General features: G+C 38.1%; 2 protein-coding genes across 2 annotated transcripts; one reads left to right on the top strand and one right to left on the bottom strand.

Annotated features, from left to right (window-relative positions):
* Positions 1-22,923: 22,923 nt before the first annotated feature.
* On the bottom strand, positions 22,924-25,723 carry LOC149817577 (transcription factor UNE10-like). Its single transcript, XM_089985656.1, has 6 exons — positions 25,455-25,723; positions 24,625-25,234; positions 24,342-24,443; positions 23,890-23,955; positions 23,210-23,536; positions 22,924-23,096 (listed from the first exon to the last, which is right to left on the bottom strand). The coding sequence occupies exons 1-6, from the start codon at positions 25,559-25,561 to the stop codon at positions 23,004-23,006; spliced, it is 1,305 nt and encodes a 434-aa protein (XP_089841782.1). The 5' UTR covers positions 25,562-25,723; the 3' UTR covers positions 22,924-23,003.
* A 14,988-nt stretch (positions 25,724-40,711) lies between these two features.
* Positions 40,712-44,106, top strand: LOC149817576 (F-box protein At5g51380-like). Its single transcript, XM_089983962.1, has 2 exons — positions 40,712-42,119; positions 43,235-44,106. The coding sequence occupies exons 1-2, from the start codon at positions 40,918-40,920 to the stop codon at positions 43,500-43,502; spliced, it is 1,470 nt and encodes a 489-aa protein (XP_089840088.1). The 5' UTR covers positions 40,712-40,917; the 3' UTR covers positions 43,503-44,106.
* The last annotated feature ends 27,983 nt before the right edge of the window (positions 44,107-72,089 follow it).

Raw genomic sequence — 72,089 nt, 5'->3', positions numbered from 1 at the left:
TAATCGATGTATAAACGTAGGGATCTATCCTTCTTCTTTATAAATAGTACTGGTGCTCCCCACAGTGATACACTTGGTCGGATGAACCCTTGTTTTACTAGTTCTTTCAATTGACATTTCAGCTCATTGAGCTCTTCTGGTGCCATACGATAAGGGGCTTTTGATATTAGCGCAATTTCAGGTAAGGATTGAATTCCAAATTCAACCTCACGAAGTAGTGGGAGTCTTGACAATTCATCAGGAAACACTTCAGAAAATACTTCAGAAAACACTCGCACCACTTTCAAACTCTCAAGGGGATGGACAATTGATCTTTCTGCTGAGAGACTCAGTAGGAAGGCCACACAACCCTTTCAAAAGTATTTTTATGCCTTAAGAGTTGATATGAGCCATTTACATGGGACAGGTTTGGATAATCGATATTCCACCTTAGGCAATCTAGGTCGGGATAAAATAACTCTGCCCTCGCAGCACAAAATCCTTGCATGATTCTGGGCTAACCAGTTCATTCCCAGAATGATATCGTGCTGCACCATATCGATTAAGATGGCATCAGTAGGCAAATGTTGCCCTGCTATCTCTATATCTAGGTTCTTCACACACCTGATACATTTGGTGTGTGAACCTAATGGTTTGTATACTTCAATCATTTTATCAATTGGTTGCACCGAAACATGGAGTTGTTCGATGAAATCATCAGAGATAAAGGTATGAGTAACATCATAATCAAACAAGACGTAAGTAGCATGTCCATTCACAGGTATGGTGCCTTCAATTAGGTCACCATTTTCGACTTATTCAGTTGTTACAACATATACATGACCTACTGCAGGTCTTTGTTCTACTCTAGGTGGCGGTCATTAGAACTGAGGGTGTTGTGGTGCTTGTCGAGAGGGTTTGACTGATCTGGGATTCTTCCTTTGTTCATCTGCAGCCTTCTTGGCATACTTCCTCATAAAGTGGCCCATTTTGCCACGATAAAGGCAACCAACTATGTCGCAAGGACATGGTCTTCCTGGGTGGTTCAGACGGTACTTCTGGCAGTTGGAGTTGAACTGCTGGCTATTTTGAGTTGTATCTTTCCTTGGTGGTGGCTTTACGACCTGCTGAGCAAAGTTCTTCCTCTAGAACTCTCTCTTGCAAAAAGGTGGGCATGATCCCTGCCCACCTAGGAACATTCTTTTGTGGTTCCCATTATCCACTACCAGTCTCTTTACTACAATCACCTTAGATCGTTCCTAGTCAACTTGAATTTTTGAAGTTGCCACCACAACAACTTGAAAAGTCTAGGGCATGTTGGTTATTACTCAAGACTGTAGCCCATTGATATACTTGTCGGCCCTTTCTTGATCTGTCTCGAACAATCGAGAGCAGTACCTCTAAAGATTTTGAAATTTGGTGGTATAGTCGATCAGACTCATACCACGCTGCTCTAATTCTAGAAACTCCATTTTTTTCTTGTTTATAGAGTGCAACGAGAAGTAGTTATCCATAAAAGTTCTCTAAAAGTCATCCCAAGGGATGACCTCAAGTTGTGAGAACTGGATGATCTTAGTGGCATCCCACCATTTTTGTGCATTGTCCTTCAGCCTATATATGCCGAAGTTAGTCTTTTTATCCTTTTATACTCCCAATACCAGAAATGCACGCTCTGTTTCCTCGATTCAACTTTCTGCAAGCTCTAGATTGGCTCTGCCGACAAAAACTGGTGGGTCGAGTTTGAGGAACTTTTCGTAAGTTATTCCTTCAAGGTTCTCATTGCGAGGCGGGGTTGGTTCTTGTCTTGTTTCACGAATGACAATTACCAGGTTATTGAGTGTCTCTAGCAGGAACCTTTGCGTATGGGACTCCTCGATCGACATAGTTCTCCTTGTCGTATAAGTCATTTATCTATTCACATACAAGCACGTGTTTTAGTTTCTTAATATATATAGGAAAGCAAAATTTTATTTACTTTTTATATATTCTATTACACATATATCACCATTATATACAAGCGTCATGCCATACTGACAGTGAGAAAACATACATACGAGTCCACTGACTCTAAATATAACCAGTTTCTTAAGAACTGAGTTTCTTTTTTGACATAAACGACCCAAAGTAGGTCTGTCGACTGCCACATCGCCTTGGCTTAGGCATAGTTGGAGTTGGCTTGGGCGGCACTTCCACACTCTCGATTGAATCCTGTGGATAGATTAGTGATGTCGGTCTACTCTCCCATACAGTAGCATCATGACTCAGGGAATTCGAAATCATAATGGGATAATACGAGTTGTATTCTTCATCTTGGCCATTCAGGCTCGACGTATGTGATGCCGGTCCATTCTCTCATACAATAGCATCATGACTCGAGGAGTTCGAAATCATAATGAGAGAATACCATGAGTTGTGTCCTTCATTCAGATTGTGCAAGCTAGGCGTACGTGATGCCTGTTGATAGTTTGGCAAGCAATTGAATTCCCCAAGGAAGTTCAAGTCAAAGTCTACCAGATGTGGTAATTCATCTAAAGTTGATAGGGTACGACTACTCCTAACACTTGAGTGATGTGGTCCACTGACGCATGAAGTCTCATCCTTAAGATCAAGCGATGCCCGCCGACCCATATCGGTGGTATATCTCCTTTGGCATTCTTTGGCAGAATGTCCATCTTCACCACAATATTAACAGTCTTAGACTTCCAACGGGCATATCCACTCATCGTGCATGAAGTTGCATTGATAACAATAGTTACGTGAGTCGTGAGTTTTCATATATACACAGATGCACCCAAATCAGAAAAAGTGTAAAATCTATACTTACAGTGCGATACCGCGAGCATGACGGATCTTGAACCAAGTTTCTCAGACACTTGCTCTGATATCAATTTTGTAATGCCCTAGATTTCCAAAACAAAGCTAAGTTAAAATTTTCATGAATTTTTTTTCTTTGCAACAGAACTTAGAAAAGCTTTTAGTAGCGGAATCAGACGATAATGAGTTGTCAGTTTTAGAAAACTTTGGGCAAGTCACATATATATAGCCAAGCACTTCTTGACTACTAAGGTGTTTCATTTATCAAAGCAACTTGTTTATTACAAATATCATTGCCTGAAAAAGTAGTATTTACTTTTAATAAAGGAAGCAGTATAACCCTGTCTAGAGAAACCCTAAAACTCGATGTCGCCTTGCTCCGCATATCGCAATGCAGGTTCAACACCTGAAATCCCCATTAAACAGGGTCAGAACCACTGATGGTCTGGTAAGGAAACATTCATTCACACATTCATTCAACTCAAGTAAATGCGTTGACCACTCAGGGTCACAGTTTGCAATAACGACACTCAAGTCTCCATGATTTAGTGTATATTGCAAGAGCCGCTTCAAGGCTATGAGTTGAACACTTCGCTTAAGTCTTCATGACTTAGCGTGAACTTCTTCAGGGCTGTGATTTAAATACCATGCTCAAGTCTTCATGACTTAGCAAAAACCTCTTAAAGGTCTCAATTAGGACGTCAAAGCTCAAGTTTTCATACTTGGCATATATGTATCCCATGAACCTAAATGCAAGCTCCTCGAGCTTCGCTTAGTCGTGTATATACCACACGGGTCTTTGTCCCATCGATCAAGTAGTATATCAATTATGACACCTTTCTCAAGGTTATGCAGGACTTGACACAACAATGTCCATTTACTCATACATTCATACATTGCTGAACCTAGAGTTAATGCATTGTTTCGATATTAGCAGTTCACCTCCTGGTATATGGGAGAAGTTTTGTTCAGGCATCAACGTGTTGTTCTCGGGGTTGATTATTCCATGTATTTTAGATACCCCAGAGACATGTTGACCCTATTCATGTTAGGGAGGTAGTTTTCATACCGAGATAACCCTAACAGGCCGGTTTGGATGCATCCTCTACTATAGTAGTTAGGTTTAATCCTTAGATATTTAAGGATAACCACGATCTTGAAACCGCTGAGTGACTGGAGGCCCCATTGAACTCTATCAGGTTCATAATCAAATATATGTCACTTGCGGTTGTACCATCATCGTATGACACAATAAGCAATAGTCCTGAAGGGGTCTGCCGGTCTTATGATTACTTGTCAAATATGTGCATACCATTTGGGCAAATCAGTGCCTCCTGCACTGAGGTCATATGTACCTGACCTCATTCAGTAGTCCCCCCTAACATGGTCTTCAACCACGGGGTTCATTTAGACTTTAAGTCTTATTCATATGCATACTTGACTCTGCTCTCAGCATCTACGGCCATCACGAGCATCTCACCTCTTTCGGGTGAACAACATACTCAGACACGATGGCCCTTACGAGTCTAGTTATGTAACAGTATCTCAATAAGCATTATATGTAATATAAGCAGAAGCCTGTGCTTTATATGGCGACAGCGTAAATGAGTGTATATACTTATTGCCAGATACTACTTCAGAAGGTATACGCTATATATCACAACACAAATACTTGAGAGAGATGGGTCAATGAAGCGAACTTACTTCTAATCGGTGAAGAATGACTCTAGAACGCTTCGTTTGCTTCAAACTGAGTTCAAACTTTTTTTTGAGAGGTCAGACTTGGTTAGATGGGTTTGACCTAGTTGAGAAAGAGGAAGAGCAGGTCAAACTGCTAAACCTAAGTGGTTTGAACTAAATAGGGTTCAGTCCAAGTCAACTGGGTGGGGCAGGTTCTGACTTAGCCTAAGTAGGCTGGGTCTGGGTCAAGTGAATCAAACCTGGATTTGAGACCAAAAGGGACTTTAACTTTCACTAAACCCAACCAGGTTCAAGCCAAGTCAAGTCGGTTTGGACCAGGTTAGGTGGGTTCAGACCAAGTCATGCAGGCTCAGACCAGGTCAGGCAGGCTCAGACCAAGTGGGCTAGGTAGGGGAGCTTTAGGAGAGAGAAGGAAAACAAGAGAGAGGGGGGGGGGGGCGATTTTTATGAAAGGAAAGAGAGGGGAGGAGGGCTATTTATAGCCTAAGTTAACTTTTTTACTTTTTGCCCCTAACTTTCTCAATAAAGATAGGAGGTTTCTTTTGTGTGGAGATCACATGAAATATTCTATGGAATACTCTGTGGGTCCCACTAGATATTTTTTGAGGAATATTTTTGTGGGTCCCACCAACATTCTCGTGGGTCCCACAAAAAAAAATGGTTTTCAGGAATTTTTTTTTCTAAAAAATTTTGAGTACGCCATTCTCTTTGTACTGACGTAACTAAGAAAGTTGGCTCGTACAAATTTCTTAATTTTACTTAGGAAGGAAGTTATGGCTCCCTGACTGTTTGAGTATATATTCAGGAAGATACAAATATCCTAAGTATAACTGGTTCGTAGAAATCGATTCGATTTTCATTCCGAGTTTGAATGTTATTTTCACTTGAAATGCCTCATGAATTTATTCAGAACTTTTGCTGAAAAATTATGGGTCTTACACTTTGTGTTGCTAGATGTCAACTATATATCTTACTATCTCTATCTTCGACCAATTAACAACAAATTCTCACCGAATTGAGATATAATTTTGCTTTGAATCTTTTCTCACGGTCACAACTGCCATATTCTCAGTTGTCTCTTCAATATAGAGACTATACTGCATCACTTTGCTTTGTGGCTTGAATGGGTCCAAATGGACATGTGCCACATGAGAGTCCTTTTTTTACTCTCTTTTTTTTGTCTTTTTAGTTATCCACGTGAGGTGGGACTTTGATCTCAAAAGGAAATGTGGGTTTCCTTAAGCTTTAAAAAGGAGAAAGAATAGAAAGACATGGTATGTTCCCTTTTGAAAAAAAACTCTTGGTTTCTTGGTTTAAGAGAGAGTGGTGTGCTCTCTAGGATTTTGGGGCTTTTTTTGGGTTTTAAGAGGAGTGTGAGAGAGGTGTTTGTTTTTCTTGGTGATGAATATGAAGATCTTGTGTTGCACGCATCGATCCACTTGGTAGGTCACAACATGTGCAATTGTTTTCATTTGTAGTTTTATTTATTCTCTTGTATTGATGATTGATTATATTAATAAAGGTTATCAGTAATCTCTCCATAGATGTATGCGATTTTATCGAATTACATAAAATCTTCTTGTCTTATAGTTATTGTCTTCTTTATCATTTTTATTGTGATTATCTATGTTCTCTAATCACATTAATATTATATCCGACCTAGTGTAATCCTAGGCATGAATCCCAAAATCACAATAAGTGATATCAGAGCTATTTATTGTAGGAAAAATCTTATCATGGCACTCAAGGAGGATAAATATTAAACTCGAGGTAAAAAAATTTGATGGCAAATGAAACTTTATATTATGGCAAAAAAGAGTTAAGAATATGTTGATTCAACAAGGTGCATATAAGGCATTATTCAGTAGCCAAATAAACAGGCGGCATTATCTAGTGATAAGGCAACATCCAGTGAGACATCGGTTATAAATGACGAAGATTGAGAGGATTTAGATTTTAGAGCATCGAGCACGATTCAGTAATGCCTTGCAAATGAGATAACATATAATGTACTTGAGAAAGAATCTGCGAAAGAGTTGTGAGAAAAGCTACTGCGAAAGAGTTGTGAGAAAAGCTAGAGAGTTGTATATGATGAAGTCCTTGACAAATAAACTTTATAGGAAGCAAAAACTCTATGATATGGAGATGAAGGAAAGTAGTAGTATGTTGGAGTATCTGAATGTTTTCAACAAGATCATAAGTCAGCTCTTGAAATTTGATGTGGTACTTAAAAAAGATGATTAATTTTTAATTTTCTTAAAATCATTGTCTTTGAGATATGAAAATTTGAAGACTACTCTTTTGTACGGGAAAGTGAGTGTCAAGTTTGATGATGTAACTGCATCATTGTTCTCTAATGAGATGTTTGAGAATACTAGCTCTAGTATTTGGCAAGATGATAGCTTAATGGTGAAAACATCATATCATGATCAAAGACGACTTAAGGAGAAGACGATCTACAGAGCATGACCAAGACATGAATGATAATGAGAATAAAAAGTTTGTTATGAGGTGCTACTCCTATAAGAAATTGGGTCATAAGAAAATAGATTTAAAAAAGCATGACGAAGATATAAAAAAAAAGGCCAATAGTATTGATCAAGCAAGTGTTGTAGTGAGCAGTTCTGAGGATGATGGAGAAAGTCTGATTGTCTCCTGAGGTATGAATTCCTTTCATGATTCATAGATTTTAGATTTTGGTTATTCTTATCATATGTGTCATAGCATGGATATATTTGATTCCTACACTACATATGATGGTGAGATGATTTTTATAAGGACTAATTCTCATTGTAAGGTAGTAGGAGTTGATATAGTTAAGACAAGATTGTTTGATAGAATGGTTCGAACTTTCGATGATGTTAAACATGTTCCAAAATTATAAATGAATTTAATTTCTTTGAGTGCATTGAATTCCAAGGGTTGCTTCATTAATGCAAAGAAGGAAACCCTGGTGGTTAAGAGACATGCACAGGTGTTGATGAAAAGAAAGAGGTTTTGAAACCTATACCAACTAATTTGGAATGTGATAGTCAGGGCAGCTATAGTATCTTCTTCTTTGAATAGTAGTGTTGGACAAAAAGACTTGCTTGGGTTGAAGAAAAGAAGCATGACTGGTTGTGATGTTGATATCATCAAGAGCTCTGTGGCAAAGGAAAATAAATAAAGGTTCAGGGTGAGAAAACTTTGCTGCGAGTGGAGCAGAAAGTTGAGAAGAAAAGAAAAGAAAAGAAAAGAAAAGATGATGGTTCTTCATTAAGATCTTCCCACATTCAGTCACGGGTTAGCCCACTACATAAGGTGATTCAATTTCAGAGAAAGATTACTTAGGCTCATAGGTGTGCACGAGATGATGATGTGATAGTGTACGCTTTATCAACTTAAGACTCATGTTCGTGAATGAAAAATATGGCTTTTGTAGGTGAAAAAGATATACCAGTGAAGATTGTAAAGTTCAAGGTTGACCAGAACTTGGTCCCTATTATGAACTAGATTGTTTGGTCCCTAGGGAGAGAGGGTATTTAAAAAGAGTTGGTTGGAGAGCATTCAAGTCAATATAGAAAATGTTGATTTGTGGCTTGAATGTGTCTAAATGAGACCCACATGTATCACATGAGAGTCTTTTTTTGGACTCTTCTTTTTTTGTCTTTTTGGTTACCTACATAAGGTGAGATTGAAACTCAAAAGGAAACATGGGTTTCATTAAAACTTTAAAAAGGATAGAGAATAGAAAGAGAGGGTGTGTTTTCTTTTAAAAAAGATTCATGGTTTCTTGGCTTGAGAGAGAGTGGTGTGCTCTATAGAGTTTTTACAGGATTTAGAGAGTGTGTGTCAATTTTCCTTGGTGATGAACAAGAAGATCTTGGGTTGTATGCATTGATCATCTTGGTGAGTCGAACGACATGTGTGGTTCTCGTTTGTAGTTTTATTTATTTTCTCTTGTATCAGTGATTGATTATATTAATAAAGGCTCTCAGTACTCTTTCAGTTGATGTACGTAATTTTGTTGAACCACGTAAAATTCTTTTATTTTATAATTATTTGCTTGTTTCCTATTTTTTATTGTGATTGTCAACATTCTCTAATCACATCAATATCAAGTATGACCTAATGTGATCCTGCGCATGAACCCCAAAATCAAAATACATTAAGTCAACATCATTTTGAACGACAATTATCCTCTATAATTATATAAACTGGGGCATTGTGTTTGGTGTTCTTCAAGTTTTTTTTTTTAAAGGTAAGTTGAGGTTAGGCGAACCCCTACCTAGAACAACAACCACCCCATGTGGTAGGGGCCTTTAGCTTGACACAAGACATGGGATATCACCTCGTTGTATGTTGTTCTTCAAGTTAGTTGTTTGAGGGTTGTAAAAGAGATTAGACATTGGAAACTAAAGGGCTGATCTAAAGTATGTGTCTGAAAATAATCTTCATTTTCATATGGCATCTTTGCATGTGCTTAAACCATTCTAGTCCTTGGGACACAACATGTTCAGTAAACATGGCTTTCATAACTAGAAAGATTGTCCCCAATTTCATTATTTAGCTGCCACTTTTGATGGCCAATCTACATATAAATGATCCAAAAACTTGGAATACTTAAGTGTTGAGCTGCCACTTCAAGTTCTATCAAGCCAATGCCCCATATTTGAACCGATTAGATGGGTTTGGACCCAACTTATTTGGGTTTGGTCACCTCTAAATCAAGTTGGACCCACACTTATCTGGCTTGGTCCACGTCAAGTGGGATTGGACTGAGTCAACAAAATCTTGCGCATGTTGGCCAAGAGATCCTCCAACTAAAAGCAGCTCCAAAGACAATGATTGATGTTTGAGTAAGAGCAGGGCCCAATCAGGTAGCATTATGAGTCCCCAATCGTGATAAAAGTTTAAAATGACAATTTTTCAACTGTAAATTTCTCATGAGATCTTCAAAATTTTGTATATTTTTTAAGTTTTTATCGACAAAATCTATGACAATTTAAAGAAATCTAATGATTTCTTAAAATTTTCAAAAATAATTAAAAATAAAATGAAAATAAATCGATTAGACAATTAAATTTTATATATAAGAAAAAAATCAATCTATTTTCTTAAAAGATACCTTTGTACATGTTGGGGCTTCTCCTTACATATAACCAAATTGATGTTGATGACATCAATAATCAGTTTAAAGTTGGCGTCATAAGTGCTTATTGTGTTGGACATTATAATACCAGCCAACTAGGTGGGCTTAATCCCGCTTGGTTTGGCTGGGTCAGGTGAGGAGGGACCCCTCTCCACATTAAGACCTTAGTAGGCAGCGGAAGGGGTCCCCATCTCCTAACATTTAAGAGGGAAACCCCCTCTCTCCCACGTATGAGTAGTGGAGGGAGAGGAAGGAACCCTTCTTAATTAGAGGGGGTTATGAGGGAGGAAATGTCCCTCTCCTCTGGCTTATAAAAGCTATGGGTCTCCTCTCTCTCAGCCACATTTTTTAGTGAGAGAGAGAGAGAGGGGTTGAGTGAAAGAGAGAGGGGAAGGAAGAGGAAGAGAGGGAGCATGGGAGGCAACGGTGAGAGGTAAAAATCTCCCTCCTTTTTCCTTTTCTTGTTGTTTTTTAGAGGCAGTCACCGGCAACCATGGAAGTTGCCGGCACTGGATGTCCCAAGAGAAAAATTGGCAACCACAGGGGTTGTCGATGCAGGTGGTAAAAAAAAATAAGAAAAGGGAGGGGGTGGAGGGAGACAGAGGGTGTTCCTCTATCTCTGCTAGGACCGAACCACCGTCAACCTAGTGGTTGCCGGTGGAGGATGTCCAAGAGAGAGGGGCTGGGGATAGGGGGGTCGCCCCTGTCCCTACCGCCTTCCTGGAAGGAGAGTAGAGGGAGTCACCTCTCTCTGCCCTTGCTGTCGGCAACCATCGTTGCCGGTGGTGCTATGAGGTGAGAGAAGAGGGAGGTGCCCTTGCCTCAGCCACAAGCAGTGACTGTCGGTGGCAACCAGTTCGAGACAGAGAGAGGCTTCGAGCCACCTCAGTCTCATTTTTTTAAGGAGCTAACCGAGACCGACTTGATCCGGGGATCGAACCAGATCGGGTCAGCCGGCCTGCTCGGTCTAGGTACGACCCGGACCGAGTCAAAGCAAATGTGGCTAACCAACTCGGTCTGAGAGTCAAACAAAACTGAGTCAGGATGGTCTGTACCAGATCGACTCAGTTTGGATGCACTATAGACCAAGTCAGGTCTGTTATTGACAGACCGACTCAGTCCAAACTGAGTCGAGTCTGTCGGTAATAGACCAAGTTAGTCAAGGATTAATAATAATAATAATAATAGTAAGTATACAACATATATATATATATATATATATATATATATTGGACATGCTAAAAACTGATAAGGTGACTATCTCGGTTTCCCAATATGATTTGGATTTGGGTTTGGATTCAGTTGGATCCAAACTTAGAATGGATCTCATTCATATCCAGTAGACCAAATAGGTTTGATCGGATCTTATGGACCCAACTACAACATATTGGATTTGGATCCAATAGGACCAAATTAGAATGAAGCAAGTTTGGATTCGGTAGAACCAAACCTAATTGGATCTAGTTTGGGTCCAGTTCAAACCCAAACCCATTTGACTATTGTTAACATTTTTCTACCAAACCCAATATAAACAAGATTGAGATCTGTGGTACTAGATCTGGATTCAGTATGAGAACCAAGAATTGGATCTCTGCTTAAAGTTTAAGATCTATATCAGAATAGAATTGGATTTGGATCCAGACTTGAATCAAGAAGATCTAGTTGGACTAAACCTAGACCAGAGTGGGTATGGGTTAGGTTTGGTGGAAAGATAGGACTGGACTCAACCCAGGATGGGTCTGGGTTAGGTTCAGTATTGCGTGAGTTCAATTTAGAACAGAGCTCAGGTTTGGATGGGTCTAGGTTAAGTTCAATGAATATAGAATGTGTCCAAAAAAATGATAAGAGTTATGAAAAAGACAGGTTATGATTTAAACCTCAACCTCTCATGTACAAAAAATCACACCTTACTAGTAGACCATCTTATTTTGGTTGAATAAAGAGTGCAAAAAAATATACGTATACTTGTTTGGGGTTGAATACTTATGAATTCAGATCTGGGTCAGATTGATTCAAAATTTAGAAATCTGATCTAGATAATAGTCCGAATCTTTGGAGAATCTCATTACTCAGATTTTTTATCTGTATGAAAGGTAAAAAGATTGTTTTTCTCTTATTATACCCATTTAGTAAATCAGGCATTACTTTTCGCTCTAATATCAGATTCAGGTGAATTTTGAATCCTTGAACTTCTTTTCTCGAGAATGATCCATTGGCAGTGGGTAGGACGAAAAACTCTAGAAATGTAAAATCAGAGTTTGGCAAGGAGGCTTAGGGATATTTTTATAATTTTATATAAGACGAGACTTTAAATGATATTTTATAAAATTTTGGGATTTCTACTTATTTCATATTAGGATTTACAGGAAGACTAAGGTTATTCCTTAATTTGAAATTTAAAAGATTCAGGTAAGTGAACATTTGCAAATTTCTTCCTAGATAAATAAGATACATGCTTGTTTGTATATACATTTTGTTGTGTGATTTCATGTGTTATAAGTATGCTAGTGATTTCATGTTTTGAGTAGATCAATTGAATGGCATGCTTAAGAATCAATATTTCTGATGTTTTTAGTAAGATGCATAAAAATTATGATGCATATTCTATGTTTATTTTAAGTTCTTAATCATATTATGTAAATGTTATAAGATGATATGACCCGTATCGTGAATGTATCCTATGGTGAAAATAATCATGATATTTGATACATGTAATATGTTACTAAAAGGAATGCACAACTTTGAGAAAAATGAGTAGAGTTCTAGAGTTCTCAGAATATGATTTATTCTAAGGATTTCAGACATATACCTTGGGAGGGGTATTGTAAGTATCGTGACATGATGAATTGATAAATTGATTTTGTGATGGGTGGTTATCCCTAGAAATAAGATATGTATTTATAATTACATGCTAAATGTAGTTAGTGAACATATATTTGTTATTGTATAATGCACTAATGCCAAAAAATGAAATATAAGAGAATAATACACTTAGGGTAACAATAAAGAGAATGACAAAGAACTCTACTAGGAAAGACATGGTCTAGGGCTTTGTTTCATGTATATGTACCTCACTTGTGCTCCTCAGAATTTGTTCAAGAATTTTTGGGTAACCCTCTGGGGTTGAAAATATTACTTAATAGACACATTTAAGATGTAGCATGAACCATAAACCTTAGGAGAAAATACAAACTCCTTGGACACCTTGGAGGCATGTATAACCTCTTGAGCTCTTCGGCTACCTATCGACGAGCATTTTTGGGCTTTCGGCTTGCAATGAACGAGCAAAATTGTAACATTTATGAGCTCATAGTCTGAGCCGGTTTGAATTATGTTGTGAGTGGTTCATATGTCTGGCCAACACCATAGACTCTGGAGTTGTCTACATGGGTTGCTACGCCCCAGAAGGCTATTTTGAGAATAACTGAATAATGTAGAGTATGACATTGAAAATATCTACTTTGAGAATAAGAACAAAAAATCAATAAAGAGAGATAAAATACATAAACAACGTGTATGCTTAGTTAGTGAACTAAACTAAGAATAGAAGCTTATAGCTCACTACAATTGTAATGGTCGTGTCTTATTTATAAATAAAAATTTACTGTTCCATTTGGTTAGATAGGAAGACTTGACTTGTGGACTTGGACTCAGCTATCGGTGACTTGAATTACTCTGGAGTACTTCATTTGATTTACTTGGACATTTCTGTTTATATACATGGATGGTATGGCATGTGAGATGTTTCTGATAGTGATGTGGAGACCTTGTTTTATAAAAAAAAAAATCTGACTTGGTTTTTGAGGTTGTTTTTGAAATTTTTTCTATAAGAATTAACGTCCACGAACTTGGGCTCGAGAGGCTCCGATTCGGGTTGTTACAAACATGCAGCTGAGACCAGAATGGTGAGCTATATAAGGCATGAGTTTCAAATACAACTCATTTAGAATGATAAAACAAACAAATGGGTGAAGCGAATTCACATAGAGCTGCAGACAAATTTATGAATCTGTTGGGGAGGGGAAATCACAATTTTTTCTATCTTCCCAACATAATACTGCATTACGCACAACTATATATGAAGCAAGAAAATCACCACCATCCAACCCCACCACAAACCAACATATGACCACATCTGAGAGAAAGGGGGCTAGGGGTCTGTCATTGAGAGAGAGAGAGAGAGAGAGAGTTGGACTCACTGGTCAGTCACACTATGCCGACAAACTTCAATAGTTCACCGGCAGTCTGAGCTCCCATGGGCCTGGCGCTCTATCGTTGAGAGAGGAGAGAGGCAGAGAGGGGCAAGAAGAGGGCAACATCTTTTGTTAAAAAAAAAAGAAACAAAAAACATCTGTTTTTTCACGATATTTTTAAAATAATGCGATATTTAGTCACCAGCAATCATCTTGCGAAATTAACAAAGCGTTTATCGTTTGATGAATTTCTCTCAATTTTTTGCGAGAAAATTTGTATTTCTCGTGATATTTGTCACACTGGTTCCATATATAATAAGGGTAATTGAGTGTTTTGAAATTGTTCTTAGTTAATTCAACCACTTAGTTAATTCATTTCCATAAATCTCAGATTACCCACAAGGGCGCCCTACTCATCTGGTAGGGGTATCTTGCAAAGCAATCAAGCTGAAGGAACATAACGAGTTCAAAGCCCATGCATGTGCATCCTTCGCTGTGAGGCTGAAGCTGAGTGTACTCCCTGGTGGGCAAGGGGGACATGGGGGTTTTTACACCAATACGCTTGTGACCGAGTGAGGTGGTTTTTCTTGGTTACCTAAAAAGAAAAAACTCGGTAACTGATCACAAAGGCAAGTAACTATTATGGAAAGCAAACCTCATTTCCTGTGTTCTTAATTCCTTTTTTTTTTTTACAATAGTAATCTATGTGATTATCCCTTGTGCTAAGATCATGGACTTCCATTCATGTGTCTATAGCACAGTGACCAAGGTTTAAAACTGAAATTCATTGGATATGAAATTTTGTGGTATGTTTCAAACTGTTAATTTTTCTCTGGGTTTTTTGAGAACTTTTATTTATATTTCAAAAAATATATATAAGATTAAACTTAGGACATGAAAAATCAAATAAAAGTTTTGCTTGAGAAATTGCCAATGAAATATATATATCATTACAAAGTCTTGTTCTTTTAGAGAATGAAATCATGTTGTTTTGAAATTTTTGCTATTTTGCCTCCATTTTTGGCATATAAGAAAGTATCATCATATTCAACACTATGGTCTACAGTCATTACCTGCTCTGTCCCAACTTTAGTTATGCTAAATGAGCATCACTAGGATAAATCTTGATTTAATTCTTGTTTGGAAAGTGGTAGAAGACAAGCGCCAAACTCATCAATTATCAAGCATGCTAGTGTGCCCGCAACTGTGTTAACTTTGTTTCGAATTTCAGATGGTTGGTTTTGATGTATCATGCTAACTAGAAGGTTAGCATATTATATTTACAGCATTGAAAGTATCTAGGGCTGCAAATGGTCAATATCCATTTGCATATAGATAAAACCAACTGGAGAACACCCCTTACTAGATGCATATCCAATTAGCCCTCCCTCATATGATCTAAATTTGAATGCAAGTAGCATAATCTTATTTATGTTTTTGGGGGTTTTAACAAATTCAGACATGGAACCCAATCTTAAATCCAAGCGTTTGATCATGGTTGAGTCTCTCAGAATTGCGAAGGGATTCAGTTCAATTGATATCAGCCCAACTTCATTCATGGTGGAATCTGGTTTAAAATTGGGGAAAGGTGACAAGGCGCCAGTCTACTATGATCTGAGTTGAGGACAAAATTAAAATAGGGTTTTAACAACCATTATGCCTGTAAGGGTGTGGAAGGGCAGATTAAAAACCATCCAAACACATTTTGCCTTTTGCATGAAGTGACTGCTGTTAGGTCTCGAACCAATGATTCCAAATTGACAGCCCAAGCACTTTATCATTCCACCATAAGATGAATTCATGTTCCTTAAGGGGTTGTTTGATGGCTTGTCTAGAATTGGACAAAATGAACAAGCAGAACGAAATACAACGTTGGTTCATTTCATTCGGTTCTTTTTGTTTCAAATCCAAATGTTTGTTGTTTGATGGGGAAGAATGAAGAAGAAGAATAAACCTTAATCAATGAAAAAAAAACCTTAATTAAGAAGAAACCCTAATCAAGAAGAGAGCCTTAATCAATAATATCAAACAAAAACCTAATATATGAGAATCAAACAAAAACCCCTAATCTAAGAAGACCCTAATATATAAAAACCTAAAAATTCCATAAAAAGGAATTTGTTGCAAACCGTAATAAAACAAGAAGAAAGAAGAAAAGAGAAACCTCATCGGTGATCTCATCATCGGCAGCCTCGCATCGCATCGACGGCAGCCTCATCCCCGACATCGGTTACCCCCTTGCTGCAAAGGAGAGAGAGAGAGAGAGAGAGAGAGAGAGAGAGAGAGAGAGAGAGAGAGAGAGAGAGTTGGGGGGACCCCTACCTCCAACTTTTTTTTTTAACATGCGTTCCTTGCGTTCTATTCTTTTTGTAATAGGGGGAAGGGTGTTACGAAAATAACACCTTTGTAAGGATGTGGCGGACGCGTTCTAAGTGTCCATTGCATCCAATGTTTATTGAAATCACCGTCCCCCACGTTCATTTCGTCCCATTTCGGGTGGGGTGGTGGTGATTCAAACATACCCTAAGCTCACTGATAGTCACAGTTGTTTGTTAGCCAAAGGACATATGTGCTGCAACAAAGTACTATATATGAATATCTCCTCATTTAAGAAGCAATTTTGTTTTTTAAACATCTTGGTCTTTGCTGTCGTTGATCAGAATTCATTTCCAAAAAAATGTTTATGGATAATAATTCACATCCTTTGTCTTGTATAATGTGTAAATTATCCAACTAAAAATAATTTACATAAAATAAATAGGGAAACACTTTAGTGGTCCTTTGGTTTCTCTCATGTGTAAACTTTCCAAACTAAATTTGCCTATGAAATAACACCCGCCTGGGTCGCCCTAGTGGCAACATGTTTGTGGGGAGAGATATATCCCCAACGAAGTCCAAACTTAGGGCCCCTGCACAATCTCACATGTATGGAGAGAGAGAGAGAGAGAGAGAGAGAGAGAGAGAGAGAGAGAGAGAGACTTTTAGTTCAAGTTCATGGAACGCATTGATTAGGGTTGTACCTAGCAGGCATGCCAAAACAGTTGGCGTGTCCATGTCTACTTATTGGCTTATTATTGAATCATGATTGAACAAGATACCGGCACGGCCCGGCCCCCCAAGTTGGTCCCAATCCAAGATTTTCACCTATCCCTCCTAGTGTTCAGAATCGTTTCACTGGTGATGACCTTGAAATGACATGCAACTTTTGCATAACACTATTCAACGTTACTCATGAGTGACCCTAAAAACTCCAGCAGTCAAGATTCTCCAAATTTTCATGGTTCTTTTGTCCTAAAAATTATCTTCAGTACCTACCACTAAATTTTATTATTATCAGATGTAATGTGTTTATTTAACTTTTTAAATTAAAATCAAAGGCTTTGCCCACAAAGTCTATTGAAACAGTGTGGCACAGAATGCACCTAGCTCCTGAAAGGTTTTTTTTTGTTATTTACCCTAGTTTCACTGCATTGAAATCTTAAGATTGAGATCGACAACTATAAAGGATGACCAAGTTCATGAACTTGAACATTTGTATTGGATGCTAAGTTAAACAAATATCAGAAAAGGGTCAAAGAACAAGAGGAAAAAGGAAAGCGTGGCTCCCTAGTAGCCAAGAGATTCTGTGACTTTAACCCTTGGAAACTGTTGCTCGAGCACAAGTTAGATACCATATTTTTCTTTCGATAGAAAGATAGATACCGTGTTAAATTTGAAGAAAAATGAGCAGCTATCTAGTGACCAAAAGGTAGTTGACAACAAATTTTCTGGGTCCAGATACTGCCCAAATGATTTAGACAATTTAATGTGTCTCAAGTCTAAGGATAACTATAGCTGTTCCTGCTTTGATTGCTGGCCATGGTTTTTATAACAAACTTACCACACCTAAAACAGAGACAAGACTAGGCCTTGTGGGGTATTGAGATATGGCACGGTTTCACTTTATTGAGAAACTATGAGTTGCTCACATCGTGCTGGACCTTACACGTCCCCATGACATGAAGGCAAAGATGTCCATATATGCTTGGGATTCCATGGAAACCCCATGTGATGTCTCAAAAAAAGGCAATATTCACAGATACGGCACTGTGTTGTAACTATGACAGAACAACTGATCTGCCAAGCTGCCCCTTCAGGCTCTAGGTTTTCTGCTCACTTTTCTAACCATAAATTCTTGCACTAAGTTGAAGAATAATTGGCAAGGAAAGCTCTTTCATGAGTGGAAGACATATAGAGACATAAAAGGTGCACATATTTGGGAAGTCTATGAAGTGCGCAGTTTGGCATCAAGTGACACATGACCAAGTTCATGAACTCAAACCTTTCTATGTTTGCAGATATGTGGGGGAGTTCATGAACTTGGTCATGTTTCATTTTATTCCAATTGGCAAATCCAAAGTTATCCCTAAACTTCCTCTATATGGTTCACCAAAGTAGATATCTGGAAAATATACTTGACTTTAAACGATTGGCAAGACTCTAGTGGAACTTTACTCGTTAAATAGACGTACGAGATAGTTAAAAGAGGAGCTTAAGTACTATCTGACTTGTCCTGCATAATGATTCTCTCCAACAATGCATTGATCTCATGGCCCACTCTGTGCTGCAGTGTTGGTCAATCCTAATTATGAACTGAGGGCTCAGGCCAGAAAGACAGCTCATTGCCGACTCTGTTGTATCCAAAAGTGCCACGCGTGTGCTAATCATAAGAGAGAGAGTAGCTATCACCTTCTCCACCCCTTTGTTGAGAACCAGGAAAACAAGAAGAAAAGAGAAAAAGTATTTTTTATTGTTTTGTTTTAGGGAAATTGCAATTGTAATAAAGAAGCAAGCATATAAATATACAGCTAGAAATTTCTTCAAATAGTGGTGTATATATATATATATATAACTGAAAATATGAGAACTGCGTGTGAACCACAATTCATAATTTTTTTATTAGTTTCTCTTGAGTCTAACCACGCTGATGTGATCTAAATGCTTGGTTTTATAAGAACACACTCTTGAATCATCCCATTTCGATGCATGAGTTTTTTTAAGGCTTTAAAATCAATGGTTCATATTCTTCGTAAATATTTAAGCATTAAAAAATCATATTTTTTCACCAAAAATACACAATCCAATGGTTCATTCCTAGCAAATTCATCATGCCAATCATGTCCACATGGTTGGATTTGCAAAAAAAGTGTTGAAACTGCCCATATTTCCAGTTCTCATATTTTGGTTCTCATATTCTAGTGATTCTAGATTTTATATATATATATTCAACAGTTCAAAAATTTTCTTGAAAGATTATATAAATTCTGAATAAACATATAATTAGATTGGAGAATGGGTATGGTCCACCCCCTGTCCTCCCCTTCAAAATATGTATATTAGGTATGTTTTTTTGGCAAATCTGACCATATGGATATTGATCTTCATAGTTGAAAATATATGAATAAACTCTTGAATCACACTTTTATTAATTATATGTAGATAGGATTTATTAGGATGATTCCTTTTTCTTCCACTTATCCCCCAAAGTAACATGAATAAGCATCCCATCATATAAAGTTCAGATTATATATGGCTCGTAATTCTTTGCTTCTTTTCCTACTTTTAGACTTTTGGTTTCTTTTTCATAACGTAGATTGCTACTAACTCGGCCATAAAGATAAAGTGGAAAAGAAGGAAACTATAAGAGTGACAATCTAGCTCGATGTTGTGGTTGATGTTTAGTTTCATGTCTATGTTCCCTCTTTGGGAGGTTAGCTCCTCCCAAGCTAGTCCACTTACACTTTTGGACTTGTGCATGTTTATAACCGTTACTATATTCTCCTTTATTTTATTTTTAACTAGTGACAATTAATAAGAAGGGAGATGGTCCACTCCTTGTCCTCCCCTTCAAAATCTGCACGTTAGATATGTTTTTTTGGAAAATCTGATCATATAGATGTGATCTCCATGGTTGAAAACATAAGATTAATTACTCTTGATCAAACTTTTTTGATGTGTAGGTGATTTTATAACATAGAAAATTTCAAAATTTTTAGAACCGTTGATTTTTGGATAAGGCTAAATGATATAGCAATTATTTCATGTAAAGTTCATTACCCCCATCAATTTGAATAATTTGCCTCAACTTGGAGGGAAGAACTGATAATAAGCATAAAACCATCCATTCTTGTTCTACATCTATTCAAGAAAATGCTTAGCCATTCCATGTGTCTAACCAAAAAAATCTTTTTTCTCCTTAAGATTTTTCTATCTTCCCAATCATTCCCATTGATCCTTTTTTCTCCCAATTTCTTCCATTCACCAAGGAAATCAATAAAATGCTTTTAAAAAACAAGCATACTACTTTGACAAGTAAAAAAAAGTAAGAAAAGGTTCAAACATATTATTTAATGGACGCTTCTATGATGGTATACACTTCATTTACTAAGTTCTAAGCTCCAAAAGCAAAATATGACCATTGGGTTATGTTTAGCATGTTCTATTTATTATTTTCATAAGATAAAGTTGACTCAAATATGATGTTTTATACCATTTTTAAACCACTCTTCTTTTCATGTATTGTGAGCAGTTGATTTTCATTGTCTTAGAAACAGAAACTTATGGTGTATTAGACATGATAAAACCTTACTAAACACATCTGTATAGTTAGATTTATCATTTGGTGGCTAGATAGATACAAACAAGAGTGTGTACCACCGTGTGGAATCATGGTACATAACCACCATATCATTTCCTTTATTTAATTTAAATACAATCATATTTGAAATGAGGTGACCTAATTGAAGGCTCTGGTTAAGGAAAAGGCCGTAGACTTGGTTTTCTTTCATACTTTGGCAAAAAGAAGCAATAATCTCAATATGAGTAGTCAAATATATAGAGGTTAACCATGCTAACATAGAATGGTCCTCTAAGTTCATCACAATCACATACTTGCTTTCAGGCCTATCCTTACTGGTGAGAAGTCATATTCAATGGGCTCTTTCCAGTTGCATGTTAGAATGAAGTCAAGATTATAGTACAATATTGGTCCAGTGATAATGTTGCATAGATAATGTGACATCTGCACCATCCAATCAAAGGAGCCTTTGTGTGGATGTTGGGCCCACCATTCAATCATATGAGAATTCTAAATCCAAGTAAATCCCAAATTCATGTTTTTTGTTTAGGAATTAATAATTCCATGATTTTCCTTGGAATTTTAAAGGGGCTGTGTCCCTACACTTCCATATATGTGGTGACGGGATCACCCTCAGTATATATCAGGCTTTTTCCTTGTCAAGCGGGGAAATAGTCTTCTTTATAAACATTTATTCTGTGATGCCCTTGGAAGTTAGTGGTGCCTAATCAGATCCCCCTCAATTATCATCACTTATCATGATTGTCATCACTTATCGTGATTGTCATCACTTATAATGATTGTCATCATTGTTAATAGCTTTTTCTTTTCTTTTTTAAAGTTAGGTTTTATAGTATTGTTTAAATTCATAAACTGTAATTAACTAAAATGTCATCAATTCATTACATTTTTTATGCTAAGCATCTCAATATGTAACATGTATCCCTTTTCCTTAATGTAATGGCATGCTAAAAGTTGCTTGTATGTAAACTAGTGATTGTTGCGGATTGAAATCAAATCAACATTCAATTTTATTATAGAAAAATCTCATCACCCAACAGTTGAGGTATCTTAATTTATATGGTTGTATGGCTTGTTTCCCAGTGTGGCACCCATGCTAAGTAAACAATTTAAGCATAAGTTGAACAAATAGAGCATTATGTTACTAACTTATTATTATTGTAATTGGCAACCTTTGCATTGAAAAATCATGAACACCGATAAGGATAAGAGTCGGTGAGGCCAACTTGTCATTGCATGGTTGAACAAAATGTTCGGTGGTGCGGTGGTGGCGAACTTAACAATGTCGTTTTTCGAGCAACTCTCCAAAGATGACCTGGACCTACGTACACATATGGCCTTCTGTATAAATTTAGCCTTGCAATTCATTGCCATGGACATCATGATCGTCATTCTACTGTTATTATTTGCTAGATTGGTTTGTTTTTACTCAAAAAACTGCAAAGGGAAAAAAATTGTTAATGAGAAAATGTACACATTTAGCTAGAATTAGATAAATATCATATTTGTGTTTTATAGTAAACTACTATGTCATCCTAGGCTCGAATTATGTTAGCCACATAGTATCGAATGGTATCAAACCTAATAGAATGTGATAATCATGATTTACTTGGTACAATTTAGATTGTTATAAATACCTTACTAGATCAAAGTATTTACTGTGAGTATGCCTTCATATGTGTGAAGTGGGTGTGGGTGCATGCATGTATTTGCAGCAGATATGTGAATATGTGTCTTTTGTTGCCTTAGTAATCATTGGTGGATTCTAATATGGTCTAGAAAAAGAGGTATTGAATCTACATCCCATATGATAATGACAATGTCATTTTCCATGAGCACTTCAAAACTTCTTTGTCATATTTAATCTGTGCAATTTATTGTTTTTAAGACTTGAATGTGAGAGCTCTAAAATTATAAGCGAATTTGGTGAACTTTATTTTCTTAGGGTCTCTCTCTATATATATATATATAGAAAGAGAGAGGGAGTCGCTAAAATATGAGAACTAATGTGTGAACTGTGATTTTTATGGGTTTTTTGTTCTTTTCTCTTGAATCTAACCATACTAATGTGATCCGATTTATAAGAACATGTTCTTTAGTCATCCGATTTTGATGTATAAAAGAGATTTTTTTAAGGTTTTAAAATCAATGGCTCATAATCTTTATAAATATTCAAGCATTCAAAAATCACATTTTTCATCGAAAATACAAGAACCAATGGTTGATTCCTAGCAAATTCATCATGCCAAGAACATCCACATAGTTTGATTTGCAAAAAAAAAAATGTTGAAAATACCCATATTTCTAGATCTCATATTCTAGTGACTATATATATATATATATAGATATATATATATATATATATATATATATATATAGAGAGAGAGAGAGAGAGAGAGAGGGGGGGGGGGGGGGGCAAGCACACAAGCATGCACACGCGCGCGTGCTCATACAAGCGCACTGGAATGAGAGTTTTAACTGAGACTTCTCTTTGACATTTGTGTAGGTATACATATTTCAGTACATCTTTGTGGGAGGAATTATCTCCTTAGTGATCCCTTGTACCATTGACGTTGGATGATGGCGATTGATATAGCTGCTGATACATCGCTGCCATTTTAAAGGGATCCACATTCATTGTCTGCGATTAACATAAAAGTATTGTTAGAGATCCCCAACAGCTCAAAAGTTATAGTATTAAGCAGCAGAGTAACACCAAAGATGCCTAGAATTAGACTTGGCCTTGGCACACACCTGTGCTTGGCATGCAAGGAAGGTAGAGAGTGGATCAGGAAATGAGGCACTTGCCATCCTCTCTTTCAGTTTGTTGCGCGAACCGGCCGCTGCCGCAGCAAGGTTTGGCAGCATGAAGTTTGATGGATTTACGGCCTGAGGGATTGCGGTGCCGCCGGGCCAGATCGCAGCATTCATGCCCATACTCATTTGTGCTAGCATGTACATTTGGAGTTGCTGCATTGGCATCATCATTTGTTGCATGTTTGTTTGGCTCATTACTTGGACTGCGGCCTGAAGCTGCTTTAGGTACTCTATCACCTCGTCTAGTACAGAAGCTTTGTCGGTCTTGAATTTGAAATAAGATGGCACAAATTGTTAGGAAAATCTGAGATCATCTCCTATTGAAATCCTTATATGATGGGGAAGAAAAAAGTAAAAAGAACACAAAAAAAATCTTCTGAATTATTGACAAAGTGATGAATATTTTAGTGTTGTAATCTATTTTCACCGGCTATGAGCTGAAAGGGAGCATCTTCTGCTTATAATGTAAAGAGCCATTTATCTATATGCAAAATAACATGTTTCCTTCTTTCCTTTTTTTCTATTTTTTTTCTTTTAATCAGTCGACATTTCTAAATATGGAAATGGAAAGACATCTTTAAGACAATTTATCACAATAATGGTTAGTGATATTTTACCTTACTTGAGTTTGGTATCAACTTCTGTAAATCTTTCATCTTCTGGTTGATCTTGTCCCTCCTTTTCTGCAAACATATTCACCATGGCATCAATTATTATTATTATTATTATTATTATTATTATTATTATAAGATACATAGTCGCCCATAACATACATGAGAGTGCCCAACATAAGTCCCACTACTCATTTCTTTATTTTTATCTTTAAATGACCTAAAAAGTACTGGGGATACAATTGTCAAATATGCAATCAACTTATCCTCAAAACAACATTCATATCCCAAAATCTGATCATATTAACATTCGAGGACTTCTTATTTTTAACTAAACATTCAAGGAATTATATTTTATGGTTTTGACAGTAACCACAAATTTAATCATCCAAAAGAAAGAAAGAAAAAAGTACAACCACAAACTGACCAGAGGAAAAAAACAAAATAATTAAACTTACACGTTCTGATTGGTTGTGAACAGCGGCAGCTCTAATTCTTCTTGTAGAGATTGAACGTCCCCCTTGACCCTTACCCTTGTGGTTCCCACTCTCTTCCTCCCTCTTCAACACATACATGAAACGTTGGGAATTGATCAGAACCAACTTGACAAAATGGTGTAAAGATCAAGATCCACACCCAGATACGCTTCCAGGAAACTCGCCGGAAAGATTTTCCGGCTAGCAATCCAGGCAAGCCTAATGAAAAATTGTAGAATTATAGAGAAACAGCACAAGTGCTTACCTTGGACCTACTATGGCACACTGAGTCTTGCTCATCCTTTGTTGTGCTTGTATTTTCCATCGATCCGATCGGCGCTGTCAGCCGGCAGGCAGAGCCGCTCATTTCGCAAGTGTTGATGGTTACATACGTGTCGTCCTGGCCATGAGTTTCACTGCCGGAAATTCCAAAATTTGATTTCGGTACCGTTGCAAGCCTTTGGCGCTTGGAATGAGATTCAGATTGCTCTTCCATTTTGTCATGGACATCTTGGCTAGCAAAGGGTCCTTGGCACGAGCCCACGCAGGTACGGATGTTCGAGCCCGGGGTGCGGTCAAGGGCACAGTCGTATGGTCTGTCTGAGCCCATGCAGCTCGGGCCCGGTGCGTCAGGGACCGAGCAAGGGACCAAGGCGTCCATGAGCCATGGGGAGAAGTCCTTGGCTTGTGGCACCTTGACAGCCTTGCCTAGCACGCTTGTGCCTTGGTTCACTATGCACTCGAGTGTGCCACAGCCTTGAGGCCTCTCCCACGCTTGTTTGGGGGAGAGCCTGCAGGTTAGCTTGGGAGGACTTAGACCGTGCATCGACAGTTGGCCGTTTTGCCATGTGAGCTCTGCAACTTCATAATCCCACCTACAAAAAAGGTGATGCCAAAAACATAATATTGTATATCATTAGAAACTATTATGATAAAGTGTATATATAGAGTTAATGATCTCTCTCTCTCTCTCTCTCTCTCTCTCTCTCTCTCTCTCTCTCCAAGAGGGTCATGTGTACTCAGTAGTCTATATGGGTGCACACACACAAAGAATATGAAAATAAGAAAACTAGGACAAAAGAAAAGGGATTGTACATGGATAAGTTGTCACTCAAGGGGTCTCTATGGTTGTGGGCAAAAGCTCCTTGTTTGTTAGAGTTCGTCTGGCTTTCCATCTCCAACTGAGGGACGCTGTGAATCATTGGATGAGGTTTGAGAGAGAGAGAGAGAGAGAGAGCAGCCAACCTCCTAGAGAGAGATGGTTTAACGGAAGTAGAGGGCTTGTAGAGGCAAAAACAGGATGTGGATGTGGCTCCCCTAAAAAAAGAGAGAAAGAAAATGGTTTGTGTGGAAGGAAAAGAGAGAGAGAGAGAGAGAGAGAAACAGAGGTAAGTGCAGTTAAGGATGACGCTGTAGGGATGATGAGGGAAAGGCCCCTGGATTGGGGGGCATGAGGTGTCCACATGAGATCTTTTCAAGAAATGTGAGTGGCTCATGTGGACACGTGTAAAGTTTTGCAGGTAGGTTGCCACGCCCAGCATTCACTGCCCTCATATGCCAACCCCTCTTTTTTTAATGACCCTTCTGGTGTTTACTCTTGCGGTTATAAGACTTCCCTAAGTGACCTCACATCCATTTATCTATGGGCGTTCATAATACCACCACCCCCAGTGACTTCCCTTCTTTTTATTCCTTCTAGGTGGGTGGTAGCATGTGGGGGTCCAGTCTAGGGTATCCCTCCAGGGGAGGGCTCAGTGAGGGGAAAACCTGCAACATGGAGGTTACCCACAGATACTAAAGCAACGATGGTGGTTTTGTTTTTTTTATCTTGAAGCCCCCATCTCAGTCCACAAGGTTTCAGGGTTCGGGAATTGGTGAAATTTATCTTGACTTCTCCCGCTAAGGTGCTCTACTTTTTTTCTGTAAAGTCCAGCTGGGGTTAGATATGGTTCAATCGTACTACTGGGGTTTTGAACATGTACCATTTCACCATAGAGCGAACGTGCACTGACAGCTTCTACCAACCAAGCGGACACCTCCGTTTGTCGTGCCCTACTTTTTAATAAATAACAAAGTTACTAGTTAGTAACAACTAACAAGCCAAGGTAAGTCACCAACTTGGGGAAGGGGGGCTCCGCAGGAGCAGTTTGTGCACGTCACCTGTGTTGGGATGTTGCAAGTTCGAACCTTAAATGGTATGGTTGTATAACTAGTAGGGGTCTGCCTAACCCCAGCTTTCTTTGTAAAAAAAAAAAGGTAATTCGGAGTCAAATAAGATAGCTGGATGTGGGGATGTCAATGAGTGGAACTTTAGCCGATATCTGACCAAATTCGATTTCATTTAGATACATTTGATTAGCCAAAACAATATATGATTATAATCGGACACATATATGGTTTTGATTTTTTGCTTTTGAATCCGAGAAATACTAGAGTTTGACGAATATCTAAATCTATTTACATGTAAAAAAATGGATCTGGTGTCAACATGTTACCATCTAAAGCCAAATCCGAATTTGAATCCGTTTAATCAACATCCAAATCGTTTATATCCCTAACTGAATGGTTGGAGTTGTACTATATCGTAACAGAGGATTAGTTAGAATCAATCACAAATCTCATCCATTTTTCAGTTATTTTCTTAAAATAGAAAATCTCATATATTCCTCATTCTTCTTTTCCATACATAGTTGTTTTAGAAAAGGATTATAAGGAAAATATATGAAAACCTAGAAATTTAAATAAAATAAAATAAAGGTTAGTATAACAATAATATTGATTAAAATAACCAAGATTTTTGCAATTTTTGGCTATTGTCGATTAGGATTCAACTTTTTATGTATTTAATTGATCTGGGTCCAATCCATTTGCATCCCTAATTATATGCCATCCCAAGATGCATCTCACTTACGAACCGTGATAGTGGGGTCATGCACATATGTATGGCAAGGATTAAATATACAAAAAATGATTGTATTGTCCTTGTAAAATAGCTTGTTTATGGAAAAATCTCACAATTTGCCAAAATCCTCCTCATGTCTAAAATTTTGATTCTCAACTTTATTTAGAATATCTTTGTCCTTTCACAAATATAGCACGATATTCACAAATTATTGTTGTGAATATCTTCAAAATGTATGAACCTCCTTTTAACAAAAAATATCGCATAAGTGGCACAACCAGGAGGACATTCGCAAATCATGTTTGTGAATGTCCTCAAAATATGTGAACCTCCTTTTACTAAAACACATAAGGGGCACAAGTAAGAGGACATTCGCAAATGTGTGAGGACATTCACATGCGAAGATCAGGACATTCACAAATGTGAGAGTATTTAGTTAAAGGAGGTTTGCAAATATAGTACAACCTTCACAAATCATGTTTGCGAATGTCCCCAAAATAAGCAACCTCATTTTACTAAATTAAATTGCATAAGGGGCACTTGCAAAGAACATTCGCAAATATGTGACAACATTCACAAATGTGAGCATATTTAGTTAAAGAAGGTTCATAAATATAGTACGACATTAACAAATCATGTTTGAGAATGCCCTCAAAATATGCGAACCGCTTTTTACTAAAATCACATAAGGGGCACAGGCAGAAGAACATTTGCAAATGTACGAGGACATTAGCAAATGTAGGAGTATTTAGTTAAAGGAGGTTTGCAAATATAGTATGATCTTCACAAATCATGTTTGTGAATGTCCCCAAAATATGTGAACATCTTTTACTAAAATCACATAAGAGGCACTGGCAGGAGGACATCCTCAAATGTGTGAGGACATTTGCATGTGAAGATGAGGACATTCATAAATATGAAAGTATTTGTTAAAGGAGGCTCACAAATATAATACGACCTTCACAAATCATGTTTACGAATGTCCCTAAAATGTGCAAAACTCCTTTTACTAAAATCATATAAGGGGCAGAGACAAGAGGACATTCACAAATGTGTGAGAACATTCACAAATGCAAGAGTGTAAATGTTCTATTTGTGCCCCTTATGCGGGTTTTGTTTAATAAAAGGAGGTTTGTACATTTTGGAGGCATTCATAACAATGACTTGTGAATGTAGTGCTATATTTGTGAAAGGGAAAAAATGTTTTAAAACGGCCCAAAATTGAGCTTGAGAACATAGAATTACTTGCATAAGAATAAAACTGAGTATTTAAGTATTTTCCTTGAGTCCCTTCTTTCAGATATACTTATTGTGAGATTTGAGTTATTAAGCATAGTAGACTTACTTTGTAAATCCCGAAAGAGGGGATGAATGGAAAGGGTTACCTAATAGCCATCAAAGTGAGAGCCGCTATAAGTGTGGACCACTGGCAATTTATTGATATAGAGACACTACATCGATGTAGAGACATTACATTTTTTGCATGCTTAGATGTTTGTGAATATCATAACCTTAAGAATATTCTGAGAAATTTGATTGTGATAGAGAGAAAATAAAGTTGATGTAGTTCACGTAGAAAAATGAGAGTTGAATAAAATATCCTAGGGGTTATTTTCACATAGTGAGTGAGATTCTAGGTAGATGATCAAGATGTAGGATGAACCACGAACCCTAGGAGCAGATATAACTCCTCAGTCTGACTCTTTGACTAGCTATCAGTGGATCTTCTTTCACTACAATGCCTAAGGATCCCGGTCGAGATCGATCATAGTAGTTCATAGTCTAACCAATATCATAAAATTGGAGTATTCTACAGAGGTTGCTATGCCTATAGTAGGCTATTACTAGTATAACCAATCTAGTATAATAGTTAGCATTGAGTGAATGTTAACTTATGAGTTTGAGAAAGATAATAGAAGAATTTAAAAGAGACAAACATGTATGTTATATGATCAAAACTAAACCAAGACTATGGGCTTAGATCCCACTATAGTTGTAAGTCAAAGTCTTAAATTGTTTATAATTATTTTTTACCGAGTTTTAGACTCACCCCCTTAATAATTATAAGTATAGGTTCTAAGAGATCTATCTGAGGCAAGTCGACGTAATTGCTTTTGTCTATAGGTATTCGCAAATGGTCAGAGGGTCATATAGAGACTTACTTTGTTGTCTTTATTTATTGAACCTTATGTAAATATATGCTTTTGAGTTAGATGATGTAACTGATATGACTATGGTTATGTTATGTGAATATTTTAATTTAGAAAAAAAATTATGCCATATTTTTTTTGGGCTCACTTTACATTTTTTCCTCTAAAAAGTAATACCCACAAACCCAAACTTGAGAGGTCTTAGATCATGGTGTTACACAACCATCGTGGTTTAACCAGGGACCCAACCAGATCTAGCTCATATCATCAGATCCATGCAGCATATTCTAATTCAACTGATCGAATTTAGAGCAAATGTTGCTGGATTCCAAGTAAAAGTCAAATTTATTCCAACCTATTTTACTTTCTATATCATAATCAGATCCAAGATTCCATTGTGAATTTTTTTTTTTGCTTGGCCAAAAGTCGATTACGCATTGGCAAGCCTTCGATTGGTAAAACCCTTGAGGTCCCCCAACCCACCGAAAAGTACTCCTAGCTTCAATCTTGCGGCAAAGGATGCCTCCTCATGAGTTTCTAACTGTAGTAATCTTATGTCAAGTGTAAAACCATGGCCACCTCTTGCCAAGAAGGTGGAACCCTTGCAGGCTATTCTATTATGAGATTTGGATCAAATTAAGATAAAAAACTGGACACACTCTTTCAAAGTGAGATGATCAGGTCAATTATAACTAGACCTATATCCAACGTGTTTGCATCTCAACTGATGGGTAACATAGGTAAGATGAATTTGGCTTTACTTAAACTTGCCCTCCTAATTATTTGGAAAGTTCATTCAAGCCCAAAAATAGAGAGCAGTTGGGAAATGCCATAAAATGGACAAAAGTTTAAATGGCTTTTAACTTTGTCATTTTCTCTTAATAAATTTTAATTTTTTATTTATCATATTTTCACTTGTAAATAAATAAAATAGAAAAGGATTGTATTTTCCTTGTAAAATGACACACTTTCGAAGAAACCTTATAATTTGTCAAAATTTACCCCATGTCCAAAATTTTGATTCTCAATTTTTTTAAGATATTTTTGCCCTTTCGCAAATATAACATGATGTCCACAAATCATTGTTGCGAATGTTCCCAAAATGTGTATTTTTTTTAATAAAAAATGCATAAAAGACACATACAGGAGGACATTCACAAATATATATAGTATGCCCTTGCTAACTCCTATCAACGAATGTCTCCAAAATGCGAGAACATTCTTTAACTAAATACTCTCACATTTGCAAATGTTCTGACCTTCACATGAGAATATTCTCACACATTTGCGAATATTTTGCGAAGGTCCTTAAAATATGGAAACCTCCTTTAACTAAATACTCTCACATTTGTTAATGTCCTAACCTTCACATGAGAATGTCCTTACACATTTGTGAACGTTCTCCTATGCCCCTTATGCAATTTTAGTAAAAGGAGGTTCCCATATTTTGGGAACATTCAGAACCATGAGTTAAGAAGGTTCCCAAAATGTGTGAACCTTCTTTAACTAAATACTCCCACATTTACGAATGTCCTTGCACATTTGTGAATGTTCTAACCTTTGCATGTGAATGTCCTCACATATTTGCAAATATCCTCCTACCAATGTTTCTTATGTGATTTTAGTAAAAGGATGTTCACACATTTTGCGAACATTTACAACCACGAGTTGCAAAGGATGTACTATATTTGTGAATGTCCTCCTGTATGTGTCCCTTATGCGATTTTTTTAGTAGGAGGTTCACATATTATAGAGATATTCACACCAATGAATTTCAAATATAGTATTATATTTGAGAAAAGGCAAAAATGTCCTAAAATACTTGAGAATCAAAATTTTGGACATGGGGTGGATTTCAGCAATTAGTAACGCTTTTCCATAAATGTGCCATTTTGCAAGGACATTATAAGCATTTTTTGTAAATAAAATTTAATAATTTATAAAAATACAATAAAAAGAATAAAAAACTCAATTATATCAAAACATTTTTCTTGAGTTTATATCCGACAAAAAATGAATATTTCAAAAAATTTATAATATTTATATTCAAGTTAAATATGGTAACATCTTAACCATTTAAAATGTTCATGAACTGGACACACTGACAGCCTTCAAAGGGTATCTTTGATATTTTTTGTGGCATTCAGGGGTACCCTGAAAGCAAATGTAACGACATGGCAACAAAACTATAACTTTCCTGGCTTTTTCCCTCCTTACTGATATGTCTCGTGTTTGGAGAGTTGTTTTTCAACTCCAACCCTTTAAAGGGTTAGACATGCTCATTATCTGCAGGGGGAAGAAATGTCCTTATTTTGGCAAACATGCTTAATTTTCTTAAGAAAATGCATGATAGAATTCACTTCAAAGTATCCATCATAAATACCTTTAATAGTTCCATGATCCTAGGGACATATGGGAAAAGCTAAGATTGATAATGAAGAAGATTTTGATGGCTATTACCTTAAAACTTCTCTTTTGAGATTTTGCATGACATGTCACATGGATATGGCTAAAAAATAATAAGGCATGCCTTTTTTTTTCATTACGATTATAAATTATGATGTTTTTACACCCATATAGGACATGAGGTTTTTACACCATGAGCTTGGTGTTTTTTCTTAATTATTTAGAAAATACTTTACAATAGGATAATATGTGAGATTAAATTAGATTAGCCTTGTAACCTCTAAAAATTGTAGCAATAAGGGGGGTAATTAATAAAAGGTGGTTTTTTAGGATAAGTATACACAATTCATAGCCTAGCGATAATGTCCCAGAAAGCTTTTTTTTTAACATAACTTTTTTTTTAATTTAACTTTTTTTTTTAATATTTACACAAAGAAACTGACCCCAGGATCAAAGACCTGGCCACACTGGCTCTGATACTGTACTTATGATCACTGTCTTGACAGCATAAAACTCCATGGGCTTACCTCGTTCCTCAGGAAGCGGCCACGGGCTTGCCCAAGGGGTGATGCTCATGAGATTTTAATGTGAATTGATAGTCAATCAATCACTTTTTTTTTAAAGGTAAGCTGGGAATAACTGAGATTTAAACTTGAAACTCCTTGATTATATGATAGGGCTACCTAACCATTCATCTATCTCATTCTGTCCCAACCGTTTCTACTTTTAAATCGTGGAAAGAAACATGGTTCAGCTCTTTTTAGGAAAAAAAAAATCTTGATGGGATGCCCTTTTTACTTGATCTTGCATGTCATGTATCAGCTTTTCAAGAATCCTAAATCTAGATGGTTTGACAAAGTGTAAGATAAGGACTTTGGGATAATTTCTGTCATAAAATATAGTGGAAAACATGTACTTTTTTTTATGAAGTTTCTATCTTTTTCCTAATAAAACACATGATTGTTCTCTTCTTTTTTCTCTTTTTTTCTATGGTGAGAAGAGTATTTTTGTTATTTAAAATTATTTAGCTCTCGTTAAGTGGCTAAGGCTAATGATAGGTCATGGAAGATCTATAATTGACAATTATTAGATAAACTTATCAAGAATTTTGGAAAAAGAGAGGTCTGTCTTGAAAATTATGAACAAAGCAGGTCACTAAATGAAAATTCTCTTTAAAAAAAAAATGATCTTTCTATATGGTATGGATCTCTGTCCTAGTTTTGAGGAGGTAATCAAATTTCTGTCCATTGATGGGACACTTCTATGATTAGCTTTACTTTACAAGTTATAATCAACTGTGTTGGTTACTTTTTTATAGTTTTGAGTTCGACTGGGCTATAATGCAGAAAGATGCCTCGGAAACACTGTTGAACTTGCTGGGTGCATTTTCTGAAAAGGATACAAGTCTAGTCCTGCTAGCTGGATTGACACATTCCCAAAGATATATATATATATATATATATATATTGAAAGGCAAGCTGGGGTTAGGCCGACCCCTACCAGTTACAGAAAAGACCATTGGGTTTTGAACTTGCAAAGTCCCAACACATGGTGACGTGCACTAAAAGCTCCTACCAAACAAGAGGAGTCCGATTGGTATATATACCACAGACATCACTGTTATTTTGATGTGTTCACATTATGTACAGCAACTCTGCATGATGCAGCGCCACTGACAGCCACCCATCTTGGTATTTCTCATATGGTGTGTGGTCTAGCTCCATCTCCAGAATTGCTGAGATGGGATAATGAAGCCGCTGCATAAAAAATGCCCTCTTTTGAAAATGTGGTGAGTTTATAGCAATATTCTCTGAGGTCAATAAAATATCCAAAAGTTTGTGATAGTTTTAGAATATTTCTTATTTTAAATAAAATAAATTATCAGCTACCTTCGTGGGTAAAGAGCCACTTAGTTGAAGTTTATAAGGGATATGGTTGTTTTTTGACAAAATCTGACTGCATGGGTATGTTTAGAATAATCAACATAGTAGGAATTAACCCTTGCATGGTATTCTTTCCTTATTAAAAACATGACTTTTTGAAGGTTGAAAATTCTATATAATTCAAACCATTAATTTCTTAAATCCCAGAAAATTTGATATATACACCCGAAAAAACATGTTCTAAGGACTGGTTTCGTCTAAACTAAACATGTAGATGAATGGTTAGATGTACAAAAATTTAAAAAAAAGAATATATATATATATATATATATATATATATATATATATATATATATATATATATATATATATATATATATTCACTAGAGGATTTGGAAATAACGAGGGTAGCAAACATTATCCCTTTTAAACATATTTTTTTATGATATTAAAACAATTAAAAAAAAGTCTTTACTTTTATATGTATGCTGAAATTTTCTTGAAACAAACGAAAAAAAATCAAGCCGTAAGGTTGTTTTTTGACATGAATTGTGACATTGAAAGACATCTCCTTGTTGGATTGGTCATGCTGTCAATGACCATTGCAAAATGTCTTTTCATGAAAAGACTTTCCTTTTCGCAAAATTGTATATAGCCAAAGTTTTTTTTTTTTATAGGCAAGCGGGGGTTAGGCAGACCCTACCAGATATCTCTTAAGCCCCATGTAGCAGAGAGATTCGAACCTGGGCCTTCAGCTTGGCACAGAACCCAGCTTACCACATGGGATACCACCTCGGTGGTGTATATAGCCAAAGTTCTTTGTTGGAAAGTGCTACTGTTCAACGTAAGGATTTGGATAGCATTTACAAAGATGTATCCTTATTCTCAATAGTTTACTTAGTAGAAAACATATACTAGGTTAGCCATGTTCTTTGATTACATGCATATTTACAGTGATCAAAAATTGATGGCTCATATTGCATCAAAACTTGGCAAAATACAAATTATGTTTTATCATTGAAATGATTTGCTGAAAAAAATGATTTTCAGTGAATAAACAATAATTAAGCACATTTACATATTAAGATTAAGTAAAAAATATATGCACTATGTATTTTATAAGCGTCTCAGTGGTTTAGGACATAAACTGTTTAGAAACTACTTATCACCCTGATACTATCGTGTTTATTTTTAAGGAATGGAAATTTACACTGGATACTATCATGGACGAAGGAAGTTTTCAAAAATTGGTGCCTATGTTTTGACCATCTTTCAAAATTGCACTTAAGTTTCAAAAATATTTTGAAAAAAGCACTTGTGTTATGTTAAATTAGCAATATCTGAGGGAGGATTTGACATTAAGCTTATAGCAAAATATTAAATATAACCTTTAAAATTTGGTTAAGTGCTTTTTTTTCCTTTTCTCCTTCAATGTTCAATCTCTGCTTTTTATTGGATGAATAATTAATTCGTATTGGCAGGGACATGATGTTGATGATCTAACGACCAATACATTTTATGGTTAGATCCATTGCAATGGAAATCAAAATCAAGGGAAAAGTTATTATTTCAAAACCCACCTAATTAACTTTTTTCATTCTACCGAAAAAAAAAAACACTTAACTTTTATTCTTTTACCCCTTGTTTGGATCACTTTATAAACAACTCCTTACCATTTATATTTATTTTAGGTAACAAATTTTGGTGTTTGGATCATTTACTTTTATTTTTTATAATAACATTTTATAAATTTCACCTCTTTTTTTTTTAAAAGTGAGACCTACTTTTTTTTTTGTTGAGTGCCTGTTTTTTTTCATTCATTCCACCCACATCACCATTACCACCATCATCACCACCACCATTACTATCATCATTACCACCACCACTTCTCCATCACTACCGCCACCACCACCATCATCATCACCACTACAACCACCACCACCATCACCATCATTATCGTCATCACCAATTGCCATTCTTGCCATCATCATTTCTCTATCATTACTATCACCATTACCACCACCACTTCTCCATCACCTCCGCCACCATCATCACCATTGCTACCATCACTACTACCATCGTCACTAATGGCACCATCATTATTGTCTGTTTTTTTTTTTTTTGAGAGAAAAAATAATCTATTCAGAATACTATAAAAAGGAGAGTAGGACCGGTGAAGGAAAGTCACCAAAATCTTGCTACAAAGGACAAATACTATATATTCATAAAAAAGAAAACAGGTGAACTTACTCAACTGTTTGAGGGTAAAAGCATAACCTTTTTGTACTTACCCGGTATATGTTAGCAGTAACTATAGCTAATTTTAAGAAAGAACCAAAACTGTGGTGCCTTGTGGAAAACTTTTAAATTTTAGTTGCACTCTTGAGTTTTGCACAAAAATTTAGTTACTATTATGTAGGCATCCTTCTATTATGAGTGCACCAGGTTTAAAAAAAGTTTTTTTCCCGTCTGAAAGCCTAAAATTTTCACTTAGGCATCAATGGTAAATTTATCCAAACAAGCATAAAAAAGAATTTGATTGCGTCATCGATCCATCACAGCAACAAGACATGCTAACAAAAATGACAATCTAACTGGGGTCGAATGAAGTAGCTGGACATATGGTAATGTCACACTAACATAACTAGCTCTCGTAATTAGCAACACGAGCAAATCCAACATGTTTTTTTTTATTTATAACCCGAAGAAACTGCACTTGGCATGAAGACCTGGTTGCGCTAGCTCAGACTGCCATACCTACAGTCGTCGTATTGGCAACCTCTGCCTCTAGAGCCTATGCTGTGCGTCGGCTTGCGCAGAGGAAAGATACTCATGAAAATCTAACCTTGATTGCCCGTCTAGCGGTCAAGGCCTCTACGCCCTTGGGGCAAATCCAACATGGGTTATTCAGGCTAGACTCATTTATAGCCACCAGACACTGCTGGGGCTTGTTTTGTCTGGCTCATTCAATCATAAATCAAGATCTTACAAGCCAAGCCAAGCTAGCTCTTCAAAATTTTTATAGTGTTTATAGTTAGAATAGAACACCTACCCTGTTGGTTCTTATAAGCATACCCATCCAACTAGTTGACCAAACATATTCTTTTTAACATGTATTGTACATAGATATTATATAAGCACATCTGTATGAACCTAGCCAAGCCAAGCCGAGCCAAACGTCCATTGCAAATGCTAGGCTAGCTTACACTACCCGAGTTGCTTGTAGTTCCGGTCACTGAGATCAGTTTAACAACTTTAAATGAGATTCAGGTGAGCAGAACCAAACCGAGGCATGAGCAGCTCGGTTCGTTTACCATCCCTAATCATAACTGAGGGGTCTTGGTTTCGAACCCCACCAAGGTTAAACCCAGCTTGCCTTTCCAAAAATAGAGAAAAGGCTATCTAATCCTTTATAAGTACACTTTTTGAGATCTTTAATGAAGCCCTTAATTAGGCATCTGTTTTATGAAACATGCTCCTTTGCCCTGTAACTTTGTACTTTTTAACTTGAGAATATCTTTCTTGGCAATGATGGCAGCTAGAGCTTTTTATTGAGTGCTTTTCTCAAGTAGAAAAGTTTGTAAAGGACGTTCCTTGGAAAGGGAGGATGATGTATCACTTTGATATGGCCTTCAAGTGCAAGTTTGTGTACCCACAAGACCAGAGGTTTAAGGGATTGAGTTCCGCTAATTATCTAACATACAAGAGTAACATCCCCTTGAAAACTTTGTAAGGTTAATGTTATGAACATTATTTTATATATATAAAAGATGGTCATGGACATATATGATGGCCTAAGACTTGATCAGCATGAGTTTTCTGTGCTGCAAGCTCACTCATAAGCTGTTAACTTCAGTTCACATCTTGCTTATTTCCAATCAATATCAATTTTACTGTGTTAAATTATCTATTATTTATTTTAAAATTTTATAGTGTTTAACATAAATATACTTAAAAGTTCCCAATACCTTTCTAAAAAATGAAATTTGAATTTATCCCAAGTTTTTCTGTTGGCAAGCTGTGGATCTTGGGTTTCTTCATTAAGGGTGGATCTTGGGTTTCTTCATTAAGGGTTTGCTATACATTGCCTTAGATCTCGGACTTGAGGCAATCATCAAGCCTAAGGATCTAAGATCCTACGATCTCAGATCCCTGAATGTCTGGTCCTCTCCTCCCTAAATCAGACCAAAAAACATTGGATTCAGTGTGGTTATAAGGATCTCAAATCCTCAGATTTGGTGTGGGTCTCATGCCAAATCCAAACTCGAGTCAGGAGATCCTCGAATTTGTGGGCCAATTAAACACCCTACATTTGGTTTGCTGCACCACACAAATCAAATTTGATTTTGAGTCATATGAATCGGAATCACAAGAGGCCCCTTGTGATTCCGATTCTCACGTAAATGAGAAAACAACTCATGTTTCTCACAGCTCATTTTTTTGGATTAGCCTGTGATTAGGACCAATTCAATCTTGTAAATTGGATCAGTTTGATTCTTATGAGCCTTTTTTTTGCATGAATGGTGCGACCGTGTGAGGCATCATAACACAACTTGATTGGCACCATTGAAAGTTTGATGGTGCATCAATGAATGAGCACCATTTTTGCGTAATCAACTATACTTGTAGTACAACTTTTTTCTAGGATCCCATCTTTGTAAAATCATTAGAAATGCTATATCTGATACCCAAAATGCTGAGATGAATGTGGCAAATGCAAGCAATTTTCATGAATTATTCTTTTTTAATAAAATCAGGGAGAAACCATCCATTTTTAGATCCCCAAGATGTAATTTTGTGAATTATATGTTCTTCGTCAGTGTAAAACTCCACAGGTACTCTCCCTCATGCCTGCCGTTAAAAGTTATCTGACCCATTATCCATGTGATCCATGTGTGTCCAAGCTGTCTGCACAGCATAAAAATCAAACACTGAACACAAGGAACATTTCTTTTCCAATCGAAACAAATGCTGTACCTAGTACAGTTGTTACAGAACAAACAGAACATGTATTCTGTCTGTTATGTTCTCCTGTTCCGTCCAATCTTGGTCGCACCATCAAACACACCCTTATGTTTCAGCTTGCATGCAGGATGCACTCGAACTCGAGATGTCCCTTCATTTCATAACAAATTGGCCCACAAATGTGGCCTCGTGTAAGAGGCCTGCCTTTTGTATAATTTGGCAATGCTTTACAATTAGCACTGGTTCACCTTTCCTGTCTATACACGCTAAGATGGCTTATGGTTCAATGAGTAGCCATGCGCACCTATCAGTAAAGGGATCTACTAGTGAGAACAAATGATGCCAGACTTTTCCCAAGCTTGGAAAAGGTAATGTAATGAATGGATCGTACCATTTATCCATAGATGCCTATGACTTATCCTTAGATGTCTCTCTTGAAGATCGGTGTGAGATGATATACTGGTTTTCTTTTGGTATTTGAACAAAGTAGTGTTACAAGTTTGTTCTTGGCAAAATCCCTGCTAGAGAAAATCTTGCGATATTTAACAAAAATGGATTCTTTAAGAACAATTAAAAAAGCAATTGCATATATAAAACATAACAATATAAATAAAAAACAGAAAAAAATTACATAATTGTTTATCGTGATAAAACTTGGTTTTCTCAAAATAGGTGATATTTTGAACATCTAGTGTTTTGTTGTTTCATAATGGCTTTTGAAAGCATAGGCGGAGTTAGGTGGGGGCAGAACTGGGTGGTAGCCCAGTCCCACCTCCCAACCCAGTTAAAAAAAAAAAAAATTAAAAGCCCAGCCCTGACTGCAGCAAATAGTTTGATTTGTCCATATGAAATAGATTCTTATTAATAATTGTAGCCATTTTTTATTTTATCTCAAAAAAAAAATTCCGGGGGCGCTGCCCCGGAACCCCAGACTATCACACCAATTTTTTTTTCTACACCCCTGTTTGCCCCCCCCCCCCCCCTCACATGAATCCTATCTACGCCCCTGTTTGAAAGTATCACATGTTTGGACAAAGGGATGGCAGTGGACCGGGGAAAGCGGGGTCCCGCCCTGCCTCATCACCGTTTGAACCGGGGATGGAGGTTCTAATCTTGAGGCGGGGCGGGGGTGGAGACCTTGTCCCCCGCCCCGCCCCACTGCCATCCCTATTTGGACACGCTGTTCACTCTAGGTTGGCAGCTTCCTAATGGATTTCTTTCACACATGTTTGGCATGAAATGAGGTATCACCAACTTCATGAATTCATTACCAACGGGGGCTCTGGTTGTCTGGTAGGAGCAGCTAGTGCAAGTCACCTTGTCTTGGGACGTTGCAGGTTCAAAACCCAATGGTACAGTTGTATAACTGTTAGGGGTCTGCCTAACCCCAGCTTGCCTTTCATAAAAAAAAAACTTCATGAATTCATTGCAGTTTCTGATCTTGGTGTGGTGCTCCACTTGAGGTATCGGTTTTCCACACTATCGAACGAAAAAGAGAGGAAGTCTCGGCAACCTCGCTATCATTTCCCTATTATTAAAAAGTTCTAACGGGTAGAAAATTTTCATTCCATATTAGTAAAAAGCTCCAACGGATAGAAAATTTTGAATAAGATGGTACTCTCAAGTCAGCAGGGCTAACTTCTAAAATTATTTCAAAGGGCAACCTCGCAAGTTTATCCTGGGTTTTCTTCCTTGGAAATTACCAAAATATCCCTCGATGCAATAAATTGAATGATTGGCGAGCGCTGTTAAGTTGCCTCAATATCTAAGTTTGGACTCATGCTCTTCTCATCACATTTTCAAGACAATGAATGTTGATATCTAACCAAGAAACTATACGATAGAATGAAGATAGGATCCATCATTCTTTTATTTTTCCAAGTTAACACGCATAGATGTTCCAATCAAACTCCAAGAACCTCAAACCTTTAAAAAAAATAACCAATTTGGAGATAGGGATGCATGTATCATATTTGAAATACTTATTGGTCATAAATGTCATTTTAACCTTTGTTCACCTACAAGGGGATGATCATTAATTGATGCAGATAATCAGAAAGAAGATGGGACTAAAACATTTTCCTTCATTCCCTTCTTCTTTCTGGTGTCGCCAAATGCAAATGAATTTTACCCTTTTCCACGTATAGAAATCGGTTTTGTGACACAAACACAAAGGCAACAAGAAAGGCAAAGGGGAAGAATCCCCAAATGCAGATGATGCCCCCTGTTGCCCCCCAATCCCCCAAAACCCAATGCCTTGTCTCAAGCCCCCAACAAAACCCACCCTCCCTCGGAAGCCCCAAACCAGCAGCTGGTTCCCCACACTCTTCCTCACCCACAACCCCAAAACCCTAAACGGCCATGTGTTCCTCAAGATGCAGCTAGAGGGAGAGCAAGGAACCGACCTCACCCTCCTCCTCTCTGACCAACTCCTGGCAAGAATCTTCTCAAAGCTCCCACTGCCTCATCTCTCATGCTCCCTTGTGTGCAAGAGGTGGTGCAGGATCCATGGTACCCTCTTCCACACCTTGAAGCTCCGTGATTGGAACTTTCTAGAACATGGTAGGCTCGTTTCCAGGTTCCCCAACCTCACAGACGTGGACCTGATCAATGCTTGCATCAAGAGGACACCCACCTGCAATTGGGGTTTGGTGCTCACCCACAACATGGTCACCATCCCCCTCGATTGGTCGGATTTCGATCTTTCCGGCCGGCTTCTCGGCGAGGTTAGGCGGTTGTCGCCGGAGTTGCTGGATCGGGGATTGAGGGTACTCGCTGGAGGGTGCCCCAACCTCCGGAAACTCAGGTTGGTCGACGTCTCCGGCCCGATCGACGACGAGGGCAGGGCGTTTTCGACCGACGAGGGGCCGCCCCCCGATACCGGGTTGTCGAGGATCGCGGCCGAATGCCTGATGCTGCAGGATTTGGAGCTGCACCGGTCCACGGACTGGTCGTTGAGGTCGATCTCGAATTGCAGGAATCTGCAGGTGTTGAAGGTGGTGGGATGCTCGGAGGGGTTGTACGAATCGGTGGTTTCGGACGTTGGTCTGACGACATTGGCTCATGGATGCAAGCGGTTGGTGAAATTGGAGCTGAGCGGGTGCGAGGGGAGCTACGATGGGATCAGCGCGATTGGGCAGTGTTGCTTCATGTTGGAGGAGCTCACGTTGTGTGATCACCGGATGGACGGGGGGTGGGTCGCCGGGCTAAAGTTCTGCGGGAACTTGAAGACCTTGAGGCTGCAGAGTTGTAGGAGGATCGACTCGGATCCAGGTCCCGCCGAGTACTTGGGGTCGTGCCGGACGCTGGAGAGGTTGCAATTCCAGCGATGCAATGTGCGCGACAAGCAGGGCGTCGGCGCCTTGTTTATGGTGTGCGGAACCGTGAGAGAACTTGAGTTTCAGGATTGTTGGGGTTTGGACAATGAGATCTTTAGCATTGCTAGCAGTTGCAGGTATATGACGATTTCAGCAATTCTTAATTTCACTCTTATATGTAGCTGAAGTTTGATACTTGATAGATGTGCTGTGGTTGGTAAGAGTAATTTCACGTTAACTCCTGGTTACTTTGATTGATGGTGAGTTGGTGTTTTTGCTATAAATGATTATAAGATATTAAATGTGCCTCTGCCACCTGAAGAACTCGCGTCACGCATTTGGATATCCTGCACTTCGTTTATTTTATTAGCTTTCTCTAGATATTGACAGCATTTTTAACCTCATGCTAGTAAGTTTGAGCTATAATTGGAGATGCATCTGAAACTAGAGGATTACTAAATGCAACTGTACAATTTTTCCGCAACTTTGGATGACTTACCAAATTTGCTTCTGATCTTTTCTCTGATTTTTGGGTGAGTTGGTTTATTTCATCAACTTTAGTGAAATTTGGATATTTTTTATCTTTCAGCTGTGGAACTCCTGAGTCATTTCAATTTATTTATTGAGAAATGTCCATACATCTTGCTTTATTAGATTTTTCCTTCAAAACAAATCTTGCTTTTATTATATTAGGAAAATCAAATACATGCCTTTCAAAGCTCCTGGACATCATCACAACTTCATATGTTAATGCCATGGACTCTGATTATCTTTTAGGCTGAGAAAGTATGACAACTAAAGCTACAACATGTGTTCAGTCGTTTGATTGGTTCCCAGTTGTGTTGATAACCACAAACTACTTACTACTTGCAATTGAAATTGATCTGAGCTAGTTGGCTCACTCACTTGGATTGATTGTAGCCCATGCCTGCTACAAGGTTTATTTGGAATTGGCCAAAATGTGATTTGGTCTCAGCTAGGTTATTGGACCTTCAAAATGTCCATCTGCTGCAAAAAATCTACATCAACAATCTCCCATCTGTGTCCTAATTCGTTTTTTACATGATGTAGACTCTTGGACCTTAGATTTAATGACCATGGCCAACAGCTGTAATAATTAAAACTCAAATTTTATAATCCGTATCAATGATCTCTTGCTCCCTTTATTTCAGTTTTGCTATACACTATTAGCTCAGAGAAACTGTGGCTGTTTGTCATCATAAACTTTATACCATTTTGTCTTTCTCCACAGGAGAGTGAAGTTACTGTCATTGGAAGGCTGCTCTTTGTTGACAATGGAAGGCCTGGAGTCTGTGGTTCTTTCTTGGAAGGAGCTTCAAAGGATGAGAGTTATTTCATGTAACAATATAAAGGATAGTGAAGTTACACCTGCATTGGCCAGTGTCTTTTCAGTCCTCAAAGAGTTGAAATGGCGACCAGACACTAAATCTGTTCTTGCAGCTAGCCTTGCAGGGACAGGAATGGGAGCCAAAGGTGGCAAGTTTTTTAAGAGGGTATAAATTTCTAAATCCTGAATCTGCTGATCTCCAAATGGCATGTATTTGCATGTCTCTTGCATTGATGACACAGTCGCAAATTGGCCATCCATTTTTCAGCAATATGGTTAATAGAAGAAGGTGCTTAGTATCTTCCTAAAATCCCGGTGAAGGGAGAGGATGATCATTTGTACCATACTAGCACAATTTCATCCATTTTGCATCAAAATCTTCTTTTGTGCAGCAGCACTTCTATATGTCTATTTCAAATTCCACTTTCGCTGAATATGTAACAACTCCCTTTCCTCTTATGCCATTTGCATCCTGGTCATCAGAAAACTGGGATAGCTGGCAGAGGAACCAAAGGTTATTTAGCGGCTACCACATCAAACTGCTGCAACAATCTGTTATATTTAGGCTTTTGACATATGTGTAGGACCATTAATTGTTTACTTTTGTATTCATAGATTCAGCCATTACATCTGTTGTAGCAGATTTAGTGTATCTTAGCCTGGCATGTTGTCGCTTGCATGCAGTTTCATATAGCCATTACATCTGTTGTAGCAGATTTATTTTCTTTCATTTATTTGAAGAACTACTACGTTGCTGCTTTTTCTCCTCTTAAAAAGCCAAAACTCTATGCATCAGAGACTAAAAATTGCTTAGGTTCTTAAAAATTTCTAGTGTAAATAATACATTCATAATGTAAATGTTTGACCCGGTTATATGCAGCTCCATCTGAGCAGATAGAAATATTGAGCTTGTAGGAAGTTCTGGTATTGATAGTCCTTGCACATGGTATGTTATGTTTCCTCCCATACATCATTCTTCATGTGTTGGAAAGCCATAAAATCAAGTGGGTGATTGCAACAATAGAGTTCAATAAAGCAAGTAACTTTCACATTGTATTATGAGTAGTACCACTCTCTCTAGAAGTTATGATTGCCTTACCGAAACAACTGTCAGTCGTTGTCTATGGGAACCATTTATTAATGCAATCATTCATACTTTATCAGGCTTTCTTTTTTTTATAGGATTATGCTAGGTTAAAATTTACCTTAACTAAGAAAAGTGAATCTTATTGATTTTCCAATGCCTGGCTGTTGCATGAATTTTTGTGCTTGTACCATGCTCTACAGCAGCTGCAAAATTGTGTGCAGGGCTGTTATTGCGGTCCTTTTGTGTGAAATGAGACACCATATTCTGGTCTCACAATGAAACATTTTTACTAACACGGGATAAGACTCAAAATCCATTGGTTCTTACATGTGACCGGTATTGTTTGGTCCCAACTTGAAACTTAGCCGGGTCAACCTAGTGAGCTCACCAGTTTATTAGATCTATCTCTTTGTTTCTGGAAATTTTTTTCTTTCTTTTTATGTATAAAGGAGAGTAAAATTATACTTGAGTACAATGGTACAAATGTCTATGACGTCAACATGTTAACATTTAAGTAACAAATAAATGACATTCCGTGATGTAACTAGTATTTAGGCATAAAATATACAAGTTATAGAATGTTGGCTGATGTAGTATATTGACTATGAACTATTATGCATAAATTGTCCAAGTCCACAACAACTATCATGAGATGAGGACGTGACCTTGTGAAATTAATACAAATTAAAAAATAATCATGATATGTAGTGTAAAGTGTAAACACTAACCAAATCATGAATCATTCCCTTTATACTATTTTTTATCTTTTGAAAAGGTAGTTTGTACCATGCAAAATTATTACAATAGCTTTAAGTGATCAATCAAAACAAAGCACAACCACGGTATTCCTAATATAGTAAACAATAGCAATTAGAAAAGCTAAATGTTTAACCTTAATAAGGTAACATGAGAATGGGTTCATGTGCAAATAAAATAAATAAAACAGATTTATGTATTCGTAATTCCTATACATGGTGTCAGTTTGTAGTTTAAGTCCTAAAAATAGATATAGTGAAGGTGTATGTGGATTTGGGTCAACCAGCTGAATTGATTTGGCTGGGGGCAGCTCGGTTCACTTGAGCGACTTACTAGGTCAACCAGTTGGCTTTATTGACCATGATTCTCCCCCTACTTGATTTGAAGGTTGATTGGTTTGTTTTGCATGTTGTTTTATTCTCCATCATAAATTTTAATTTTCCACTAGCAAGTGGTAAACTTGTATGCTCCTAGGTTTGCTTATACATCTCCACATTCTTTAACTTTGTCAGTTGGACTTGTCAAAGTTCAGCAAATTTATGTCATTATTGGTCATGTAGGTCCATTGACTGATTCTATTAGTAATTTGAGGCATGAAACCAGGAGAAGGGAAGAGATTAAGAATTGTCACAAGCTGAAGTAGATGCTTTGGTGTGTCACTTATGGGCCAGAGAACACTTAGAGAATAAGACCTTGTATGGGTCAACACATGAAAATACAAGAATATGCCACTAAGGGCTGAGAACACTCATAAAATAATGAATATTATTGGGGAATAATCCCTTCAAGAAGTGATACAAGGAATGCGGGGCTAACCCCATATTTATACACATTGTGGAGGCTCAAAGGAGTCGTTGGGATCTACTCAATAGCTACAAATGTGGCCATTGGGTAGAGTAGATGTCACGAAACCAACAGAAAGGAAGAGATTAAGAATTGTCACGAGCTGAAAGTAGATGCTTTGGTGTACCACTTATAGGCAAGAGAATATACTTAGAGAATAAGACCTCTTATGGGTTGACACATGAAAATACAAGAATAAGCCACTATGGGCTGAGAACACTCATAAAATAATGAATATTATTGGGGAATAATCCCTTCAAGAAGTGGTACAAGAAATGGGGGCTAACCCCATATTTATACATGTTGTGGAGGCTCAAAGGGGTCGTTGGGATCTACCCAATGGCTCGACTCTTTTGGGGGAGTTCCTAATAAGCCCTTGAGGCTGAGAATAATTATAAGAATAAGAAAATAAAAATAGAAAAACAGAAAAAGGAAAAATACATACAAAAATTATACATATGTGAAAAGGCTAAAATGCCCCTAGGATACGTATGTATAAAAATACATATGTTTACATTAACATTCTCCCTTAAATTTACGGTGGTATCATCAAAAGTTTGCCTAATAAAAAAATGAAACCTTTGGGAAGGCAAGGCTTTTGTGAAGAAATCTGCAAGCTGATATTTTGAAGTCACATATGGCAGTGAAATGGTCTTCTTTAGAAACTTTTTACGAACATAATGACAACTCATCCAATATATTTAGTGCGCTCATGAAAAATATGATTTTCAACAATATAGATAGCACTCTTGTTATCACATCATAGTCTTGATGACTCTGTCACGATTACTCCCATATCCTTGAGAAGACGCCTCAACCAAACAACTTCAGTTGTAGTTGTTGTCATAGCTCGATATTCGGCTTCTATGAAGGATAGAGATATCTTCTGTTTTTTTTTTACTTCTTTATGATATGAGGGAATTTTCTAAAAAATCACAGAAACCAGTAGTTGAGCGTCTATCATTAGGGTCTCCCCACCAATCAGAGTCAGAATAAGCAATTAAACTAAGAAGAGAAGACAAAAATAAAAATAATCCTTTAGAAGTAGAGTTTTTTAAATATATAATAATACGCATCACAACACTCATGTGCACAATTGTAGGAGAATGTTGAAATTGACTAGCCATGTAAAACTACATGCGCTATGTTCGATCTAGTAATAGTCAAGTATGTCAACGCTTCAGTCATCTGTCGATATGGAGTAGGATTATCCAGAGGTTCTCCATCATCAATTTTCATATTTGCATTTATTACTTCAGGAGTATCCACTCTTTTGTTGTCAGTAATGCCAGACCTATCAATAATTTATGTTGCAAATTTAGATTGAGCCAACAAATACCCTCTAGAAGAATATACAACCTCAATCCCTAAGAAAACTCTGAGAAAACCAAGGTCAGTCATTTCAAAACTTCGCTTAAGAATAAATTTAACTTGATCTACTCCCTGTTTGTCTGCTCAAGTAATGATCATATCATCAACATAAAGTAACAAAATAACAATACCTACAACAAATTTTTTAATAAACAAAGCAGTGTCGGTATAACAGGAAGTATATTCAAGCTTATACATAAGAGAACTAAAACGATCGTACCAGGAGATTGCTTAAAACCATTCAAAGCCTTTTTAAGGCGTAGAACTTTGCCCTTAGAAACATTATATCCAGGGGATGAATCTATATATACTTCTTTTATTAAATCACTATTTAAAAAAAACATTTTTAACATCTATTTGATAAATTGGCTACTTCTTCACAAAGGCTATGACTATGAGAATTCTATGATCGTAGAGCTCATTAGCTTGAGATTTGTTGCAAGTTATCTCATTAATGTCTTCATTTAGAGAGGATATTTCTAAAAGCTTGTACTCACTTTCATCTTTGGGTGAGATGGTGTCAAAACCATTTTTTTGTTCTAGAAATGTGACGTTCCTAGAAATATAAAGCTTGTTATTTTTAGTATCATAACACCTAAATCCTTTTTGGCTTTCTCCATATCCTAAGAATATACATGGAATAGCTTTAGGAGATAATTTATCATTCTTATGGGTGAGAACAAAGCATCTACACCCAAAGACCTTTAGTTAGGATAATCAGGAGAGACATTATAATTTTTTTCATATGGTGAAAGATTTTGAATTTTTTAATATCTATTTATAAGATATACAACGGTGAGGAATGCTTCAGCCTAAAAATATTTGGGAACACTTTTAGATATGAGAAGAGTTCTCGTAGTTTCTATTATATGTCGATGCTTTCTTTCGGTCAAATCACCTAAATCCTTTTTGGCTTTCTCCATATCCTAAGAATATACATGGAATAGCTTTAGGAGATAATTTATCATTCTTATGGGTGAGAACAAAGCATCTACACCTAAAGACCTTTAGTTAGGATAATCAGGAGAGACATTATAATTTTTTTCATATGGTGAAAGATTTTGAATTTTTCAATAAGGTAATCTATTTATAAGATATACAACGGTGAGGAATGCTTCAGCCTAAAAATATTTAGGAACACTTTTAGACATGAGAAGAGTTCTCGTAGTTTCTATTATATGTCGATGCTTTCTTTCGGTCAAATCATTTTGTTATATGGTGTATTAGGACATGACCTTCGATGAAGTATTCTATTTTCTCTTAGATATTGTTGAAAATCATTAGATATATATTCACCCCATGAGTCGGAACTAAAAATAGATATATTGGACTTTAAGAGATTTGTCATTAACTTATGAAAAGTTTTAAAATTCTCAAATACTTCATATTTATATTTGAGAAAATATATCCAAATATAGCGGAAGTAATCATCCATAAAGATAATATAATAAGTATATCCTCCCTTAGAGGCAACAGGAGCAGAACCCCAAATATCAGAATGAATTAATTCAAGAGGTTTAGTAGCAGAGACGGTCCTCTCTTGATATGGAATTGATTTCATTTTTGCAAGAATACAATCGGTACAAGAAATTTGTTCATTACAAAAGATCCTCCGACAAGGAATATTAGATAATTTAGACATACTAGGGTGTCCTAGTCTTTGATGCCACTACTTTATCTAATTTTTTAACATTAAGGCAAAAAGTTTTGACAGGAATTTTCAACTGAGCCATATAGTACAAGTATCATTCTCTATGCCCTTCCCCAATCTGCCTCCCAAACTGGAGATCCTATATTAAGCATTGGTTAGAAGTGAAGGAGATTGTACAACCATGATCAGTGATTTGAGAAAAAGAAAGTAAATTTAAATTTAGTTTTGGAACAAATCTAATTTGAGGAATACTAAAACTAGGACATTTTTCAAAATTTTCAATTATATTAATATCATGAGAGGTTCCATCAACAGTGCAAACATTTCTTTTACTAGTAGAACTTCTACAATCACAAAGTATAGATTTATCATATGTCATATGAAATGATGCACTCGAGTCTAAAAGCCAAGAAGTCATACCTGGAGGAGACAATGGCACCGGTCACGGATTGTCCTTTGAGAAGAGGTTGCAATGCTTTCAAGAGTTGAGAAAGAGGCATGTTTAAAATTGTTTTGTTTGAAGAGTTGTAATCAACTTGTGAAGTACCAACCAAGGCAACCTTTTTTTCTTCTTTGTTCTTGAATTCCGGACAAAATGGTTTGATATGACCCGGTTCCCCACAATTATGACAAAAAATTCCTCCTCTTTTCCTTCCATCTCCTTTATCCTCATACACTTGATTCCGTAGTTATTGCTCTTATAAAAGTGTAGAGGTTTATATATGTGGGTGTTGGCTCCCAGTTAACGGCCAAAACATTGTCCGTAGCTTCTTTTATTTTATTTTGAGACCTTAATCTAATCTCTTCCATGCAAACTTGAGCTAAAATCTCTTGAATTACTGGAAGCTCATCTTGTCTTCTATGGATGATGTTGCTTCTCATTTGCTCAAACTCGGATTGCAGTCCTCTCATAAATTGAAAAAATTGCTCATTGTTTATTTGCTTCTTTCTAGTTTGAGTATCGTTGGGAGTTTCTTTCTAACTTAGCCATTTGATCCCACAACTTTTTTAAAGAGCCAAAGCACTCTCTAATACTTTTGTCACCTTGTTGGCAATTATGTATTTTGTCTTGAAGCTCCCATCGAAATGTAATATCGCATCGAGTATATGTTTGTTTAATGAAAAGCCATGCTTCATTGGTTCTCTCAAACTCCAAAATAGTTTCATGTGTCTTCGTTCATACTTTCCATAAATAGGGAAAGTATCTTGGCATGGGTAATTTCCCATTCCTTCAAAGCTTTTTTATATCTTATAGGAGCTTTTTCTTTTTCTTCTCCTTTAAAAACCTCTTCTTTAATGGTTTTGTCATTTTCTTTAATGGTTTTTGTGAGGATGAGTTGTGGTTCTATTGCGGAACCATCAACATACTCTCAAAATCCTTTACCAATAAGGATTCTTTTGATGGTGGTAACCCATAAATTGTAGTTCTTTCCATCAAATTTAATTGGAACTACCGTCACTACTTTTTCGGTTGTAGAACCAAGGAATACAAAGCAAGAGAGAAGAAAGAGGAAGATAAATAAATACTTGAGCAAACTTAACTCTTTTTGAAGCTCCAAACTCTCTATGCATTCATAAGAAGACCAATCTTCAAGAAGATTGGTTGGTACATTTCCCGAGGCAAGACTTGATCTTCACGCCACCTCAAAATATGCTTGAAAAGGAGTTGAATAACACTAGAAAGTCGATAGGCTCTGATACCATGTCACGAGCTGAAGTAGATGCTTTGGTGTGCCACTTATGGGCAAGAGAATACTTAGAGAATAATACATCTTATGGGTCACACATGAAAATAAGCTACTAAGGGTTGAGAACACTCATAAAATAATGAATATTTTTGGGGAATAATCCCTTCAAGAAGTGATACAAGGAATGGGGGGCTAATCCCATATTTATACACATTGTGGAGGCTCAAAGGAGTCGTTGGGATCTACCCAACGGCTAGAAATGTAGCCGTTGGGTAGTCCAACGACTCTTTTGGGGGAGTTCCCAGTAAGCCCTTGAGGCTGGGAATAAGAAAATAAAAATAGAAAAACAGAAAAAGGAAAAATACATACAGAAATTGTACATGTGTGAAAAGACTAAAATGCCCCTAGGATACGTATGTGCATATATATATGTATATATATATATATATATATATATATATATATATATATATATATATATATATATATATATATATATATATATATATTAACAGGAATAACACGATCTATTATGATCAATCGGTGAATACAGTGTCTAAACATGAACTAAGTAGGATTCAGATAACTAAATCTAAGGTTCACTGCCATAATCCTGTATTAAGTCCTATTTTCTGCTTGTCTAGGATACTCACCTTCTGAACAAAGAAAACAAACTGCTTCTTCACTAAACGACCATGTGTTAGTGACATCTCTCTCTCTCTCTCTCTGTTGGTTTGTTAACCAAGTGGTGCTCAGTGAAAGAGTACCATGCATAGCTGCCATCACTCTTAGCAAAGCAGGGATCAAGCATAGTTGTGAAAATAGACAGCAAACCACTCTGTTAAACACGAGGACCATTTATGATACCCTCTCACTAATGACCATGTGTTAATACAACCTTGAGAGAGAGAGAGATTTTAACACATGGCTGTTAATGAGAGAGTTTCATTCATGGTCATCTTATGTGCTGAACAAATGAGAGATCAAACATATTTGTGTATATAGACAAACTGGAAGCGGCTCATTTTTAGATCTAATTTGTCGAGGGAACGAGAGAAAGGTGTCCCTATGACATGTCCATTAGTGAACATTAATGAGTTCGCTAAAACATTTTTCTTGTATGGAGAGTAACCTTTAAGTCCAATCGCATGTTTTGCCCGTACAATTATTGGGATATCATGGTTGTCCCTTGGTTGTCCCTTGGTTGACCACTTGAGGATATTGTAACAATTATTGGGATATCATATTAACTTTTTAAAATATTAGGAAGGTAAGAAAACTTTTTTTTTATTTCTGTAAAAATATTAATGTACTTGTAATGGTACAATGCAAAAGAACCAGTGGCGGCACCACCATCATATTTTGAAAATTCTAATGGAAAGAGGATCAAAAAATTGCTAATTTCTGCATATTCACCAAACTGTGTATCCTTGACAAATTTTAACATTTCATGGTAGGGCCTTTGTATTGATTTCCGCAGCTAGGAGTATACCAGTAATTCTATAAAATATATAATTACCTTTCTGAAAAAGATTGTGTAGATTTGAAAATGCTATGTATTAGATAAAAGGTGATTAAAATTTTATGAATGCAGTTAGTGTGCACAGAGCCAATACAGTGCATTAATGTAAAATTTTGGATTTTGGAATAAGTAACCAATAACAAAGGTTTATGAACTTTATAATTATATTGTATAAAATGTGATGAACTGCTCTCTCTCTCTCTCTCTCTCTCTCTCTCTCTGCACACGGACAGACGTGACAAATACCCATTTCAAGAATGTCATTTCAGGTTGGGATTATGTGTTCATATTGTGTCACAACGACATTGGTATTAGAAAAATTGAAGTATTTGATAATGACCAGAACTCTTTTTGTGGATGTCTTGGACTGTTGAAAGTACATCTCCTTTTTTGTTACAGAACTCCATATTTGATTAGGCTTACCAGGTCCAGAAATATGCAAGACAACCCACTACAAATGCTCTTTGGTCATTATTGAGCTTAACTTTCTTTCTCAATGCTGACGTCTGCACATCATCATCTAGAGGTCAATTGACCTTGTTCTTTCTCCTTTCTGTTTGAATTGGTCTCTTTTTGCTTCCCTTAGATCATTACGGATATGCATGAGAAATACCAGTCATGAAGTGAAAAAGTAGTGTTTGTAGTGCAATTTTATGTTTGAATGTTTCTTTAGATGTATTAGAAATTTAGAATGATTCATGGTGTAGTTGTTCTGTGTACTTTTTTCACTTTTTGTATGTGGAGGAGATGAAGGAATATTTGATTATTATGTTGAACCTTGTGTCACTTTAGTATAATGGAGTCTAGTTTCTTGATAAGATTCCTATATTTCAGTTTTTTGGATAGTTTTTGTCAGGTCAAGAATGCAATGGGTGGTATTTTGATGTTTTTCCTGGTGGACTGCAAATATGGCATTTAATTTTTTTTTTTAAAGAAATTGTGTGTTGATCATGTAACTAATGGATTACCAAAACAAGTTGGTGTGGCTAGTCATATGGGTAATATCTTGAATATTTTCCTGCAGGCCCCTTCACTCAGATTTAGGCAATCCATGTCTTTCTGATTGTTCGCTCGTTTTGTATCTGCTTTTTGTTGGATAAGCTTGTCAAGCATATTTCTTGAATCTCCCATCCACTAATAAATATATGTTAAGCTGATGCTGAATCATATTCAGAAATGCAAACAGTTCAAATAAAACTCACTCATTTTTGTCGAGTCTGGTCTTTTGACACACCGGTTTTGACTTGTCGTGTGCTATATCTTTGCCAAGACATAGAAAGAATGATACATGTAAACTGAATGATGGCTGAATTTCAGTATTCCTGCGAAATTTAAACCCCAGGGCCCAGACCAATTTGCCTATCAAATTTGACCCGGTTAACCCGAGATTGAAATGCAAATTTTCTTTGAACTATTTATAAGCATGTCATGAAATTACAAATGACATTTAATTGCTTTTCAGAAAAAAAAAAAGTCCTTTAGAGTAATTCTGTTAGCATGAATATTTTTCTATTAAAGTGTTTTATGAACGCCTATGGCTTTCCCAATTACTTTTCAGTCTAGTCTATTCAGTATGAATCAGGCTTATTTTGGTTTCATCTCATTCTTTGTATAGTATTCTTAATAGAAAATCACACAAAAATGCTGTGTCCTGTGTTTCCCTTTTGCTGTGACAATGTATACTGGAGGCCCATGTCTCTAGGATCATATGTAGCAGGCAAATGACCACGCTACCTAACAGCACTTGAAATTCTTAAAATCTATAGGAAATAGCCAAGTAACCTAAGTGCTCTTTAACTCAGTCCTTGATCCGCCCAAGTTCTTGGATATGGTTCCTTTTCTGTGGATTTGATTCAATCCCAACATGCTGGATGTGTAGATAGGCGTCGGAAAGCGTAAATAAATTATAAAACACCTGGCTTTTATATGGATTATTGACCCAACCAAACTCTTTCATTTTTCCATGAAAAAAATATGTTGTGACGACCTGCACCTTTCCAAGGTGTTTTATCAAATTTGTATCACACCACAACGACCCAAATCTGGATTGGCTTGAATAGCAGTCTTTCATGATACCATGTTTTTTTGGATAATCCAAGTAACTGACCGCACCTTGGCTGGCCTCCGGTTGGTAAAACCCTTAAGGTCCCCTGCCCATCAGTGATTACACCCAGCTTCAACCTTGCAGCAAGAGACGCTACCCGTGGGTTTCAAAATTGTGATGTTCCGTCAACTTGGTAGCATTCACAAGTTGCTCCTACCAGATGAGTGGAGCCCTTGTGGGTTTCATGATTCCATGTTCTTCTGGGTTGTCTACTGCATTGTGATCCTAGCTCGTCTTACATGTTTTACTGCTTAATCATGAAATTTCGTATTTAATCTTATCAATTGAGAGATTAAGCCTTAACCAATTGCAGTCCATGCCCAGAATATTTTCTTGCCTAATGCGAGGGGGCTTAATAACCTCCATGTCATGAGAGAGAGAGAGAGAGAGAGAGAGAGAGAGAGAGAGAGAGAGAGAGAGACGAAATAAGATCAACATTAATACTCATGAAGATCAACAAAATGTTGAACCCATGAACCGAACACAGAAGAAACAAAGCTAAAGAAAAGAAACTACAGACAACTAGCAACAAAACAACAAAGCCTACTCAACCAGGATCCGCAGGATTAGAAGAAACCACCGCTGAGTGAACGTCGTTCAGATGAGAGGAGAGGTCTCTAAGATGCATACGTAATATTGCATATACATCAACCAGGATTTTATGGACAAGATGATTAAAGATGACCGGAATTTGACGGAAAGTAGCATCATTGCGTGCCATCCAAACAAACCACCAAGTAGTAAGCAACCATGTCTTCCAGATCAGTCTCCACTGCTTGCATCGTCTAATTTCAATAGGGCCCAGGAGAAGATCAAGCGCAAAAGACTCTTCTTTGACAATTACGTTCGGAGATCTCCACGTCCTATTAAATAGGGCCATAAAGATTGGGCAGGACCAAAATAAATGAAAAGTAGTTTCTTCAGCAGCTTGACACAACACACACCAACTTGGAAACTGAAAGCCCAACTTCTTTAAATAACTGTGAGTCTGAACCCTATCATGCAAAATTAACCAAGCCAAGAACTGAGATCTTGGAGAAGAGCCCTTACCCCATAACGCACACTCAGGGAACCAATCTGCCCCTTGGGGGAGCAGCGATCTATACACTTTGTGGGTGTGGAACGCTCCATTTGGAGTAATCGCCCATTGCAACCACTGATCATAATTTCCAGCATCCCCAGTTTGATCTCTGAAGGACGATAAGGCTCTAAGCCACATGCTTCGCAAGTGCGAGATCGCCAGACCCCGGGTTCCATAGCGAAAAAGAGATAAATCAGGAGCACCATATTTAGCATGGAGCAAGCGAGCACATGGAGAGCCTGGTTGATGAGCCATCCAACATTGCTTGGCTACGAGAGCAATACTCCTCTGTCTTGGAGCAAAAACACCTAAGCCAGCCATACGCCTCGGTAACACCACCGTTCGCCAACCAACCAAATGGCGCTTACTCTTAAGGTGACACCCAGACCAAAGAAAATCCGACATTAAACGACAAATTTGCTTCTCCACGTCCACAGGCATCACGAACATTGACATGAAGAATTCAGGGATAGAAGAAAGAACATGTCTGATTAAGGTCAGACGGCCAGCAATGGAGAGATAAGAAGCCTGCCACGAAAGAAGCTTGTTTTTCACTTTTTGAATAGTTGGAGCTCAAGCAGTGGAAGAGAGGCGTTTCACTTGTAACGGCAGACCCAAATATGTCATCGGCAACTCAGAGAGTGCACAATTAAAATCTGTTTACCCACTGCAAGCATAGAAGACTGAACATTGAACATAGTAAGAGAGCATTTGCTATCATTTAGGGAAAGCCCAGAAAGAGAAAGAAAGAACTGGAGAATAAGCTTGAATCTAAGCATCTGCTGCATGTTTGCTCACTCGAAAATAATCATATCATCAGCATAAATAAGAATATGGTCCGAAAAATCTGGAACATCTAGAGGATCTATCAGGCGTTTCTCCGCAGCACGCTTGAGCAACACCACGAGACCCTCATCAATGGCATTGAACAACAAAGGAGATAGAGGGCAGCCTTGCCTTAATCCACGCCCCAACTTGATCTGGCCACCTCTAGTGCCGTTAATCTTAATCATGACATGAGCATTAGAGACCAATTCTCTCACCCATCCAGAAAAACGACGACCAATGTCAAAATTGGATAACATTTGAAATAAGAAGGGCCAATGCACAGAATCAAAGGCTTTATGAAAATCCAATTTAAGAGAAAAGTAGGGTTGTCCACTAAGATGTAATGAGTGAATGACTTCAGAGGCCAAGATGAATGAGAGAGAGAGAGAGAGAGAGAGAGTTTCCTCAAGTCACTTATCATTGTCTCAAGCACGCCCATCAGATCATTTTTTACTTCTCTTCATTTCCACGAATTCCCCTACAAGTGTGTCTCCCCAAACATGGTCTAAGTGAAAGAAGCACTTGTAGGGGAATTGGTGGAAATAAAGAGAAGTAAAAAATGATTTGATGAGCATGCTTGAGACAAACTCTCTCTCTCTCTCTCTCATTAGAGATTCACATTACCCAGAATGAGATCAGCACAGAGAGAAGATTTGGGCTTAAAGCCAGTGGGCCACATAGGCCATCGATTTTGAACAAGCCTAGTTTGTAAAAACAATCACCTTCCATAGCAAGCCTAAGCATAAAAACTAAATGTGGAACATATCGTTCTCAGGACAAGTATCACCACAAAAAAGAAAAGGACCTTTAGGTTCGGTTATACGTACTCAGATGAAAGTTATGGGAACACCAATCCTGAATATTAATCATTGCCAACTGTAAGTTCCAAAACCACCAACATTCTGAATTCTACAATGTCACTTGGGACAAGGAAAAGAAGGAAAGAAAAGAGAGAGAGAATACACGAGATTTACATGGTTGGACACTTAGGCTTATGTCCAGGGCTGGCTGGGCTCTTTGATATTTGAGGCTGCCACCTAGGGCCTCAAATGAAAAAAATATATATAAGGCTTATATTTCACATGATGAGGGCCTCCAATTAAACATGGCACATGCATGTGCCTCATGCTGAGGGGCCTCCAATGAAAAAAAAAATAATGGAGAAATATGGGCCTCCAATGAAATATGACTAGGGCCTCAACTTCTCTAGAGAAAGCATCCACTAGCAAGTTGTGAGGAAATACAATGAAGAGATACAGAACTCTCAAAACCCTAATCCCCAATTTCATACCTAACTTCAAAAAGGAGGTGGTTACATATAAGAAAAGGGAACACCACCCTAACCGGTACATGAGAAAATTACAAAAGAAGACTGGAATAACCCAAGCCCTTCGGGGCCACTGCAAACCTCATTGAACGATCTCTAAAAATATTTTTGGATTAGATCATGGATCAGAGGAGGTTTAGAATTCAAGACACCCACAACATTATGCATATTTCAGATGTTTGGGCTAACAGAATTAGCTCCAAAAACAAAGATGACCATGAATGAAGCTCACAGAAACTAATGAAATCGCTATCCAAATATCTAGAAGTTATGATCTTAGTATTTGATCAGTGAAAAGTACAGAAATAGTTGCTTACAAACCTAAAGATCTATAAATTATTATCTTTACAAGAGCCAAGCCAGAAAGAATCGTTTACCAAGCCGTCATCAACACAGAAACAAGAGCCCCTCTAAAATGCGTGAACCGCCCTTGCAATAGTGATTCCTGTACCTTGGTAATGACACACCAATTTCTTGTAAAAGCAGAAAAAAAAAGGTGGACAAGAGTAGGGATGGCAGTGGACCGGGTATGGGGGGCAAGGTCTCTATCCCTGACCCATCTCAAAATATTACTCTCCATCCCTGTGGCAGGGAAAACTTTGGACCTCCACCCCCATCCCTGGGTAGTTTAATAAACAATGAAATATGGAACATTGAAATTTTGAACTTATTTTCAAATCTCTCTCTCTCTCTCTCTATCTCTCTCTCTCTCTATATATATATATATATATCCAATGCCATGTCCTCGGTGAGGTTCCTGATCCGATTCAGTCTTAATAGTGTTTGGATCCTGCTTAACATGGATCCGACCCAATTCAAATGGGATCTGGGTCTGACCCGACCCATACTTGATATAGGTCGAACCCGGCCCGAACAGAACCCGGGTTAGACCCGGTCCGAAACAGACCCGGGTTAGACCCGGTCCAAAACGGACCTGGGTCAGACCAGACTCTTAATGGATTCAGATCAAACCCGGTCCTAAATGGACCTGGGTCTAACCCGATCTGAGAAAGACCCGATTCTTTCCGGATCAGACCCAGACCCGGAACCATCATGGGTCTGGGACAGATCCAAGAATAAACCACAAACCCGATCCATCCAAAATGGATTTGGATCGGGCCTGTCATCGGATCACCACTCCGGACCCGATCCGATCCACTGTTAAAATGAAACAGAAACCTGATTTCTGTTTTCATTTTAACAGGGAAACCGAAAGGGTTTCAGCCTTTTTCGGTTCCACGATGACCCACGTCACCGAATGGCGACCGACGCCGGCTGTCGGCGTCCTATGCCGCCAGCCGGCGACCGACATCAACCCACCGACGAATGACGTCGCCCCACGGCGATGATGCGAGGCTTTGTCATCCGATGGCTGAAGAGGCAGAGGAAGAAAGGGCACGACTGGTGTAGCAGCGCCGGCAAGGTCACCGGCAACCGACAGTCAATCTAGCTGGCACATCGCCCCACGATGATCGTCCGATCCGGCAACAGTCTTTCGGCTCCAACAGATCCAAATGGCGGCAACAGCCGTTTCTGGATGCCCTAAAGTCCTCCGGCAACCCACGTCGCCCTCCCATCGGCTAATGACGTCGCCTCACGGCGACGTGCGATTGTCGGCACCAGCTACCGGCTGGAATCGCCCGTAGACACTCTGATGACAGCGACTTCACTGGCAGCCTGATGGAACGCCGGGCAGAGAAAAGGGGGTTTTCAAACCCCAAACGCCGGCCATCCGGCGTTCTCAACCCCGACAACTCCTCTGGCATATGCCGACCACCCTGCAACCCGACGGCGCAGGGGAACTCAGGTGATGGCTCCAGCGGCGATCCTGGCGACGGCAGATCCTCCCTGCAACCCGACGGCCACAGGTATACATCAATCTTTTTTTTTTAATGAGGGTCGCCTGAGTCGACCACTGCTGGGAAAATATTGTCGCCCCCGTGGCGACAGTTGCCGATGAAGGTTGTCGCCCTACGACGACAGTCTGCCAGAAAAATGATTTGCATCCTCTGTCGCAAACAGTGATGTTTGCGTCTGCCAGGATATCACCCCACGATGACATGTTGTCGCAGAATTCAGACAACGAGGCGAAACGCCGAAAAGGGCCTACACGGCCACGCGCAGCGGAAATGTGTGGCATTGTGGGCCCACAACCCAATGTTGGCGAATCCTGTAAAACAAATATTGACAGGAAGCGTACCTGAATTCGCCATAGTGTGTGTTGGAAATTCGGCGTTCTCCTCAGCAGGTTGACGCCCACAATGAGCCCAGGCTTTAGGTCGACGGTGAGCAGGACCCTGTTCCGCTGTATCCGAATGCAGAACTATTTTGGCAGGGTAAAATACTATGAATTTCCTAAACACACTATGACGAGATTAAGCAGGTACGTGAATGTGGTTTTCTCCACTTTCACGTAACTCCCACCCACTATCCCCATTACTTGGCCACTAACGTGACCCACTAATGGGTGTCAAACAGGGTCACACTTGTGGGTTGGATCCATAACCGATAATGCCCAACATTCATCACTTTCCTAGGAGATAACGTCAGTTTCTTGGGCATCAAAGAAACAAAAGACAGTAGCCTGCTCCAGCACTGATGCAGAATACAAGCTTTAGCCGGAGCCACTACAGAACTACTATGGTTACAAGCTCTTTTTAAAGAGCTAGGATACACACCTACAACATCTCCAACTTTATGGTGTGATAACGTAGGAGCACTCTCTTTGGCATCGAACCTGGTGTTTCATGCTAGGACAAAGCATGTAGAAATTGACTTCCACTTCATTCGGGATCACGTCAAGAAGGAAAATATCTTGATTGAATTCATTCGCTCGTCCGAACAGCTTGCAGATGGCTTCACTAAGCCTCTCTCTACACGTCAGTTCCAGCAGTTTAGATCCAATCTGTGCGTCGGTGAGCCTATGCTCAGATTGAGGGGGGAATGATAAGAATACAGGCTATGAAGATAACGATAAATGGGGATGAAGATTTGGTCTTTCTATTATTATCAGATATTATCATAATCGTGTAACATTTTGATGTTTTTTTTTTTGTTTTCTTGTTACCAAATTGTTCCTTGTTACCAAATGAGGCTAACAGACTGCCTCGGGTAAACCTTATATCATGTCTTTTTGGTTATAAATACATAACCTTGCAACTCTCGGTGAACAAGAGAGTCTGTCAAGTTTCTCAAGTGTGAAGCATTCCTTTTCAGTTGACATGAAGGGGCCGATAAAAGGGTGCGATCGGACGACGTTGGGGGCATCTGGATGACAAACAAAACCCTCTTTTTTTGTTTTTTTGAAAACCTAGATTGGTAATCTGCTGGTTTTGTAGAACTATAAAAAGCATGGTTTTGCTGTTTGAACGACAGTTAACCTGGTTTAGGGATATTTTTTTTTATTTTTACCAAAACAACTTATAACATTAACCTTTTCAGCAAGCATGATAATTTTTTGTGAGATTTGGCATTTCTAAATTTTAGCATCTCTTCTAATAAAAAAATCCTTATTGTGTCTTAACGTGAGAGGTGGAGAGATAATGAGAGCAAAATTCAGTTTTTATATTCTTTAAAACTAAAATAAGTGTATATATACATAGAAGGGGGACCATCCAACCAAAGGAATGTCCAAAATCTACAACCAATGATGATTGGAAGACCCCCTTTAATCTTCAACCTCATATATTTGTTCTTTATAGTTTATTTAGTAAGAAATATGTTTTACACGAAATATGAAAAATAGAACGGCTCACAATGCATTTAAAACTTTACAAGACAAAGTATTGTGGGCTGTTGATTTTTAGCGTTTTAAAAGACATCTAAATATTGAAAATTCATAATCTAAATCATATTACTCACTAAATAAATGATAAAAATATAATATATATGTAAAGTTCGATCAATGTAAAACTTGATCCTTAGAGAAGGAATGCCATCGGTTGTAGATTTTGGACTTTTTTTTTTGGTTGAACGGCTCTCTCTCTCTCTCTCTCTCTCTCTCTCTATATATATATATATATATATATATATATATATATATATATATATATATATATATAATGTGTATAATACAGGTAGAGAGAGGCCACCCACTCCGGCCAAGTGGCTACAAAATGACCCAACGAGCTAGCAAATACAAAAAAAAGAAAGTTTTGGCCAAGTTTTTGAGCACCTATCAGCTGGAAATGGCTGGATTGGTATCTCCCATGTTAGCCCGTACCAGATCGACCATTTTCTGGTCGGTGGGTGGCTGGAAGATTTCACATAAAAAAATTCCAACTACGTACTTTTGGTCATCCACCGGCCTAAAAATGGCCACACGGTACTGTCTAACATGAAAGATATCAGCCCAGCCTTTTCTTGCTGCTGGGTGGCTGGATGTTCTACCAGAAAAGAGGCGGGGTTGGTACTATCCATGCAAAACAGTACCAGCCCAGCCATTTCCTGATGGTAAGTGGCTAAAAATGGCCGGACCAGACGATGGGTAGAGGGAAGTTGGGAGTGTTTTTTTTTTAAGGGGGAGATGGTGTGTCAATTGGGTGCCTAAAAACCGGGTCTTTCATGTTAAAAATGGAGAGGGTGGTGTATGTTCACCCCCGATGATTCACTGAATCCCACGTCTGTGTTCGGGGGTCCCAAAAAACACCACGTATATAAGCACATGGGGCTCGTATTCCCGTGTATGTTGACATCACTCAACATTGGAGTCTGGTTCGGTAGCAAAGACTTAAGTACCCTTTCTTGCAATTCTTGCCATAAAACGACGGTTTGAGAAAATGACAAAAATGTCCTTCATTCAAAAAAAGAAAACAAACGGTTCAAAAAAAGGACAAACATGTCCTTCATTCAGAAAGTCGAGGATGATGTTGACTCTTCAAAGTCTACACAACGAAACGAACCTTAGCCGACGATCTGATGATGATCCGGCGAAACGATGGTGAGTCGGCGATCCGATGGTCATCCGGCGAAATGAACCTGAGCCATCAAAAATGTCTGTTTGAACTTTTCATCGTCATCTTTTTTTTCTTCCTTCTTCGTAAAACACTGTAAAACTCTCTCTCTCTCTCTCTCTCTCTCTCTCTCTCTCTCTCTCTCTCTCTCTCTCTCTCTCTCTCTCTCTCTCTCTCTCTCTCTCTCTCTAGAGGAGAAATCAAGGAAGGCAAAGAGTTCCCCCTAGAGAAGGCCATGAACACCAACCCTCTCACTCTCTCTTCCTTCTCTATCTACTTCTGTGCAGATCCAGCAGACGATCCTAGATTGCTCCATCAAACACTGACTGACCTGCACACTGACTGTAGCATCGTTCAACTTGATTCGTTGTGGAGCCTGATTCAGAGTTTTTGCCCTTACAGGAGAGGGGTTTGGGGGCTCCTCCTAGTGTGGGTAGCATCGTTCAACTTGATTGGTTGTGGAGCCTGATTTAGAGTTTTTGCCCTTACAAGAGGGGGGTCTGAGGGCTCCCCCCCCCCCCCCCGGCGCGTGTCCCGCTGCGCGATCAGCGTGCGGGGGTTCAGGGGAGCCCGCCCTTGGCGGGGGCAACGCCACCCAGACCAAATTTTTTTGTGGCCTTGTATAATTTTTTTATTTCCTTTCTCTCTTTTAGCTATCGAAAAAGAGCAATAAAGCGTTTTGTTTAATCGTGGGGCTCATGTTTCCTTCGGTTGTTTCTTGCTCGAGGTTTTCGTAACACCCCTTCCCACGATTTTTCTATTTTTCTTTTTTTGTTTCTTTTCCACGAGTTTTTCAATGACTCCCCTACAGTGATTTTTAGTGTTGTCGGGTCTCCAATGTGCTCCACAGTGATTTATAGTGTTGTCTGATCTTCTAACAATGATTTATAGTATTGTCGAGCCTTCCTATAACGATTTATAGTATTTTCGGGTCTCCAACAAGCCCCACAACGATTTATAGTGTTATTCGGCCTTCCAACAGTGATTTGTAGTATTGTTGGGCTTTCCTACAGTGATTTGTAGTATTTTTGGGTCTCCAACGAGCCCCATAATGATTTATAGTGTTATTCGGCCTTTCAACAGCGATTTGTAGTGTCTTCCGCAAATCACTATAGTGATTTATAGTGTTTTTGGGTCTCTAACGAGCTCCACAAAGATTTATAGTATTGTTGAATCTCACTATAGTGATTTGTAGTGTCTTTCGCAAATCACTATAGCGATTTGTAGTGTTATTCAGTAAGCAAATCGCTGTAAATCGCTACATGAATTAGGATTAACTTGTTAGGGTCATATTTCCCTAACCGGAGGTCATATTCCAAATCCGTAAAAATAGTGTCTTTGTTATTGAGTCTAGTTTATTCCTGTAAATTTTTAGCGATTTCTATTGTCATTTCATTCCCCATTTAAACTAAAAACTAGACCCTTATTATTCTGTATTATTTGAGTTGCAACTCAAATAACACAGAATAATAGAAATCGGGTTTTTAGTTAAAATGAAAAATAAAATGATAATATAAATCGCTGAAAATTTATAAGAATAAACTAGACTCAATAACGAAGACACCATTTTTTATGGATTTAGAATATGACCTCCGGTTAGGGAGATATGACCCTGACAAGTTGGTCCTAATTCGGGTAGCGATTTACAGTGATCTGCTTATGAATAACACTATAAATCGCTATAGTGATTTGCAGAAGACACTACAAATCGCTATAGTGAGATCCAACAATACTATAAAACGTTGTGGGGCTCGTTGGAGACCCAAAAATACTATAAATCACTATAGTGATTTGCGAAAGACACTACAAATCATTGTTAAAAGGCTGGATAACACTATAAATCATTGTGGGGCTCGTTGGAGACCCGACAACACTAAAAATCACTATAAGAGAGTCATTGAAAAAATCGTGGGAAAGAAACAGAAAAAGAAAAATAGAAAAATCGTGGGAAGGGGTGTTACGAAAACCTCGAGCAAGAAACAATTGAAGGAAACATGAGCCCCACGATTAAACAAAAGGCTTTATTGCTCTTTTTTGATAGTTAAAAGAGGGAAAGAAAATAAAAAAATTATACAAGACCCCAAAAAAAATTGGTCCGGGGGGCGCTGCCCCCCGCCAGGGGCGCCCCCCCTGGACCCCCCCGCTGACCGTGCAGTGGAACTCGCGCCGGGGGGGAGCTCCCGAACCCCCTTCCTGTAAGGGAAAGAACTCTAAATCAGGCTCCACAACGAATCAAGTTGAACAATGCTACCCACACTGGGAGGAGCCCCCAAACCCCCCTCCTGTAAGGGAAAAAACTCTAAATCAGGCTCCACAACGAATCAAGTTGAACGATGCTATCCACGCTGGGAGGAACCCCCAAACCCTCCTCCTATAAGGGCAAAAACTCTGAATCAAGCTGCACAACTCATCAAGTTGAATGATGCTACCCACGCTGGGAGGAGCTCTCAAACCCCCCTTCTGTAAGGGTAAAAACTCTAAATCAGGCTCCACAACTCTTCAAGTTGAATTATGCTACCCACGTTGGGAGGAGCCCCCAGACCCCTCTTTTGTAAGGGTAAAAACTCTGAATCAGGATTCACAACTCATTTAGTTGAATGCTGTTACCCACGCTAGGAGGAGCCCCCAAACCCTCCTCTTGTAAGGGCAAAAACTCTGAATCAAGCTCCACAACAGTCAATGTGCAGGTCAGTCGGTGCTTGATGGAGCAATGTAGGATCTTCTGCTGGATGTGCACAGAAGCAAAAAGAGAAAGAAGAGAGAGTGTGAAAGGGTTGATATTCATGGCCTCCTCCAGGAGAGATTTCTTTCTCGGATAATCCTGCAGTGCAGAGACTGAGTCTTAAATAATCATCTTCGGGGCACTTAAGTCTTTACAATCACTCATTTTCTAGAATCGTTATTTTTTTTTTTTTGCACCAATGGAGGAGAGGGTACGTACTTAAGTCTTTGCAATTGCATCAAACTCCATTGCTAATTAATGCTGACAAACATGGGTTTACGAGACACACAGGCTTAAATACGTGGTGCTTTTTGGGACCCCCGAGCATGAGATGCCATGGGGGGGGGGACATATAACCTGCTTCGTTAAAAATGTGCCCATCTAGTTTTTATCTAGTGTCTTTTCACATTTTGCAAACTCTGCATCCAACAAATTTTGCAGAAATGTGCCCAAAAAAACTCATTTTCACCAATTCCAAATTAGATTCTTAGGAGAGGTTTGGTTTGTTCCCACATAATCGCGATTCTAAAAGCCTGAAATCTCATGAAGCAGCCTGTGATTTCGAATCATTCTGATTAAAAATCATGACAATCCGTGAGATTTTTAAATCCTACTGGTTGCCCTGGGATTTGGAATCAGAATGATTCGTCAAGTTGAAACACCCGAACGTACCCTAAGTTTCATTCCCAAGTGTATGAGTAAAGTTCTTTAAAGAGGCAAATGTATAAGTAAAGTTGAGGAGGGCCTTAGCAATTATGCACCTTTGCAAGTTTAAACCTGTTGTCTCTTAAATGCATACATCTCATCATGAACAAGATCAATCAACATCTCTTTATTCAGTATCATGCGTTGGAGCAATTTTAAGACATTCATTCATTGGGACTTTCTTGTAAGTGGTCAGTTTGTATTCTAGTCTTCATTGCTCTTTACGTCTCTATGTGTGAGAGAACGTGCCGACACGTTAGATTCTGTATAGTTTACATGCATAAGGTTCTGAGGATAAATATATAAAACCATGAACACACTATAAGGTTTACCATATCACCGAGCTATTTCCTTACTTTCTGGCAACTGGTGATGTGATAGTCAATAAGGCTTTTTATTTTAAAGAAATATATATTCCATTAAGTGTATAATATATTGAGAAACCAGTGAGAATGATGAGATATCACCCACCACCAATCACCTTACACCAGCCAGTAAACAATGCTCATAAAAAACAATAATAGTGAACATTAGAATAAAGAAAAACAGACAACCACCCTGCGAGCAGCAGCAGTATCCTCTAAAAAAACACCCTATTCGAGCCCAGCTTTCGAACGTCCAAGTCTGACCATTTTCTGCTTAGCCTACTACTCACCTTCCATTTAAGATGAAGGGAGGATATGATCCGGACCGTGCTGCAACCCTCTGAAAATGCAATCATTTTTTGCTCCAGGCAAATGAATTGTCATACCAGAGCTACCAAACCCACCATGCAAACCTCCATTCCTTAGCACATTGGAGAAGGTGATCCGCGATCAACAGTTGTCTTGAGAAGGTAATCTCCTCCCAAACAAAGTTTAGATCATTCCACGCATGGTGTCTCAACCTTTTAATAAAAGAACAGTCCCAAATAAATGTTGAGCAATTTTCTCTTCGCATAAACTAAGAGAACACATACTCGCTAAATGAACTCATCTTCTTTACAACTAAAATTCAGTTTGAATTTTACCTTAAAAGATTAACCACCCTAACAGGGAGATCCGTTGAGGCAGCCCCCTCCCCATAGAGAACCTTTAGGCATCTAAATGACCGAAGGCCTAGATATAGCCAAATAGAATGAAGTTGTGAAGTAACTCCCATCCTTAGTAATTTTTCATACAATGTTGTCCGGTTGTTGTGACAAAGATATCGAATTAAGATCTAACATGTGGTTACTCCATTGTCTAAAGATTTCTTCTCAAGGTTCCCTTCTAAGAACAATCGATCATTCATGTGAGTCCGTTATATATGCATCTTTGATCTTACAATATTTTTTCTTAGCATTGAAGTACAACTCGAGAAACTAGTCTTTAAGCATACAAGAGTCCTTCCACACATCATGCCAAAATAGGGTGAATTCACCATAACCAATCTCCACCTTAAGAAAATGACAAAAAGTGTCAATCACCCTTGCCCATCCTTTCCAAATACCCGATTCATCATGCCGCTTATGGTCTGCCACCCAATTTCATGGCCATTAAGAAAGACCACATTTTTTTTATAAATACCATTGATATTTTTCCTTAGTTTTGAATATCACTCAAATCCACTTAGTGAGAAGGGCTAAATTAAATTTGTGAATGTCATGAATACCCAATCCCCCAAACTCTCTAGGCTTTGCGATGTCATTCCAACAAACCAAAGTCTTTGCATTCTCCTCCAAATTACCATTCAAAATAATTTTCTCGAAAATCATGATAAACCTCTTTTCCAGTTTCTTTATCATTGGAAAATTTTGGATAAAGTGCGAAATCGTCCATGATATTTTCATTTTCTTTGGCATTCAGAAAATTTGAATGAAGTGTGAAATCATCGATGATAGTCAATACGGCTTTTTGATGTTGACGGGAAGGCTTAAAGGGGCTTAAGTTTGTAATAGAAACATTGTTCGCTTCTCCATTCATCTGATTTCCTAATCTATGAACTATTGTTATCTTCTCCATTTGAGAATACAACTTCAAGTAATTGGCAATTCTCTCCACTGCCCATATTAGGTTTGAAAGTGACGGCGGTGGGCAGGGATATGAAAGACCACTTTCAGACAGAGGGCAGTTTTGACACTTTTGAGAGAGAGAGAGAGAGAGAGCCTTTTGTGAAGTTCATGTATTTCCGACCACAGATTGTTGAGCTATTCAAACTTAGTGATGTTGCACTGTTCACTTCCTTTTCAAGGACAATCTTTTTGAGGTAAAGAAGATGTAGGTACAAACTGCAGGCTGACATGCAGTGTGTGTTGCTATGGTTCCTTGTCACATCTTTTTGATTTTTTCAACTGTTTGAAAAAGAAATATGCTTTTATGAATGGCGTTATGTTGAGGAGCAGAAAAGTGGATGTAGAAGAAAAAGTTTTTCTGATTACCCCTGTTAAAAAAAGGACGTTTTTCTTTTGCAGGGGAGTACTGAAATGACTTGTTTCTCGCTTTAAGATCCTGGATTCCATTTTCATAATTTTGAGCATTAAGAAAGGCGGTGGGGGGTGGATTAAGAGAATCTTGCAAAAGAGTTGGCGATTTTAAAAAGTCTAAGGCTTTATTGGAAGGGTACCTCCTTAAGTGAGACCGTGGTATATAAGAATCTTTTGAAATTGAACGTGGTTTAGAAAATTGAAAATTCTTCTCAAAACTGGGGATGGTGGCTTTGTGGACAAAGAATCTTGGGATTGAAGGCGGTTTTGCAGATTCTATTCTTCTAATTTTTGAGAAACTATGTAGGGATGTTGATGTTACGAACGTTGGGCGGTTTTTCAAATGACCAATCTCTTAGATTTGAACATTAGGCGAGGCGGTGGGGAGACTGGGAGTGGCTTTGTTTGAGTCAGAAGCTTGAAACTAAAGGTGGTTTTGCAAAAAAGTGGGAAAGTGCAGCATGAACCAATGATCAACTAGAATCAGCCTACTGAGTGCTATTTGCTGCCCTAGTTAAAAGTTATCAAGGTTTTCTGTCCAAAACTCCTGCACCTTTTCTATTGATTCCAAAACACCTCAAATATCTACAACTGGCAGCATAAAATGATGGGGAGCTTGATTTTCTGGTTTCTGTGTGGGCAACGTATTACTGTTCTCCACAAAACTAGGGATGCTCTTGGTTAAACTGTGAAAGACAACATAGCCTCTTGACTAAATGGTTTCTTCTATAGACGATGACAAAGATATTCAATGTTCCCATCTGTGTCAATCAAACTTTTTCAAACGCACAGTTATAAATCATAATAGATATTACTGGCAATGGCATTATAGTGGAGTGAAGAGAAAGGCAGGAGAAAGCCCATTTTCGCAGCAGAAGCTAGGGGCAGGGCTCAAAGATGTATTCGACTTTGTGTTTCACTTTCGAGAAAAAGCAGCAGAAGTGGTGATATATTAAAAAAATGATGATGGACTTAAATCTCACTAGAAGGGGTCATTCTGTCATTCCATAGTTCGAGTTTATCCAGTCAGGAAAAGCTTTCTTCGTTATAAAACGATGGTGCTTTGAATTTCGAGTCTTGGATTCTCAAAACGTCTGAACTATTCTTCAGGTTTCAATGCTATCCATAAGACTATATCCTTGCTGTTATATGAGTATTCTCGTAAATTACTGAGTCCAAGTATCTAGGACCTTCCTTTCCAAAGTTTCGAGGCACCCTTTTTCGCCCTTATTTCTTAAGTTGCTCGGACTTATTTGACCAAAACTATTTGTTGGTATTACTTGAGACACATGATAGTGTTGTGCGGCTCCAGTTTTTCCCATGTGCTTCACCTATTTTGTACATTAAATCGTATCTCATTCATAGCTATCCACAGTACCAAACTGTACCCTTTTGCTTCCCCTTTACGATTTTGGCTCCTGTATGTAGACACCAACACACGTATAGATGTGGGGCGGCAGGTCATGGGTTGCAGTCCCTCTCATCCCACCAAAGACTGTAAAACACCACACAATGATTCATGCTCTCTCTGTCTTCCTACTGATGATGACTGCTCTCTGACTGACTTTGGTAGACACCCCAAACAGCCGCACGTATTTTTACCTTTCTTCTGTTCCCTCTTTTGGGCCTTCTCATTCTTCCTTCTTTTCTCTTTGCAGTTCTGCTTCTGGTGCTCTTCTGCACCTGTTCTCAGGAGGCCATGGGAGAACATGACCTTTCCTCAGTGTGCTGCATGTGTGGGGATGTTGGTTTCCCCAACAAGCTCTTTCTTTGCACCAGCTGCTGCTCTCGTTACCAGCACTCGTATGCTCTCAATCACCATCCACAACTTCATCATCTTCATCACCACCATCATTTTAAGGTCTAGAATTAGGAATAGAGATCAAGAAGAATTGTTGATTTAGGAAATAGTAATGCAGTAGAGACACTTCTGTTGTTCCTTCTAGGCGAAGAGGTGAGTAACCCCGTTTAGATTCTGATTTTATCTGCAAATATCATTGCATATGTTGGCTTGGACTTGAGCTGAGAGGGTTGGTAGGTCTTTCATTATTAATTATGACCCAGTATATCTACTCATCATGATTATGACCTGTTTTTCTAATTACTTCTTGTCATTGAAATCACCAACTCATCTTATCGTCATCATCATCTTGGTTGTTATGTTTGTTAATAATGCCCGGTTAAGGTAGTTGCTAACATAATCAACCTCTTCGTTGGAGTTATTTTATCATTGTTGTTATTTTCTTCTGGTTGGTCAGAATCTGCTGAGAAATTATGGTCTTTCAGGTACTGTAGTAACTACTACAATGAACTAGAGGCGTCTGGAGTGTGCGACTGGTGCCAGTCGGAGGTGAGAGGCGGCAACCGCATGGTTAGCTGGACAAAGTTGGACAAGAACGAGGGAGGAAGCCTGAGCCGCCATGAGAATTCTAGCAGCAAGAAGCACAAGGGTGGCTTGGAGAGCCATGACAAAGGCAAAAATGCAGGCAGTGCTTCGTCTTCAAGGCCAGCCAATCGTAGGTATAAGCTGCTGAAAGATGTTATGTGTTGAAGACAGTATGCGAGTTTTTATGTGTGGTGTCAACTTCCTTTGTGTGAATATTGGTGATACCTTTGTCTATAGAGCCCAGACTTTGTAATATCAGTGACACCCATGTACGACCCCCATGTACAGTTTTTTTCCCCTGTATGGTCATGAGAGTGATGTTTTATATTAGAGACTACTTTGGTGATGATGATGATGATGATGATAGCATCGTTTAGGTCTTCAACATGTCGAAGATTGCAGCTACTGTAATCATCAACCTCTTCATCAGTATGTTTATTTTTACTTTAATTATCTCCTTTTCTTATATTTGCTGCCATCTAATATTCCTAAACATTCATGGGGGCTATTGATTGTGATGTTGATTTGATATGAGTAGGGTCTTCAGCGCAGAGGGTGGTGTCTGTTAATATCGTTGTCCTTATTATCATATTATTGCTACAAATTTACTGAACAATGCTAGGTTTTTGACACGGTGACGATGATTACTGAGGTTGGTTCTTAAACATGGGGTAGATGGGAGTCATGTGTGTCATAAATGAGCATCACATCGAGTCTTTTTTTTTTTCAGTGCATAATGAGTACGAATGTTCTCATTTATTTATTTATGAAACCGACCACCATCATCTTCCCACTAAAGCTTTCAACTATGATAAGGCTTTGCTTGGAAGTTGCCAAGTTGGTGACTGGAGTAAGCAGAGGTTAATTTTAAGTGTTTGTGTAAATCCACTCCTTCTAGAACCCTATCATTGTTTTTGATCGTATAAAAGGAATCATTTTGTGATGGTGATGATGATGGGGTTTGGTTGAGCATGTGGATGGGATGATACAGTTTCGAGGGATTGAAAGAGTGGATGCATTGAATCTCGCAGCTAGCCCTACTGCATTTAAAGCACCATTGGGGGGTAGTGACCTGTTTGTGGTACTTTAAAGAGTAGTTGCTGCTGCTTTACCAGTTTCATCCGTGCATGGAGTACGTGCTCGGACCAGGTCAGGGGTACATATCGTCAGGACAGTTATGCCCTTCATCCAGGCGATGGACGGCATCCGAGAACCGTGGCTGGTTTACTGATATCTTGCTTGGGCCCCACAAGGATTTCCAGAGCCGTCTAATCTCTTCTTTGGTTGATGGTG

This window comes from Nuphar pumila, chromosome 13 (genome assembly GCF_984573655.1).
Source record: "Nuphar pumila chromosome 13, dmNupPumi1.hap1.1, whole genome shotgun sequence".
NCBI classification, from domain to species: Eukaryota; Viridiplantae; Streptophyta; class Magnoliopsida; order Nymphaeales; family Nymphaeaceae; genus Nuphar; species Nuphar pumila.
This window is presented reverse-complemented; position numbering and strand designations above follow the sequence as displayed.

Bases quoted from the DNA above. Each gene is read 5' to 3' on its own strand.
- LOC149817577 (XM_089985656.1), bottom strand. From the start codon at position 25,561: ATGATTCACAGCGTCCCTCAGTTGGAGATGGAAAGCCAGACGAACTCT. The intron at 23,956-24,341 runs GTAAGTTTAATT...ATATGTTTGCAG, and splicing joins TTCACAACCAATCAGAACGT to AAAAGGAGGGACAAGATCAA. The intron at 23,097-23,209 runs GTGTGTGCCAAG...TGTTAATCGCAG, and splicing joins TCCTTGCATGCCAAGCACAG to ACAATGAATGTGGATCCCTT.
- LOC149817576 (XM_089983962.1), top strand. From the start codon at position 40,918: ATGCCTTGTCTCAAGCCCCCAACAAAACCCACCCTCCCTCGGAAGCCC. The intron at 42,120-43,234 runs GTATATGACGAT...CTTTCTCCACAG, and splicing joins AGCATTGCTAGCAGTTGCAG to GAGAGTGAAGTTACTGTCAT.